This window comes from Rhinoraja longicauda, chromosome 39 (genome assembly GCF_053455715.1).
Source record: "Rhinoraja longicauda isolate Sanriku21f chromosome 39, sRhiLon1.1, whole genome shotgun sequence".
Lineage (NCBI taxonomy): Eukaryota > Metazoa > Chordata > Chondrichthyes > Rajiformes > Arhynchobatidae > Rhinoraja > Rhinoraja longicauda.
The window spans coordinates 6181175-6252951 of NC_135991.1; the positions used below are offsets into that span (position 1 = coordinate 6181175).

General features: G+C 47.1%; 3 protein-coding genes and 1 pseudogene across 3 annotated transcripts in view; 1 reads left to right on the top strand and 3 right to left on the bottom strand.

The window, feature by feature from the left end:
* Positions 1 to 14073: 14073 nt before the first annotated feature.
* On the bottom strand, positions 14074 to 17647 carry LOC144611153 (tubulin alpha chain-like). The gene is made up of 5 exons (XM_078430216.1): positions 17513 to 17647; positions 16486 to 16708; positions 16237 to 16385; positions 14989 to 15669; positions 14074 to 14370 (listed from the first exon to the last, which is right to left on the bottom strand). The coding sequence occupies exons 1-5, from the start codon at positions 17645 to 17647 to the stop codon at positions 14074 to 14076; spliced, it is 1485 nt and encodes a 494-aa protein (XP_078286342.1).
* Positions 17648 to 21626: 3979 nt separating this feature from the next.
* Positions 21627 to 30935, bottom strand: LOC144611061 (tubulin alpha chain-like; annotated as a pseudogene).
* A 9163-nt stretch (positions 30936 to 40098) lies between these two features.
* On the bottom strand, positions 40099 to 42846 carry LOC144611050 (tubulin alpha-1 chain-like). The gene is made up of 4 exons (XM_078430138.1): positions 42630 to 42846; positions 42372 to 42520; positions 40972 to 41652; positions 40099 to 40398 (listed from the first exon to the last, which is right to left on the bottom strand). The coding sequence occupies exons 1-4, from the start codon at positions 42748 to 42750 to the stop codon at positions 40099 to 40101; spliced, it is 1251 nt and encodes a 416-aa protein (XP_078286264.1). The 5' UTR covers positions 42751 to 42846.
* Positions 42847 to 64454: 21608 nt separating this feature from the next.
* The window catches only part of LOC144611056 (zinc-binding protein A33-like), a 9961-nt gene continuing 2638 nt past the window's right edge, over positions 64455 to 71777 (top strand). Inside the window, exons 1-5 of the mRNA XM_078430144.1 lie at positions 64455 to 64852; positions 64944 to 65039; positions 66496 to 66729; positions 69131 to 69153; positions 69251 to 69369. Coding sequence (XP_078286270.1) covers positions 65001 to 65039; positions 66496 to 66729; positions 69131 to 69153; positions 69251 to 69369 — 415 coding nt within the window. The 5' untranslated portion in view covers positions 64455 to 64852; positions 64944 to 65000. The remainder of the gene's footprint in view (positions 64853 to 64943; positions 65040 to 66495; positions 66730 to 69130; positions 69154 to 69250; positions 69370 to 71777) is intronic.

Sequence of the window (71777 nt, forward strand, 5' to 3'; positions counted from 1 at the left end):
GCAGTAGACAACAAAAAGCACAGGACACACAGATACAATTTTTACACAAACAGCCATCACAGTGATTGCTCTAGGCACACCCTCACTGTGATGGAAGGCAAAGAAAAGTCTTATCTCCTCCTCATTCTTCTCCCGTGGTGCCACGAGGTGATCGAGGCTCCCAACTTTTTGAAGCCCCCACCGGGCGATGGAAAGTCCCAGTTAAAGGGTTTAGCAACCGGGAGATCAGGTAGGTGTAGGCGGACTGAGCGGAGGTGTTCAGCGAAACGTTCGCCGAGCCTGCGCTTGATATTGCTGATATTTACTCCTCGGAATTTGCAGCTTTCAACCATCTCTACTTCAGCAAACTTTGTCTTATTAAATTTACTTTTATGACAGGAAAGTAGGCATACTGTATGGTGTCATTTGGTAAGATCTCAAATAACATAAGGTATCAACGGTCTCATCACTCAATGATGTGCGCTATTTTGTACCAAAGAGGCCAGTAACACTAAAATATCTTTCAGTTTCAACTGAGCAAGGAGCAATTGTCAGGCTCGGTCGCAGGACGATAAGGAGTGATATTCTAGAGGTGTACAAAATCATGCGAGGAATAGATCGGGTGGACATACGAAGCCTCTTGCCCACAGTAGGGGATTGAACAACCAGAGGATATAGGTTTAAGATAAGGGGGAAAGATTTTATCGGAACCTTAGGGCGGCTTTTTCACACAGAGGGTGGCGGGCAAAGACAATAGAGCAGAGCAAGATAGACCACTCGACCCTAAAAATCGTAGTATGTCATGGCGCCATTTTAGTAGGCAGAACCTTGCAGAAACATTTTAAAAGAAAAACGGCAAAAAATCTGTGAATTGATTGATGAGGTATATTCTGTATTTTTATGGTATAAAAATATACTGTATAAAAAACACATACTGTTCCCCCAAAACACTGATTACACTCCGAGAGGCATAGCGAATGGTGGATTTTGTCTTTTGGAATGGCGAACGTTACGCTCCTTTGCTTGCTACACCCCAGTACAGGCGATTCGAAGGAGTGGTTCATCTTGCTCCTCTAGTATCTTTGAGGGTAGGTGTGTGGAACCACCTACTGGAGGAAGTAGTTGAGGCACGGACTATCCCAGCGTTTAAGAAGCAATTAGACAGTTACATAGACAAGGATATGGGCCAAACGCAGGCAGGTGGGACTAGTGTAGATGGGACATGTTGGCCAGTGTGACCAAGTTGGATCAAAAGGACAGTTTCCACGCTGCGAGACTCTATGACACCATGAGCGTTCTGTAGAGTTTTTCCAATTGTGCTTAGGCGTTTCGACATGCTTCTAAGTACAGCCTTTTCTAGCTTTAAAACTTCAAAATGCCTTACGGGTTTAAATGCGACTCAATTGGCTTCATGTGGGTGGTTTTGCAGATAGTGAAGAAGGTTGTTACTGAGGAATGGTTGATGGAATTTAATATAGAGAAGTGTGAGGTGATACATTTACGGACGTCTAGCGGTAAATTGTAGGCCTCTGGGGAGTGTTGTAGAGCAGAGGGATCTAGGCGTACAGCTGCATGGTTCCTTGAAGGTCGAGTCGCAGGTGATTAAGGCGGCCAAAAAGGCTTTTGGAACATTGGCCTTCATCAGTCAGTGTATTGCGTATAGAAGTTGGGATGTCATGTTGCAGTTGTGTAAGACGTTGGTGAGACGCATTCAGAGTATTGTGTTCAGTTCTGGGCACCATGTTATAGGAACGACGTTGTTAAACTGGAAACGTCGCAGAGAAGTTTTGCGAGGATGTTGCCAGGAATCCAGTGTCTGAGCTATATGGACAGGTTGAGTTGGCTCGGATTCTAATCCCTGGAGCGCAGGAGGATGAGGGGTGATCTTTTAGAAGGGTATAAAATCATGAGAGGAATAGAACGGGTAGACGCACAGTCTCTTGCCAAGAGTGGGGGAATCAGCAACCAGTGGGCATAGATTTAAGATGAAGGGGGAAAGATTTTATCGGAATCTGAGGGGTAACTTTTCCACGCAAAGGGTGGTGAGTGAAATTGACCAGTTACCGGACGACGTAGTTGAGCCAAATAGAACTGGAGCATTTAAGAAAGATTTAAATAGGTACATGGATAGACAATAGACCATAGACAATAGGCGGAGGTGGAGGCAATTCTGCCCTTCGAGGCAGCACCACCATTCAATGTGATCATGGCTGATCATTCTCAATCAGTACCCCGTTCCTGCTTTCTCCCCACACCCCCTGACTCTGCTATCCTTAAGAGCTCTACCGAACTCTCTCTTGAATGCATTCAGAGAATTGGCCTCCACTGCCTTCTGAGGCAGAGTATTCCACAGATTTACAACTCTCTGACTGAAAAGGTTTTTCCTCATCTCCGTTCTAAATGGCCTACCCCTTATTCTTAAACTGAGGCCCCTGGACTCCCCCGACATTGGGAACATGTTTCCTGCCTCTAACTTATCCAACCCCTTAATAATCTTATATGTTTCGATAAGATCCCCTCTCATCCTTCTAAATTCCAGTGTATACAAGCCTTGTCGCTCCAGTCTTTCAACATATGACAGTCCCGCCATTCCGGAAATTAACCTAGTAAACCTACGCTGTACGCCCTCAATTGCAAGAATATCCTTCCTCAAATTTGGAGACCAAAACTACACACAGTACTCCAGTTGCGCTCTCACTATGGCCCTATACAACTGTAGAATGACTTCTTTGCTCCTATACTCAACTCCTCTTGTTATGAAGGCCAACATTCCGTTGGCTTTCTTCACTGCCTGCTGTACCTGCATGCTTTCTTTCAGTGCCTGATGCAATAGGACACCCAGATCTCGTTGTACGTCCCCTTTTCCTAACTTGACACCATTCAGATAATAATCTGCCTTCCTATTCTTACCACCAAAGGCACTGTATGTTTCTTTTTTCTTTTTTTCCTAATCAGATGTGCAGCACTTTGGTCAACGTGAGTTGTTTTTAATTGTGCTATACAAATAAAATTGACTTGACTTGACTTGACCACACTTGACTCACACTTATCCACATTAAACTGCATCTACCATGCATCCGCCCACTCACACAACCTGTCTAAGTCACCCTGCAACCCCATAGCATCTTCCTCACAGTTCACACTACCACCCAGCTTTGTATCATCTGCATATTTGCTAATGGTACTTTTAATCCCTTCATCCAAGTCATTAATGTATATTGTAAATAGCTGCGGTCCCAGCAGCGAGCCTTGCGGTACCCCACTAGTCACTGCCTGCCATTCTGAAAGGGACCCATTTATCCCCACTCTTTGCTTTCTGTCTGTCGAACAATTTTCTATCCTACCTCCAATACCATGTGCTCTAATTTTGTCCACTAATCTCCTATGTGGGACCTTGTCGAAGGCGTTCTGAAAGTCGAGGTACACCACATCCGCCGGCTCTCCCCTGTCAATTTTCCTAGTTACATCCTCAAAGAATTCCGGAAGATTAGTCAAGCATGATTTCCCCTTCGTAAATCCATGCTGACTCGGAACGATCCCGTTACTTCTAACCAAATGCTCCGCCATTTCGTCCTTTATAAGGCTTAGAGGAATATGGACCAAACGCAGGCAAGTGGGACTAGTGTTGACGGGATATGTTGACCTTTGAGGTCAAGTTCGGCCAAGTAACCCGTTTCCACGCCGTAACACTCAATGTCTCCATAACAGATGCGTGTAAATGCCCCTCCCAAATTTATCAAGATCGTTTATTGGAGGGAACGCAAGTCGGGAGCTCCAGGCAGAGCGAGAATACATTAGATCATCCAAGTGCCTGAGGTGTCCAGAAATGACTGCCCAATCTTGGCGAGAACACGTTAGCACTTTGTGTCTATCTTTGTTCTCCCCTCTTCCGTCGGGCAGACGATATAAAACCTTGAAAGCCCGTACGACCAGATTGGAGACAGCGTCCTCCGTGCTATTATCAGACACTTGAACAGGCCTCTCATAAGCAAATAAATATGTTACCGAGCATACAATCAATCTCGTTGCGGCCTTTGCACTCTTCAGCTTCTCGTTCCCTCTACCTGTTGTACTCATGTATGGCATGGTCGGATCCGGTACGTTATGGTACTCTATTGGTCACGTGTACCGAGGTACAGTGAAATACATGTTTGTATAAAGTTCAGTACATTGATCACAAGTTCAAGAATATCGTGCAAACCAAAGCTTTTCACTGAATCTCGGTACACGTGTCAATTGCAAATCAATACCACTACGATGGGGGTACGTTTCACAATAGCCACCATGTCTCCCTCTGTCAATTTCTCCACCGCTACCGCCCCCCCCCCGCCCCACGCACACACACATCTCCACTGCTCCGTGGACAGACAACCGAGTCTACCCGGCCTCTACCCCGCACTACAACATTCCATTCCAGCCAACGTCACAATGAATCTCCTCTGCACACTCCCCAGCGCAGTCACGTCCTCCGGACAATGTGGGGACCAGAACTTTAAACCAGCTTGGAGTACCCCACTTGAGACACCCATACATGATGCCCTAGCAATCAGGCCCCACGAGTCACGTGCCTGGGCATTGGGGGCGGCAGTGACTCTCACAACTTGTAGGAGGTATCAGAGCGAGCACTCGATTGGCCAGGGCCGAGTAGGCGTCGGAATGACTTCACAGAATCAGAGAACCGTACTGCACGGTAACAGGCCAACAGTCCACACATGACAATGCGATCGGGGTGGCAGACTGCGCTACTCCCATTTCCAGCAATTGGCCCATAGCCCTCTAAACCCGTCCTATCCGCTTTTACCTCCAAATGTCTTTTAAACATTGTAATTCAATCCGCATCTCGAGCTTCTTCTGGCACCTCATCCCAGATACGAATTACCCTGAGTGGGAAAACTGCATCCGATATCCCTCTCACCCTAAATCTACACAGTCTCATTTGTGAACCATCATCCCGAGGAAACAGGCTGTGCGTCTGCACTCTATCCACGCCCAACTTGATCTGATGCACCTGAATAATGGCACACCCCAACCTCCTAAACTCAACAGAACCAACGTCCCTGTCAACATAGCCCCCCCCTAAGGCTTAAGAAAGCAAGGCCAGGTGACAGACGTGCTTCGAAATTGCATTAGTAAATGGGGTGAGTGGTTGAGGCTCGGCTTGGACACAATCTGCTGGCTTACTCTTTCGGTTTTCCTTCATGTCTGTGGCGTCCGCAGCTGCCGGATACGTAATGTGGAAGAAGGAACTGGAGAACTTTCCCGACGTAATAATGTCACACCTCAGCTTCCTACACTCAAAGGAAACAACGTCCCCATCTACCATCCCCATCTGCCGGATGTGTGATGTGTAGCAAGGAACCGCAGAAACTGTTTTACACCGAAGATAGACGCAAAATGCTGGTGTACTTCACACGCAAGGCAGTCAGCAAACGTCAGATCCCCTCCCATTATTTTCATGCCGTTCATCTGACTCCCGGAATTATTGAAGGCAAGCGCCATGAAATAGGGAAGTAGTTCTGATGTTCCGGACGGCGCGACGTTAGCCCGCCACCGACCAATTGCCATTCCCTCCACATATACGGGCGGCACGGTAGCGCAGCGGTAGAGTTGCTGCTTTACAGCGAATGCAGCGCCGGAGACTCAGGTTCGATCCTGACTACGGGTGCTGCACTGTAAGGAGTTTGTACGTTCTCCCCGTGACCTGCGTGGGTTTTCTCCGAGATCTTCGGTTTCCTCCCACACTCCAAAGACGTACAGGTATATAGGTTCATTGGCTGGGTAAATGTAAAAATTGTCCCTAGTGGGTGTAGGATAGTGTTAATGTACGGGGATCACTGGGCGGCACGGACTTGGAGGGCCGAAAAGGCCTGTTTCCGGCTGTATATATATGATATGATATGATATACCTCTCCCAGTGCATCACACAAACAGCTTTCCGTCATGGACGCCATCTAAAATTCACCATGCCTTGGGAACGCACCCGACATAATCAATGTCCATTCACAACTCACCCGACCACCCTTCTCCCCTCTACAATCGGGCAGAAGACACAATAACCGGAAAAGTATTTACCAACATACTCACGGACAGCTTATTCCCCGCTCTTATCGGACCACTGGACGGTGTTGTCCCAATCTTCCGACGTAGATCATTACGGCCCTTCGACACTTTCTCTGCATCTCTAAAACTAAAACATGGTGGCACATCGGTAGAGTTGCTCCCTTACAGCGCCCGAGGCCCAGGTTCCATCCTGACCGCAGCCGTCTGAACGGAGTTTGTACGTTCTCCCCGTGACCTGCGTGGGTTTTATTCAGGAGCTCCGATTTACTCCCACTCTCCAAAGGCTTGTCGGCTAATTGGCTTGGTAATTTTATATATTGTCCCTCGTGTGTGTAAGATGGCATTACGCTGGTCGGCGCGGACTCGATGGGTCGAAGGGCCTGTTTCCTCGCTGTATCTCGGAAATAAACTAAACTAAACTAAACGAAACTAAACTAAACTAAACTGAACTATAAACTCAATCCAAGTCAGTGAAATGAAAGTGGCAATGCCTGCGGATTGTGCAAAAAATTACAATTACAGCATTAAAATTAAAATTAATACAGAAAAGAAAATTTAGTCCCTGGAGTTATAATAGTTAACAGTCCTGATTGCCTGTGGGAAGAAACTCCGTCTCAACCTCTCCGTTTTCACAGCGTGACAGCGGAGGCGTTAGCCTGACCGTAGCATCTGGAACAGTCCGTTGCTGGGGTGGTCGTGGTCCCTCATAATCTTGCTTGCTCTTGATCTGCACCTCCTGATGTATAGGTCCTGCAGGGGGCGAGTGTAGTTCCCATGGTGCGTTCTGCCGAACGCACTACTCTCTGCAGGGCCATCCCGTCCTGGGCAGAGCTGTTCCCAAACCAGACTGTAATGTTGCCGGACAGGATGCGCTCTAAAGCCCCAGAGTAGAAGCATTGAAGAATCCTCAGAGAAAATCTGAATTTCCTCAGCTATCTGAGGTGGTAAAGGCGCTGCTTTGCCTTATCCACCAGTGTGGCAATGTGCGTTGTCGATGTCAGATCCTCTGTGATGCGGACTTCCAGGTATTTAAAACTGCTCACCCTATCCACAGTAGACCCATTTATCTCCAGTGGCGTGTACGTCCTTGGATGTTGAGCCCTTCTAAAGTCCACAATCAGCTCCTTAGTTTTATTGACATTCAAGAGGAGGCTATTGTCCCGACACCAGAGTGCCAGATCAGCCACCTCCTCCTGGTAGGCCTTCTCATCGTTGTCGGAGATCCGGCCCACCACCACAGTGTCATCATCAAACTTTTTAGATGGAGTTTGAGTTGAACCTGGCCACACAGTCATATGTGTACAGGGACTACATTCTATTCTGCTCTTTGGTATTTTTCATTTTGCACTACCTGTTGTGCGTGTGCTTGGCCTGATTGTACTCGGGTAAAAGTATAATCTCATTTGACTGGATAGCACGCAAACAGCTTTTCTTTGCCGTGGGTTCCAAGTCGACGAACACAGCCCGCGGGACGTGCTTGGGCGCCCCCGTCTCGTTGAAGAAGGTGGTGAAGGAGTCGTCGCCGGCTCCGATGGTCTTATCGCTGGGCATTTGTCCATCCGGCTGGAACCCGTGCTCCAGGCAATAGAGTTTCCAGCAAGCGTTGCCGATCTGGCACCCGGCCTGGACGATGTGGACTGAAATACACTCGCGCTGGAGATGCGGGGGAAACACGGGATTAGTATCGGATATGTATAAGTTGCTTGGCGTCCCTATGAGACACGGATGGTGTGGGGTGGGGCTTAAAGTCACCAGATTACTGTCAGGCTGTTCCCATCCATTCCCTCCTAACGCTCCTTCAACTGCTCTGCTTCCTTCCATTATGCCAATTTTATATCCTTTCAACAATCCCGCTTTGGATCCCTTGCGATCTAACTTTCCAGAGCAGTCTACCAGGTAGATCCTTGTCAAATGCTTTGTTGAATTCCATATATTCAACATCAACAGCTTTCCGTTGGTCAGCCTTTTTGGTCTTATCTTCCAAAAGCTCAATCAGATTCGTGACACAAGACGTCCCGCGTACAAAACCATGCTGCCTCTCCCTTATCAAACCTTGTTTATCTAAATGTGTGTTTTTCCTTTCCGTCATCAAACTCTCTAGTATCTTTCCAGCTATGTTTTGTTCGGTTGCATGTCTTTTTTAATTTTTTTAAATTTTATTTAAATTTTAACAAAACAAATACATGTATGAACTCATACTACGCGATGGTACCTACATTATAAATTCGATTATACATTTAAATTCGATTATACCTGTATTGTTCTGTATTATCTCCCCACCCACAACCCCCCTCCCCCCACCCCCCAGTTAGAAAAAAGAGGATAAAGGAGAAGAAGAAAGATAAAGAAATTAAAAAAAATTAAAAAGGAAAGAAAGAAAGAAAGAAGAAAGAAGGGAACCTGGAGACAAGAAGGAAACACTTCCGGCTAATTTCTTATTAAATTCTTTTTAGGGGTATCAAAACAATCCTGAAATTAAATATTTCCAATTCGTAATCCTAGTTTTAAAGTGAATGGGTTCCAAAGTTTCAAAAAGAAATCATATTTATCTCTCAGATTATAAGTAGCTTTTTCTAATGGGATACAACTACGCATTTCTGCATACCATCTTGCAATTCTTATTTCATTGTGATCTTTCCAAGTGACCGCCACACATTTTTTTGCTATTGCTATTGCTATTTTGAGAAATCTTTCCTGATATTTATCTAAAATTAATCTTGGTAATATTCCTTTAGTATCTCCCAATAAAAACAACCTTGAATCCAATGGTATGGTCTTATTCATCAATTGTTCCAAAAAGTTTTTTAGGTCTTTCCAAAAAGGAGTTACCTTAGGACATGCCCATGTGGAGTGTAAAAATGTACCCACATCCTGGTTACATCTAAAACAAATTTTACGTAAATTTGGATTTAAATTGTTTAATTTTTTCGGAGTTAAATATAGTTGATGTAAAAAATTGTATTGTACTAAACTATAGCTCACATTAATCGTATTTTTCATACTTTCTAAACACAATCTTTCCCAACTTGGTTCATCAATGCTAATATTCAGATTTGTTTCCCATCTTTGTCTTGATTTCTGAATTCCTGTCTTTGGACTAGATTTTTGTAACAATTTATACATTGAAGATATAATTTTTTTAGTTCCCTTGCCCTGAATCAGGGATTCAATTCCTTTAATTTGAAATAAAAACATTGAATTACCTAACTTTTCCCTTAAATAAGATTGTAATTGATAATAGAAAAAAATACTATTCCCTGGAATTTGATATTTGTTTCTCAATTGAGAAAATGTCAAAAAATTATTTCCTTCGTAGCAATCTCCCATATGTTAAATACCCTTCTGTTCCCAGACTTGTAATATTTGATTATTCCAAGCAAACGGCAATAATCTATTTTTTACTAATGGAGTTTTAGCTGTTAGAAAAAATCTTTTATCATTAGCTTTAACTGTTTTCAACAATATATTAATTAAATGTTTTAGCAAAGGTGACTCTTGATCCTTAACTAATAGCTTCCCATTTATAGATAAATTCTTCTGGGCATAGTTCTTTTATTTTATCCATTTCAATTTTAACCCATGCTGTTTTTGCACCCTCTTGATAAAAGGATGAAATAAAACTCATTTGTGCTGCCAGATAGTAATTTTTAAAATTTGGTAATTGCAGTCCACCTAATTCAAATTTCCATGTTAATTTTTCCATATACACTCATGGCATTTTACCTTTCCAAAGAAAACTTCTCACAATTTTATTCAATTCTTGAAAAAAATTATTTGGTAAAGGTATAGGCAGTGTTTGAAATAAATATTGTAACCTCGGAAAAATATTCATCTTAATACAGTTCACTCTCCCTAGCAATGTAATTGGAAGATTCATCCATTTCTTCAAGTCCTCCTCAATTTTTTAAATTAGTGGTTTATAATTTAGTTTATACAGATTATTTAACTTATTATCTACTTTAACCCCTAAGTACTTCATGCCTTCTTTTTGCCATTTAAACTGACTTTCTCTTTTACATTGATCATAATTACCTTCAGAAAGAGGCATTATTTCAGTTTTATCTTTATTAATTTTATATCCTGATACTTTCCCATATTCTTCCAGTCTGAAATATAATTTTCTTAAGGATTCCAATGGTCTAGTAAGACAAATTAAAACATCATCTGCAAATAAAATAATTTTGTGATTTTCCTGATTCACTTTAAATCCTTCAATGTCTAAATCTGATCTTATTAGCTCTGCCAGAGGTTCAATGGCCAATACAAATAAAGCTGGTGACAAGGGACATCCCTGTCTACTAGATCTTTCCAAATTAAATGATTGAGAAGATTGGCCATTTGTCACCACTTTGGCTTTAGGTTGTTTATAAAGAGCTTTTACCCAGTTAATGAAACCATTTCCTAATCCGTACTTCTCTAATACTTTAAATAAAAAATCCCATTATATCCTGTCAAACGCCTTTTCAGCATTTAAAGCAACTGCTACGCTCAATTCCTTTCTTTTCTGTGCTAAATGTAAAATACTTATAAATCTTGCTACATTATCAGATATTTTCCTTTTTTGTCAAATCCAGTTTGGTCCTCTTTCACCAGCTTCGGTAAATATTCTGCCAATCTCCTTGCCAAAAGTTTAGCAACTATTTTATAATCTGCATTCAACAATGATATTGGTCTATAAGAAGCTGCATTTAAAGGGTCTTTCCCTTTTTTTAAAATTACGGTTATAATTGCCAGTGAGAAGGATTCTGGTAATGTAGAAGTTTTTTCCGCTTGATGTATCACTTCCATAAATACTGGTAACAACAAATCTTTAAATTTTTTATAGAACTCAGGCGGGAAACCATCTTCCCCTGGAGATTTATTACTTGGTAAAGAATATAATACTTCCTCCACCTCTCTCAAAGTAAAGGAGGCATTTAGTCCCATCTGCTCCTCATTAGAGATTGTTGGTAATTGTATCTTGGATAAAAAATTATTTATCTTAATTTCATCCTTTTCAGATTCAGAATGGTACAGATGATTGTAGAATTGCTTAAATACCTCATTGATTTCTCTAGGTTTATAAGTAATAATGTTTTGATCTGTTCTAATTGAATTTATTGTTCTTGATATTTGTTCTTCTTTCAGTTGCCATGCCAATACCTTGTGCGCTCTTTCTCCTAATTCATAATATCTTTGGTTAGTTCGTAATATTAGTTTTTCTGTTCTGTAAATATGTAAAGTATTGTATTGAAATTTTTTATTTGCTATTTGTGTTTTTGTCGTATCTGAAGAAGTTTTCTGTAAGTCTTTTTCTAATACGGTGATTTATTTTTCTAATCTTTCAGATTCCTTCCTATAGTCTTTCTTTATCTTAGATGAGTAGCTTATAATTTGGCCTCTCAAATAAGCCTTCATTGCATCCCATAAAATAAATTTATCATCAACTGAATTTAAATTTGTTTCCAAAAATAATTCAATTTGTCCTCGAATAAAATCACAAAAGTCTTGCCTTTTCAATAGTAAAGAGTCGAGTCTCCATCTATAGACTGACTGTTCTTTATCTGGCATCGTAATTTTCATTAATAATGGTGAGTGATCGGATAACAATCTAGCCTTGTAATCTATTTGTATTATTCTACCCCTTAATTGAGCTGAAATCAAAAATAGATCTATTCTAGAATATGTATCATGTCTATTGGAATAGAAGGAGTAGTCTCTTTCCCTGGGATGGCTTTTCCTCCAAACATCTATTAAATTTAAATTTTCCATTAAATTAAAGGTTTTGTCCTTGTCCTTGCTCTTGTCCTTGTCGTTGTCCGTGATGATCTATCCATTACTGGATCTAAACAAAAATTGAAATCACCCCCTATCAATATATTTTCATGTGCTTCCGCCAGATTTAAAAAGGTACCCTGCACAAACTTCTCATCATCTATATTTGGTGCATATATATTCATTAAGGTCCACAATTCTGAGAAAATTTGACAATGTACCATTACAAATCTACCTACTGGGTCACTTACAATATTTTGTATCTTAATTGGTAGCGTTTTCTTAAATGGGATAGCAACCCCTCTTGCTTTTGAGTTAAAAGAAGATGCGACCATACTTCCTACCCAATCTCTCGTTAACTTTTGATGCTCTTTTTCCGTTAGATGTGTTTCTTGCAAGAAAGCTATATCTACTTCCAATTTTTTCATCTGTGTTAAAATTCTCTTCCTTTTTATCGGTCCATTTAACCCATTCACATTATAGCTTTAAAAATTTAATGTGTTATCCATTCATTCCTTTTTTTTCCTCCTTACCTTGATACCTCTTCCGGTATTTACATTGTGCGGTATTTCAGTGTGCTCCCCTCCATAGTCCAGGTATAAAAACAGAAAAGAAATAAGAAAGATAGAGAAATAGACCCTCCCTCTAATGTTGTTAATAAATAGATTAGCAACATTACCCCCCTCTATTATACGAGGTGTGGTCCGCACCACACTTGTGCCCATGATTATGGTGGAGCATCCACATTCTCCAACCCCCCCCCCTATATATCAAGTACTTCTAAAAATTAACAATCCTTAATACAGTTAATCCCCTCTATAGTATACAGATATTATTAATAATCAATCATTCATGAATCTTCTTAAGCATTTCTCGATGGCAATTCTTCCGCATATTCTTCTGCTTTGACAAAGTCTTTAAAACATTTATTTTCTCCAGTGTTGATCATAATCTTCAAAGTAGCCGGATGCAGTAAAATAAACCTATGGCCTTTCTTCCATAGAAGATTTTTTGCCTTATTAATTTCTTTTTTTCTGCTCAACAAGGCATTACTGATGTCTGGGTAAAAGATTATTTTAGTACCTTCATGTTCTATTGGTTTTCCCTCTCTTATATTATTCCCGACTGTTTTGAAAACCAATTCTCGATCTTGATATCTTAAAAATTTAATCAACACAGATCTTGGCTTTTGATTAGCCGAGGGTTTCGGTCTTAGAGCCCTATGTGCTCTTTCTATTTCCATCGGACCTTGTTTATCTATTCCCAGAGTGGTCACTATCCAATCTTGAAAAAAGTTAATTGGGTCTTCCCCCTCCACTCCCTCTGGCAAACTAACAATTTTAACATTATTTCTCCTGCTCTAGTTTTCCAAGGCATCCAACTTCTCCGCCGTCTTTTTGCTTTCAATTGCTGCTGCAGTAATACTGTCTTCATTTTTTTCCACTCTAGATTTTAACATTTCATTTTCCATTTGCATATTATCCACTTTATTTGTCACTGTTTGAAATTTCTCCTCCATTTTTTTCAAAGCCTTAAGAAATTTCTTGTTATCTCTCCTCATTAATTTGTTATCTCCTTCAATTTTCTTGAGCCTGTTAATAATTTCTTGAAGCATCGTTTTCATATTAGTCTCTGTATCTTCTTGCTTTTCTTCTTCTTCCTCATTTCCACTTCCACTGTTAGTGGAGTCTCCCGTTACCTCATCGTCACTCGAGTCCAAAACTCCAGACAAAACATCAGCAGCCTCTCGGCAAACAGTGGGCCTTTTTGGTAACTCACGGCGACTCCCTCGTGTTTTGACCCGAGTCAAAGAGCGCTTGCTGGGAGTAGTAGACTCCAGCTTCATACCGGAGCCCTCCCCAGACTCACCGCCTGCCGAGGGGTCACCAAATCTAGACCCCTGCTCCATCAGAGCTGTGGTTGCATGTTGCATGTCTTGTTGCATTTATTAGTAATACATGTATAATCGATGTGTAATACAGGATGATGAAAGTTGTCGGGGTCTGTGTGCCTCAGAAGCAGCTGCATGCAAGGTTTTCAATGCACCTGCACCTCACCGTAATTGTGCAGGAGTTAATAACCTCGATCCACATTGGATCCGAATTCCTGTTTTACTGGCTATAGTGTGTCGTGTCCATAACCAGAGAACTGAGCACACTTTGAAAAATCACTTCCAAATTAATTTATTTTCGCGATTATAATGTGTGTTGAATTGTTAAACTTTGGAACCACTAAATCTATTCTAATTTTAATGTAATATCTAATTTTATATAATATCTTCTATTCTTCCTCCTCCGAAGCCTTCTCGAGATCGGAGGAATCCAGCGCCACTTCTTGGTAGTCCTTCTCCAGCGACGCCATGTCCTCCCGCGCGTCCTGGAACTCCCCTTCCTCCAGCCCCTCTCCCACGTACCAGTGGACAAAAGCTCGCTTGGCATACATTTTGTCGAACTTGAGGTCGAGGCGGGTCCACGCCATGGAGATGGCGGTGGTGTTGCTCAGCATGCAGAGGGCGCGTTGCACCTTGGCCAGGTCGCCCCCTGGCACCACGGTAGGGGGCTGGTAGTTGATGCCCACCTGCAACGCGCAAACATTGAATTAAATCCCACACTTGTGTCTCAACTCTTAGTTCGTTAGTCTCAACTCTTTCGCTCTGAAAACCCGCTGCCGCGGGACAAATGCAATGCTGTTTTCCCGCAAGGTGGCGTTGTAAGGCGGGAGGGATGCAATAAGAAGTGATGCAATTATTTACTTCCTGTACCACCAAAAGTCGAACGTTTCATGCAGTAGTCGATCTGAAGGATTACTTGGCAAAATGTGCCAATTCATACCATTGGGTCACTGCCGTCTACGCGCACAACAATCCTATCAATCCCATCCTCCCCCTGCTCCTTCGATAGCGCCTCCTTCAGGCTTGTGCCGAACCTGAGCAATTGATGCCGGGATTCAAGGATTGAGTTGAGAAAATTGACAAGAAATATTCATTTGGATGTGTGCTGGGATCAGGATGGCTTGAGGTGTTGTTGAGGGAGCGCACAGGTAGGGGGGGGGGAGGTTTTCTGTCCAATTATTGTGAAAGAAAGTTGGGGCATTTATTAAACAGATGTAGATGAACGATTTTTCCGCGGTATTGCTTTTTAGAAGGCAATGTCCAATCTTCCCATCGGGTCATGTTATCCTAAACCCTCCACTCACCTTGAACCCGGTCGGGCACCAGTCCACGAACTGGATGGAGCGCTTGCTCTTGATGGTGGCGATGGAGGAGTTTACGTCCTTGGGCACCACGTCCCCGCGGTACAGCATGCAGCACGCCATGTACTTGCCCTGGCGGGGATCGCACTTCACCATCTGGTTGGCCGGCTCGAAGCAAGAGTTGGTGATTTCGGGGACCGACAGTTGCTCGTGGTAAGCCTTCTCCGCCGAGATGAGGGGCGCGTAGGTGGCGAGCGGGAAGTGTATGCGCGGGTAAGGGACCAGGTTGGTTTGGAACTCAGTCAGGTCCACGTTGAGGGCGCCGTCGAAGCGCAGCGAGGCGGTGATGGACGACACGATCTGCGCCATCAGGCGGTTGAGGTTGGTATATGTGGGGCGCTCGATGTCCAGGTTCCGCCGACACACGTCGTAAATGGCCTCGTTGTCCACCATGAAGGAGCAATCGGAGTGCTCCAGGGTGCAGTGGGTGACCAGCACGGCGTTGTAGGGCTCGACTACGGCGGTGGAGATCTGAGGCGCTGGGTAGACGGAAAACTCCAGCTTGGATTTCTTACCGTAGTCGACGGAGAGTCTCTCCATGAGGAGGGAGGTGAAACCCGAGCCGGTGCCGCCGCCGAAACTGTGGAAGATGAGGAACCCCTGGAGTCCGGTGCACTGGTCGGCCTGAGGGAAGGAAAGCGGGAATCGTGAATAGAATACCGGATATAACGTTCGTAAGCTGGGATGAGATTGTTCTTTCACTTCCTCTTAACACGTACATAGAGAATAAGTTTGCAGTCAAGGATCGACCTATATGTCTGCATTGGACACAACGCACATGTTATAAACTTATAACATTCGCATTAGGCACCATTCGGAATACGCAAAGCTGTTCTGGACGTCGAGGTTTAAGCAAGGGCGCAGAATAAATTTACTAGAAAGAATGCTTCGTCGATTCGAGGGTAGCAGAAAAGGTTAAGGAAAGCATTGGCAAGTTGGGAGTGTGTTCTCTGAAACATGGGAGGATGAGCGGAGACATGATAAAAGTGTATAAAATATGAAAGGCATAGATGGGATATCATTTTTCCGAACGCCTTTTGCATTACGTAAATGTCAACTTGGAAGGGTAAAGTCAGCAGGTATTTTCGGTGCACAATAGAAATTCTAGGGGGGTTCCCGGACAAGAAACTGATCCCGGAAATGCGGCAGTAACGAACGTATTATATGAAGTTCTATTGCGAATCAACTTACCACCTTCCGGATTCGATCCAGGACTAAGTCCACGATCTCCTTGCCGATGGAGCAGTGACCCCGGGCGTAGTTATTGGCCGCGTCCTCCTTTCCGGTGATTAGCTGCTCGGGGTGGAATAGCTGCCGGTAAGTACCGGTACGCACCTCATCTACAGGGGAGGGGAGCAGAGAACGGTTAATTAACCAGCGTGGCATGATGGCGGCGGTTCTGAGACAATCCGTGATCAATCGCCCGCCATTCCAAATTACCGATCACCGTGGGCTCCAAGTCGACGAACACAGCCCGCGGGACGTGCTTGCCCGCCCCCGTCTCGCTGAAGAAGGTGCTGAACGAGTCGTCGCCGCCTCCGATGGTCTTGTCGCTGGGCATCTGTCCATCCGGCTGGATCCCATGCTCCAGGCAATACAGCTCCCAGCAAGCGTTACCGATCTGGCACCCGGCCTGGCCGATGTGCACTGAAATACACTCGCGCTGGAGGCGATGGGAAATAACAAAAATACAATATTTACAATTACAACTCATTGACACCAGAGGGACTGGGGCCGTAACAGATGCTGGATCACCTATCCCTTCTCAATTGTAGTAGATGCTTTCTACGACACCCCGTTCGCCAATAAATAAGAACATAAAAAAACAAAATACACGTTGAACATTTGTGGAAGACGCGATCGATTGAGGGCAAGGTAAAGATGCGGATGAGGAACCAATGTGTCCCAATAGACAATAGACAGTAGACAATAGGTGCAGGAGTAGGCCATTCGCCCCCTCGATCCAGCACCGCCATTCATTGTGATCATGGCTGATCATTCTCAATCAGTACACCGTTCCTGCTTACTCCCCATACCACCTGACCCCACTATCCTTAAGAACTCTATCTAGATCTCTCTTGAATGTATTCAGAGAATTGGCCTCCACTGCCCTCTGTGGCAGAGAATTGCACAGATTCACAACTCTCTGACTAAAAAAGTTTTTCCTCATCTCTGTTCTAAATGGCCTACCCCTTATTCTTAAACTGTGGCCCCTGGTTCTGGACTGCCCCAACATTGGTAACATGTTTCCTGCCTCTAACATGTCCAACCCCTTAATAATCTTATACGTTTCACAGCCCTGTTCTACTTGGATGTGATCTCGGTTAGCGACACCTCCGCTCAAGGTGTGAATGGATCCTCCGGTCAACAGCTAAAACCGGACGTGAAAGGTGATTGGTGACCGCTGCGCTGTGTGGCCCGGCTCGATGGAACGCGACGGCGCTGGGGTTCTGTCACGTGGGCTTACCATCCTCTCTCTCTGTTGTTGCGGCGGTCGGTGGCGGATTTCGCCGCTCGCCCTATTTATACCGCCGGCCCGCCCAGCAATAACGGCCTCTGATTGGCCTCTTGGGACAATTGATCCGCGGTTGCTCGGAGACATTGTAGTAAACAAAGGCCGGCGGATTGTCCGCGGTGATGCGCGTCACACCTGAGCTGACGAATAGCACTTAGCAACGAGCAAGTCAGGTTTGTCTACGTCATTTCAGCTAGCATCATCCAGCCACCAACCCCTCCCCCAAAGCGCCCACCTAATCCCATCAGCGAGTGGAATAATATGGCACAGAAACAGGCCTTTCGGCCCACCAGTCATCCTCACTAACGCATCCACACTAATCCCATTGCTCGGCTCTGCGTTGTGGTTTCAATACCACTCTGCGGAAAATAATCCTTACATCTTTTTTCAGTCTCTACCTTCCACCCATATCCTCTGGTCTACAAAGGAGTAGGCCATGGGCCAGAAAACACGCCAGTGCCTCTACTTTCTCCGAAGCGTAGTTGAATTCCCCATGTGTCCAATTAATCGTCCCAAGTTCAGGATGCATCACAGCTTGGTTTGGCAACAGCTCTGACAAAGACCGCGAAAGATGGCAGAGGATCGTGGATGTAGCCCAGTCCATCAGAAAGACCAACTTCTCCCATGAGCTTCATATACACTTCACGTCCTCTCGGGAAAGCAGCCAACATAATCAAGTACCACACACACACACACACACACACACAACCACACACACACACAACCACACACACACACACAAACACACACACACACACACACACACACACACACACACACACACACGGCCAAGTGGGGGCGTGGCTGCGTTCTGCAGCTGCGGCTCACCGGCAGTCTCTCTGTCTTTTTATTGTTTTTGTCTTTGTTATCGTTTAAATGTTTCTTTTGATTTATTTTTAACTCTGTATATGTGGGGGGTGGTGGGGGGGGGGGGGGGGGGGGGGAAACCTTTTTTTCCAATCTCCTCCTCAACGGAGATGCGACCTTTACCGTGTTGTGTCTCCGTTCGCGCTACGGCCTAACACCGTGGAGTTGGCGGCCTCCAGCTGGGATCGACCTTGAAGACTCCGGTCGCAGGGCCTGGACTTACCATCTCGGAGGCTTCGGCCGTGGGCCCTGCAGACCGCAACATTTGGAGTTCGCAGGTCCCTGGCTGGCGACCGGCTTTCGGGAGCTCCAGCCATAGCAGCTTCGACCGCCCCGAAGCGCGAGGTTTGATTGACCCGCTCGCAGGCCCCTCATCGCCCTGCGTGGCTCGGCCGCGGCACTTTCCATCGCCCGGTGGGGGCTCAGGACCTTCATCGACATGCTCGGCTCGGCCCTGGGACTTTCCATCGCCCGGTGGGGGCTTCAAAAGTCGTGAGCCTCGATCGCCTCGTGGCACCACGGGAGAAGAATGAGGAGGAGATAAGACTTTTCTTTGCCTTCCATCACAGTGAGGGTGTACCTGGAGCAATCACTGTGATGGCTGTTTGTGTTAAAATTGTAATTGTGTGTCTTGTGTTCTTTATCGTCTACTGCCGGACCCTGACGTGAGAGGACGCTGGCGCCATTTGTTCGCCGCTTCTCCGTCTGGACAGTTCGTTTGTTTGTTTTTATGTCTTGACTGTTTTGTAAAGCGTCTTTGAGCACTTGGAAAAGCGCTATATAAAATAAATGTTTATTATTTAATATATTATTATTTCTTCTTCTTCCCCCTACCGTCAGGCAGAAGATACAAAACCTAGAAAGCCTGTATCATCAGATTGGGGGCAGGGTCCTTCTTACTGTTTCCACACACTTCAACATACCTCTCATAAGCGAAGGCCTAATTCCTGGTCGTCCAATCTATATCGTTGCTCCCCTTGCAGTTTTTTTATCTGCACTTTTTCAGTAGCTGCAACACGATGTTTATTTTTTTCTTTTCACTTACCTGATGTATTCATGTATGGTACGATCCGAATGGATAGCGTGCAGACACCGTTGTTCACGGTATCTCGATACAAGCAGCTATAGTAATGCCTTACCAGCAATTTGAGGAAAGGTGTCTTACTGTCCACCCTGACTTCGTTCCTCACAGTTTTGACCGGATCTCACCTGCTCCCCCCTCAACCTCCGAGGCTCAGCGGACATTAAACCCATTCCATCCATTCTCTCCCCGTTACCAAAATATCACATTCCAGGTTACATGCCGGTGAATCTCCTCTGTATTCGATTCGATTGTTTTCAATTACGTTTAAAGTGGAATTGGTGAGGAGACATAATTAATGTGACATTTATATTTGATTTGCACCATTTAAGCGCAATTGAGCAATCGTTAGGAGTTCTGTAGAGTCATAGAGTGACAGAGTCACACAGCGTGGAAACGGATCCTTCGGCCCAACGTGCCCCATTTACACAATTCGAACATGCCTGCATTTGGTCCATATCCCTCCAAGCCACCCCTGCCCATGTGCTTGTCTAATTGTTTCTTAAACTTTGCAATAGCCCTGACTGAACAACCTCATCTGGCAGCTTGTTCCATATACCCACCACCCTTTGTGTGAAAATGTTACTCCTCAGATTCCTATTAAATATTTCCCACTTCACCTTAAAACTCTGTCCTCTCGTTCTCGATTCCCCTATTCTGGGCATGAGACTCCGTGCGTCTACCCGATCTATTTCTCTCATAATTTTATGCACCACTAGAAGATCACCCCTCATCCTCCTCCAAGGAATAAATTCCCATCCTACTCAACCTCTCCCGAGACGTTCGAATCCTACCATCATCCTTGTAAATCCACTCTATACCTTTTCCAATTTGACAACATTTTTCCTACAACATGGTGCACAGTATGAAATGCGACCTCACCAATCTCATATGACTACAACATGACCTCCAAACGTCCAGACTCAGTATTCTGGCTGGTAAAGGCCAATATGCGAAAAGCCACTCTCACCACCACCAGTGACCCCCACCTTCAGGACACTATATACCTGCACATCTAGACCCCTCTGCTCCGCATCAGATCATAGAGCCCGACCACTCACGGTGTAGGCCCTGCCCAGGCGAGACTTTCCAAACGGCAACAACTCACATTTCTATGTTTAACATTCCATCAACCATTCCTCAAACAACTTGTCATTTCTTCACATCCTGCCTCACCATCTGTAGTACAACCTACATTTGTATCGTCTGCAAACTTGCTAATTTTGCCATGTACGTTTTCATCCAATTTTGTTGATATAGATGACTTCACCGAATCCTGAAGCACAACACTCTTCACAGGCCTCCAATCCGAGAAGCAACCTTCCGCCATCGCCCTCTGCGTCCCAGCATTCTGCCAACTTTAAATCAGTTCAACAATCTCTCCTTGGATCCCCTGCGAACTAACCTTCCAGAGCTGTCTACCGTGTGGAAACTTGTCAACTGCTTTGTTGAAGTCCATATATTCAACATCGACAGCTCTGCTTTGGTCAACCTTTTTGGTCACATCTTCCGAAAATACAATTCGTGAGACAAGATATCTCGCTTAGAAAACCATACTAACTCTCCCTAATTGGCCCTTGTCCATTAAATATTTTTTTTTATCCGTCAGCGTTCTCTCTAGTAACTTTCCAACTATGTATTTTGTTTTGTTTTGCCTGTCTTAGCATTTATTAGTAATTTCTGCAAAATTGAAGTGTAATATTGGATGCTCAGTGTTGTCAGGGTGTATGTGCCTCTGAAGCAGCTGCATGCAAGATTTTCAATGTGTTTGGGGGCCGTTTATCCAATTGTAGTCCTGTAATCCAATCGCAACAAGGTGATCACCTCCAGCTATGACCTATCCCGTTGTTCTTGTTTAAAGCTCTCATTTAATTCTCCTCCCCTTCAGCATTATCTGTACTCGTCGATTGTAAGCAGACACAATCTCAAAGGCATTTTTCAAACTAATATATTTTCAGACATATAGTGCCGAAGCGAAATGCTATATATTGCTAAATATAATATTTTTAATATTGTTTAATATTGCTATATATTGCTAAAATTACTTTCTAAAATTTTAGATATTCTGCAACGTAAAATATCATATTTGATTCAATGTTTAACTTAAAATAATATCGTCTATTCTTCCTCTGCTGCTCTCTCGAGATCGGCGGAGTCCAGCGCCACCTCTTCGTAGTCCTTCTCCAGCGACGCCATGTACTCCCGCGCGTCCTGGAACTCCCCCTCCTCCAGCCCCTCTCCCACGTACCAGTGGACAAAAGCTCGCTTGGCGTACATCTTGTCGAACTTGAGGTGGAGGCGGGTCCACGCCATGGAGATGGCGGTGGTGCGGCTCAGCATGCACAGGGCGCGTTGCACCTTGGACAGGTCGCCCCCCGGTACTACGGTTGGGAGCTGGTGGTTGATGCCCAATTACAGAGGATGGAAAGAACAAAACGTTGAAATTCAATTCGTGGATCCCACCCATTTGGCTCAATGCGAAACATGTATGTTCGTTCCAGCCCATTCGCTCTGAAAACCCCCTGCAGCGGGACAAATGCAACGCTGTGGTGCTCCTATGCTGAGGGTCTGTGGGTCCGAGATGTGCTTTCCCAGCCTCACATGCTGCTTCCTGTCTGTTAGGAAGTTGATGATCCACTGATGGAGGGGTTCACGCACAGCCAACTGGGAGAGTTCGTAGTGTAGTAGCTCTGGCACAATGGTGTTAAATGCATAGCTAAAGTCCACAAACAGAATCCTGGCATAGGTCCCCTTGCGGCCTAGGTGCTGGAGGATGAAGTGCAGGCCTATGTTGACTGCGTCATCCACCGATCTATTGGCTCTGTATGCAATCTGCAGAGGATTCAACAGGGGGTTTGTGATGTTTTTTCAGCTGGGCCAGCACAAGTCGCTTCGCTCAACACCTGCGCTCGATCCGCGTTGGCCAAACTGATCTCCCGGTGGCCGAGCACTTCAACTGCCCCTCCCATTCCCAGTCTGACCTTCCTGTCATGGGCCTCCTCCAGTGCCATAGTGAGGCCCACCGGAAATTGGAGGAACAGCATCTCATATTTCGCCTGGGCAGCTTGCAGCCCATTGGTATGAACATCGACTTCTCAAACTTTAGATAGTTCCTCTGTCCATCTCTTCCCCTCCCCTTCCCAAATCTCCCTCTATCTTCCTGTCTCCACCTATATCCTTCCTTTGTCCCGCCCCCTTGACATCAGTCTGAAGAAGGGTGTCGACCCGAAACGTCACCCATTCCTTCTCTCCTGAGATGCTGCCTGACCTGCTGAGTTACTCCAGCATTTTGTGAATAAATACCTTCATGGCTACAGAGGTCAGTGCGACAGGCCTGTAGTTATTAAGACCAGTGATCCTTGTCTTTTTGGGTACAGGGACAATAGTGGAGACCTTGAAGCAGGCAGGGACAGTGCAGGTTTGCAGGGACTGATTGAAATGTCTGTGTAGCTCGGTGCCAGTTCTTCGGCACAGAGCTTGAGGGTTGAGGGTCGAGGGGGAAAACATTGTCCGGTCCTGGAGATTTCCGGCTTTTCTGTTTCCTGAGTAGCCTCTCCACCTCCGCAATTTTGTTATTGTTGGAGATGGAGAAGTGGCCAGACTGATGTGAGATTGTGAGTATGTGCAAATTGGTGATTGCAGTGGGGTGGGGGGGGGGGGGTGGGGGGGGAAGGGGGGCGGGGGGAAGGGGGGAAGGGGGCAGTCTTTGCAAACTGGAGTCAGTCTGTGAGTAGGTGTGAATTGCTGCTTGGGGAGGAGTTGTTGGGGAAGGGTTCAGTCTTTGCAAACTGGAATCAGTCTGTGAGTACTTGTGCAGTGATGATGGGGGGTGGGGAGGAGGCTTTCTTGGGCGTATCTGTAGAGGTTGGTGAGAGTTGTTAGGGATATGACGAAGTTCCTTGTTGAGGAAGTAAAGGGGTTGTGTGCATTCTTGCCGACTGTATGGGTGGACCAGGATAAGTTGGCGATGAATATAACTACAAAATGCTGGAGTAACGAAGCGGGACAGGCAGCATCTCTGGAGAGAAGACGTTTTGCGTCGAGACCCTTCTTCAGACTGATGTCAGGGGACAGGGGGATACATAGATAAGGAAGTGTATGGTGTGAAAACAGGGCAAAGGGAATGAGGATTAAGGAAAATGTAGAATAGATCATTTTCAGCTGGGAGCAGGTAACATCAAAGAAAACAGAGACAAAATGTACTCGGAGACAGCCAGACTGGTCCCAGAACTGGGAAGATGGGCGGATGAAGAGAGAGGGAATGCAAGGGTTAATTGAAGTTATCGAAGTCGATGCTCATACCGCTAGGATTCAAATCCCTGGAGCGCAGGAGGATGAGGGGTGATCTTTTAGAAGTCAAGTCAAGTCAAGTCAATTTTATTTGTATAGCACATTTAAAAACAACCCACGTTGACCAAAGTGCTGTACATCTGATTAGGTACTAATTTTTAAAAAAATAAAAAATGAAACATACAGTAGCACTCAAACAGTTCACAGCGCCTCCTCAATGAGCCTCAAACGCTAGGGAGTAGAAATAGGTTTTGAGCCGGGACTTAAAGGAGTCGACGGAGGGGGCAGTTCTAATGGGGAGAGGGATGCTGTTCCACAGTCTAGGAGCTGCAGGTATAAAATCATGAGAGGAATAGATCGGGTCTCTTGCCCAGCGTGGTGGGAATCAGCAACCAGAGGGCATAGATTTAAGGTGAATGGGGAAAGATTTTATCGGAATCTGAGGGGTAACATTTTACGCAAAGGGTGGTGAGTGAAATTGACCAGTTACCGGAGGGCGTAGTTGAGCCAAATAGAACTGGAACATTTAAGAAAGATTTTGATAGGTACATGGATAGACAATAGACCATAGACAATAGGTGGAGGTGTAGGCAATTCGGCCCTTCGAGCCAGCACCACCATTCAATGTGATCATGGCTGATCATTCTCAATCAGTACCCCGTTCCTGCTTTCTCCCCATACCTCCTGACTCCGCTATCATTAAGAGCTCTTTCTAACTCTCTATTGAATGCATTCAGAGAATTGGCCTCCACTGCCTTCTGAGGCAGAGTATTCCACAGATTTACAACTCTCTGACTGAAAAGGTTTTTCCTCATCTCCGTTCTAAATGGCCTACCCCTTATTCTTAAACGGTGGCCCCTGGACTCCCCCAACATTGGGAACATGTTTCCTGCCTCTAACTTGTCCAACCCCTTAATAATCTTATATGTTTCGGTAAGATCCCCTCTCATCATTCTAAATTCCAGTGTATACAAGCTTCGTCGCTCCAGTCTTTCAACATATGACAGTCCCGCCATTCCGGAAATTAACCTAGTCAACCTACGTTGATCGCCCTCAATTGCAAGAATATCCTTCCTCAAATTTGGAGCCAAAACTACACACAGTACTCCAGTTGCGGTCTCACTATGGCTCTATACAACTGCAGAATGACTTCTTTGCTCCTATACTCAACTCCTCTTGTTATGAAGGACAACATTCCATTGGCTTTCTTCACTGCCTGCTGTACCTGCATGCTTTCTTTCAGTGACTGATGCAATAGGACACCCAGATCTCGTTGTATGTCCCCTTTTCCTAACTTGACACCATTCAGATAATAATCTGCCTTCCTATTCTTACCACCAAAGAAGATAACCTCACACTTATCCACATTAAACTGCATCTACCATGCATCCGCCCACTCACACAACCTGTCCAAGTCACCCTGCAACCCCATAGCATCTTCCTCACAGTTCACACTACCACCCAGATTTGTATCATCTGCAAATTTGCTAATGGTACTTTTAATCCCTTCATCCAAGTCATTAATGTATATTGTAAGTAGCTGCGGTCCCAACACCGGGCCTTGCGGCACCCCACTAGTCACTGCCTGCCATTCTGAAAGGGACCCTTTTATCCCCACTCATTGCTTTCTGTCTGTCAACCAATTTTCTATCCATGTCAGTACCCTACCACCAATACCATGTGCTCTAATTTTGCCCACTAATCTCCTATGTGGGGCCTTGTCGAAGGATTTCTGAAAGTCGAGGTACACCACATCCGCCGGCTCTCCCCTGTCAATTGTCCTAGTTACATCCTCAAAGAATTCCGGAAGATTAGTCAAGCATGATTTCCCCTTCGTAAATCCATGCTGACTCGGAACGATCCCGTTACTGCTATCCAAATGCTCCGCAATTTCGTCCTTTATAAGGCTTGGAGGAATATGGACCAAACGCAGGCAAGTGGGACTAGTGTTGACGGGATATGTTGACCTTTGAGGTCAAGTTCGGCCAAGTAACCCGTTTCCACGACGTAACACTCAATGTCTCCATAACAGATGCGTGTAAATACCCCTCCCAAATTTATCAAGATCGTTTATTGGAGGGAACGCAAGTCGGGAGCTCCAGGCAGAGCGAGAATACATTAGATCATCCAAGTACCTGAGACGTCCAGAAATGACTGCCCAATCTTGGCGAGAACACGTTAGCACTTTGTGTCTATCTTTGTTATAAACCAGCATTTGCAGTTCCTTGTCGATACCCGCGTCAGGATGACTGGAAAGTTTATCCAAGGTATTGTGGGCGGCACGGTAGCGCAGCGGTAGAGTTGCTGCTTTACAGCGAATGCAGCGCCTGAGACTCAGGTTCGATCCTGACTACGGGTGCTGCACTGTAAGGAGTTTGTACGTTCTCCCCGTGACCTGCGTGGGTTTTCTCCGAGATCTTCGGTTTCCTCCCACACTCCAAAGACGTACAGGTATGTAGGCTAATTGGCTGGGTAAATGTAAAAATTGTCCCTAGTGGGTGTAGGATAGTGTTAATGTACGGGGATCACTGGGCGGCACGGACATGGAGGGCCGAAAAGGCCTGTTTCCGGCTGTATATATATGATATGATATGATACGCGCGCTGTCTGTACAGTATTTGTACGTTCTCCCCGTGACCGCGTGGGTTTTGTCCGAGATCTTCGGTTTCCTCCCACACTCCAAAGACGTACACATTTGTAGGTTAATTGGATTGGTACAAGTACAAATTTTCCCTCGTGTGTGTAGGGTAGTGTTAATGTGCGGAGATCGCTGGTCGTTGCGGACTCCTAAGGTCATACGTGATAGGAGTAGAATTGGGCCATTCGGCACATCAAGCATGCTCCGCAATTCAATCATGTCTGAACTGTCCCTCTCTCCGAACCCTATTCTCCTGCCTTCTCCCCACAACCTCTGACTCCCCGTGACCTGCGTGGGTTTTCTCCGAGATCTTCGGTTTCCTCCCACACTCCAAAGACGTACAGGTATGTAGGTTAATTGGCTGGGTAAATGTAAAAATTGTCCCTAGTGGGTGTAGGATAGTGTTAATGTGCGGGGATCGCTGGGCGGCACGGACTTGGTAGGCCGAAAAGCCTGTTTCCGGCTGTATATATATGATATGATATGATGATAATCTATCTATCTCTGCCTTTAAAAAATCTACTGACTTGGCCTCTATTCAAGAATTCCACAGATTCACGACCCTCTGAGTAAAAGTTTTTCTCCTCCTAAAAGAACGTCCTCTAATTCTAAGGCTCTGACCTCTAGTCCTAGACTCTCCCACTCGGTGGGCCGAAGGGCCGGCGTCCGCGCTGTATCTCTAAAATGAACTAGAAATCTGATCTGATCGGAGAGAAATAATGATTTTAGGACCGTCAGGAAGTAGGCAAGGCTGTTCCCTCTCCCATGTAGGGCCCTCTACATATTGCCCGAGGAAAGCTTCCTGAACACATTGGACAAACCCCACAACATCTAAACCGTTGGCACTGCGGCAGTCCTAGTCTACATTGGGAAAGTTCAAATCCCATCGGACAACTATTGCACCAGCATATATGTTCCCCTAATTCCCGTTCACTATTTGGGGACCAATAATCCAGTCGCAACAAGGTGATCACATCCAGCTATGACTCATCCCGTTGTTCTTGTTTAAAGCTCTCATTTAATTCTCCTCCCATTCAACATGCTCTGTAGTCGTCGATTGTAAGCAGACACAATCTCAAAGGCATTTTTCAAACTAATTTATTTTCAGACTTATAGTGCTAAAGAGTAAAGCTAAAATTATATTGCTAAATATAATATTTTTAATATTGCTTAATATTGCGTAATATTGCTAAAATTAATTTCTAACATTTTAGGTATTCTGCAATGTAAAATATCATATTTGATTCAATGTTTAACTTAAAATAATATCGTCTATTCTTCCTCTGCTGCTCCCTCGAGATCGGCGGAGTCCAGCGCCACCTCTTCGTAGTCCTTCTCCAGTGACGCCATGTCCTCCCGCGTGTCCTGGAACTCCCCTTCCTCCAGCCCCTCTCCCACGTACCAGTGGACAAATGCTCGCTTGGCGTACATCTTGTCGAACTTGAGGTTGAGGCGGGTCCACGCCATGGAGATGGCGGTGGTATTGCTCAGCATGCAGAGGGCTGGTAGTTGATGCCCACCTACTGGGGATGGAAAGAACGAAGCGTTTAAATTCAATTCGTGTATCCCACTCAATTGGCTCAATGCGAAACATGTGTGTTCGTCCCAGCCAATTCGCGCTGAAAACCCCCTGCAGGGGGACAAATGCAACGCTTTGCTTTCGCGCAGGGCGGCGCTTTAAGGCGGGAGTCTTGCAATTAGGAAGTGATGCAATTCTTTACTCCCGTCTCCGCGCCCAACAATCCCACTAATTTCCTCCTCCCTCTATTCCCTCCATAGCGCCCTCTACAGGGCTGTGCCTAACCTGTGCTATTGAGGACTGTACTCAAGACCTGAGGTGGGAAAACTTCCAGGCAGTATTCCATTGTTTGCAGTGCTCCGATAAGGATGGATTGAGGTGTTGAGTAGCGAGCGCATAACACGGGCGGGAGGGAGGTTTTCTGTCCAATTATTGTGAACGAAACAAGGGACATTTATTGAATAGGTGTAGATGCACCATTCTCCTGGGTTATCGCTTTTTCGTTGTCAATGCCCCATCTTGCCAGCCTTTACCCTAAGCCATCCACTCACCTTGAACCCGGTCGGACACCAGTCCACGAACTGGATGGAGCGCTTGGTCTTGATGGTAGCGATGGAGGAGTTTACGTCCTTGGGCACCACGTCCCCGCGGTACAGCATGCAGCACGCCATGTACTTGCCCTGCCGGGGATCGCACTTCACCATCTGGTTGGCCGGCTCGAAGCAGGCGTTGGTGATTTCGGGGACCGACAGTTGATCGTGGAAAGCCTTCTCGGCCGAGATCAGGGGCGCGTAGGTGGCGAGCGGGAAGTGGATACGTGGGTAAGGGACCAGGTTGGTTTGGAACTCAGTCAGGTCCACGTTGAGGGCGCCGTCAAAGCGCAGCGAGGCGGTGATGGACGACACGATCTGCGCCATCAGGCGATTGAGGTTGGTGTAGGTGGGGCGCTCGATGTCCATGTTCCGCCGGCACACGTCGTAAATGGCCTCGTTGTCCACCATGAAGGCGCAGTCGGAGTGCGCCAGGGTGCAGTGTGTGACCAGCACCGAGTTGTAGGGCTCGACCACCGCGGTGGAGATCTGCGGCGCCGGGTAGACGGAAAACTCCAGCTTGGATTTCTTGCCGTAGTCGACGGAGAGTCTCTCCATGAGGAGGGATGTGAATCCCGAGCCGGTGCCGCTCCCAAAACTGTGGAAGATGAGGAACCCCTGTAGTCCGGTACACAGGTAGGCCTGAGGTGAGGAAAGCGGAAATCGTGAATAGAAGACCGGATATGACTTTCGTGAGCTTCCTACCTACCACAGTGGTTGGGCATAAGCGGATGCCTCTGGGATGAAGGAACCAGATTGTTCTTTCACTTCCACTCAACACGTACATAGAGAATAAGCTGGCAGTCAGGAATCGTCCTATTTGTCTGCATTGGACACAACGCATCTGTTCAAATGGCTTTCGAAAATCTTATGTGCCAATGGCTTACCTCGAGTGATTGCAAAGTAGCCCTCCCTTACATTTGGGCGGAAGTGAAGGTAAAGTTATAAAATTCGCATTAGGCATCATTCGGAGTACACAATGTGGTTCTGGTTTACGCATTCCGTGAACGACGGCGAAGCTTAGGCAAGGGTGCAGAAGAAATTTACCAGAAAGAATGCTTCATCCAGTCGAGGCTATTAGGAAAGTTTAAGGAAAGGATGGGCAAGTTGGGAGAGCATTGTCTGAAACATGGGAGGATGAGGGGAGATCTGATAAAAGTGTATAAAATATGAAAGGCATAGATGGGATGCCATTTTTCCGAACCCATTTCCATTACGCAAATTTCAAATTGGAACGAGAAAGTTAGAATGTATGGACGGAGCACAATAGAAATACTAGGGGCGGTCCCGGACAGGAAACGAATCCCGGAAGTGCGATAGTAAGGAAGGTATTATATGACGTTCTATTGCGAACCAACTTACCACCTTCCGGATTCGATCCAGGACTAAGTACACGATCTCCTTGCCGATGGAGCAGTGACCCCGGGCGTAGTTATTGGCCGCGTCCTCCTTTCCGGTGATAACCTGCTCGGTGTGGAACAGCTGCCGGTAAATTCCGGTCCGCACCTCATCTGTAGAGGGAGGGGAGAAGCAAATAGAGAATTAACCTGCGCCACACACATGCCCCACCCCACGTGTCAGGGTATTGCTTGTGATCATGCAGAATATATCAGTTCTCTTCTCCCTGCTACCTTACCGATCACCGTGGGCTCCAGGTCGATGAACACGGCTCGCGGGACGTGCTTGCCCGCTCCCGTCTCGCTGAAGAAGGTGTTGAACGAGTCGTCGCCGCCTCCGAGGGTCTTGTCGCTGGGCATCTGTCCATCCGGCTGGATCCCGTGCTCCAGGCAATAGAGCTCCCAGCAAGCGTTGCTGATCTGGCACCCGGCCTGGCCGATGTGGACTGAAACACACTCGCGCTGTAGGCGATGGGAAATACAAAAACATAATATTTACCATTACAACTCATTGACACCAGAGGGACTGGGGCCGTAACAGTTGCCGGATCACCCATCCCTTCCCATTTGTAGTAGATATATTCCACGACACATCGTTCGCCAATAAGTACGAACATTTAAAAAAAACACGATGAACATTTGTGGAAGACGAGATCCATTGGGGGCAAGGTAAAGCTGCGGATGAGGAACCAATGTGTCCCTGTTCTACTTGGATGTGATCTCGGTTAGCGACATCTCCGCTCAAGCTGTGAATGGGACCTCCGGTCAACAGAGGTGAAAGGTGATTGGTGAACGCTCCGCTGTGTGGCCCGGCTCTATGGAACGCGGCGGCGCTGGGGGTTCTGTCACGTGGGCTCACCATCCTCTCTGTCTGTTGTCGCGGTGGTCGATGGCGGATGTGCCGCTCGACCTCTTTATACCACCGCCCCGCTCAGCAACAACGGCCTCTGATTCGCCTCTCGGGACAATTGACCCGCGGTTGCTCGGAGACATTGTACGGTAGCGCAGCGGTAGAGTTGCTGCTTTACAGCGAAAGCAGCGCCGGAAACTCAGGTTCGATCCTGACTACGGGTGCTGCACTGTAAGGAGTTTGTACGTTCTCCCCGTGACCTGCGTGGGTTTTCTCCGAGATCTTCGGTTTCCTCCCACACTCCAAAGACGTACAGGTATGTAGGTTAATTGGCTGGGTAAATGTAAAAATTGTCCCTAGTGGGTGTAGGATAGTGTTAATGTGCGGGGATCGCTGGGCGGCACGGACATGGAGGGCCGAAAAGGCCTGTTTCCGGCTGTATATATATGATGATATGATAAACAAAGGCCGGCGGATTGTCCGCGGTGATGCGCGTCACAATGGAGCTGAGGAATAGCACTTAGCAACGAGCAGGTGAGGTTTGTCTACCTCATTTCAGCCAACGTCATCCAGCCACCAACCCCTCCCCCAACCCGCCCACCTACATCCCAGCAGAGGATGGAATCAAAGGGCACAGAAACGGGCCTTTCGGCCCATCCTTCTCCTCCTGACTATCGCATCTACACTAGTCCCATTTGTTCGGCACTGCGTCCTGATTTCAATGACACTCTGGGTAAAAATAATCCTTACAGCTCATTTAAGTCTCCACCTTCCACCCATACGCTCTGGTCTTCCACACCAGTTGGCCATGGGCAAGAAATCTCGCCGATGCCCCTACTTTCGCAGAAGAGTGTTTAAATTGGGCATATCTCCAATGTATCTTTCCAAGTTCAGGATGCATCACAACTTGGTTTGGTAACCGCTCTGCCAAAAACCGCCAAAGACTACAGGGGACCGTCATCACCCTGACCAACCTTCCACCCTTACCCTTGAACTTCGTCTGCATTTCACGCCCGCTCGGGAAAGCAGCCAACAAAAGACGTACAGGTATGTAGGTTAATTGGCGGGTAAATGTAAAAAATGTCCCTTGTGGGTGTAGGATAGTGTTAATGTACGGGGATCACTGGGCGACACGGACTTGGAGGGCCGAAAAGGCCTGTTTCCGGCTGTATATATATGATATGATATGAAAATCAAATACCACACGTACACACACTCGCGCACACTCACTCACAAACATACACACACACACACACACACACACACACACACACACACACACACACACATGCCCATTCCTGGACAGCTATTTAGCTCCCTGCTAGCCATCGCTGGCATCGAGCTGCAGGATACTCGCTAGCTGCTAACGCTTGCAGCTGCCCGGCTGCCTCCTCTGCCTTCACGTCCTCAGCTCCCTATTAACCCTCAGGCTGCTCAGCTTCCTCGGTCCTCCTCATAGGCCATGCTCTGGGTCAGCCTGTTGTGCCTGACGCTTTGGTCAGCTAGCCCGCGGCTGCCGGCTAACTTCTCCGGGCTCTGTGCTCCTTCGCTCCTGCCTGGCATGGCACTGAGGTACTTCGCCGCGAGTCTGCTCCAACTCAACAACCACTCTACTCCGCCATGAATCTCTGCCATCAAAAACCACGGACTTCTACGACGACCCGGATACATCCACAGAGGCTCCGGTCGCAAGTTTGTTTACTCCCAGAACGGTCACTCCATCCCCGCACTCTGGTCAGCTGAGCGGACTTCCACTCGTCGATTACATCATCACAACAACGCACACGAGCTCGCCCCCTGTCTGCAAGCCCTGGCAAAATCACCATGCAAAGCAATATGAAGCTCAATTTGTTCAATACCCGGTCCCTTAACAATAAAAGCCACATTCTGAATGACTTCATCCTGGACAATAAACTGGACTTCCTCTGTCTGACTGAAACCTGGCAACAACCTCTGGACTAACTCTCACTCAACCTCACTACACCCAACGGATACTCCTACATCAATAAACCACGCTCGGAGGGCCGAGGTGGTGGGATTGCCGTAATACACCGACAGGACTTCAAGATCAGCCTCATCTCCATCTCATCTGCTCCTTCATTTGAACACCTGGCTTTTAAACTCTCTGGTCACACACAATTAGTCATGTCAGTCGTCTACCGTCTACCGCCCTCCCAAACCACACCCATCATTCCTTTCTGACTTCTCCGACTTCCTGACCCAGTTCTGTTCTTTCTCCCCCTCAATTCTCCCCCTCGGTGATTTCAATATCCACATGGACTCCACTGACTCCACAATAACCGCTGACCTCACTGAAATACTCAACTGCTTTAACCTCATTCAACATTTCAATTTTCCCACCCATAACCGTGGGCACATTGTGGACCTTGTCTGCTCCACTGGACCAAATCTACATCACCTTTCTGGCTCCGACCTCACCCTCTCTGATCACTTATGTCCGTCAACATTCCCACCACAGCTCCAAGGCAAAAACGCAAAATCAACTTCCGTAAACTGAACTCTGTTTCACCTTCCTTGCTCTCATCCTCCCTCTCTGAAAAAATGTCCGCCTCTCCCTTCGTTGACCTCCACAGCCCTTCTGACCTCACTGACTACTACAACCACACTCTCTCCTCCTGCCTCGACCAGCTTGCACCTATGAAAACCAAAACAGTTTCCTTCACCCACTCTGCTCCCTTGTTTATCCCCGAACTCCGCATGATGAAAACCCATGCCCGCCAACTTGAAAGACTCCGCAACAAAACAGGACTCACAATTCACTCCCAAGCCTACAAAGACCACCTGCAGCACTCCCCCGCCCACTCCACCTACTACTCTCAAATAATTCACTCTGGCTCCGGAAACCCAAAAGCACAACAATAAACTCTACAATAAACAAACTCCTCAGCCCCCTGGACACCATCTCCCAGTCATTCACAGTCGACAAATGCACCTCTTTCCTTTCATTCTTCCAAAGCAAAATAGACAACATCTACAGCACCTTAACCACCAACGCACCTGCTCCCCCTCAAACCACCCTCCCCCTTATCCTGTCAACCCCTGTCTCAGTTCTCCCCAGTCTCCACCACCGACCTCTCTGACCTCTTCACAGGAATGAAAATGCCACCTGTTCTCTGGAACCCATCCCCTCCAGCTTTGTCAGGGCCTGCCCTCCTGCTCTCTCTCCACTTATCACTGCAACAATAAACTCCCCCTTGTCCACTGGCATCGTCCCGCCATCCCTCAAAATCGCTGCTGTCACCCCTATCTGAAAAAATCTGGACTCAACCCTGACACCCCAAACAACTTCAGACCAATCTCCAACCTACCCTCAACTCAAACATCACCTCTCTACCAATAACCTGTATGAAACATTCCAATCCGGATTCCGCTCCAACCACAGTACTGAAACTGCACTCCTCAAAATCACCAACGACCTTCTCCTCTCCTCTGACGCTGGCAACCTCAACATTCTCATCCTACTCGACCTCAGCGCCGCCTTTGACACTATAAATCACTCCATCCTTCTCACCCGACTTGAAACCTCCTTTAACATCACCGGATCAAATCATACCTCTCCGCCAGGCACCAGTTCATCTCCATTAATAACTGCAAATCCCCCATCCCTCCCCTCCCCCAAGGTGTCCCCCAAGGTTCAGTTCTCGGCCCCCTCCTCTTCATCCTGTACCTGTTCCCCCTTGTTCAATTAATCCGCCGTCATGGTCTCAAGTTCCACTGCTTCGCCGATGATATCCAGCTCCTCATCTCCACCAAGTCAATCTCCACCACCACACACTCTACCCTGACAAACTGCATCACTGAAATAAAATCTTGGCTTCAATTCAATTTCCTCAATCTCAACCGCGACAAATCTGAAATCATCATCATTGGACCAAAAATGCTCACCAAATCCACCCACAACTTCACCCTCAATATTGATGGTTTCCCAGTATCCACCTCTCCTCACATCCGGAATCTTGGAATCATCTTTGATCAAACCCTCTCCTTCGACAAACACATCAAACACATCACCAAGACAGCCTTCTTCCATCTCAAAAACATCGCCCGTCTCCGTCCATCCCTCACCTCCACAGCTGCAGAAACCCTCATCCACGCCTTCATCACCTCCCTTCTGGACTACTGCAACAGCCTCCTCTATGGTTCACCCTCAAAAATCATCAATAAACTCCAATACATCCAAAACTCCGCTGCCCGTCTACTCACCCACTCCACGATCCGTGACCATATCACCCCTGTCCTTTACAAGCTCCACTGGCTCCCCATCCCCCAGAGAATCCAGTACAAAATCCTCCTCATGACCTACAAAGCCCTCCATAATCTGGCCCCATCCTACCTGACTGACCTCCTCCACAGACACACTCTCACCCGCACCCTCCGCTCTGCTGCTGCTAACCTCCTGCCCCCCCCCCCCCCCCCCATCCGGACCAAACTCAGATCCTGGGGGGACAGGGCTTTCTCCATCGCTGCTCCCACACTCTGGAACTCACTACCCCAAACCGTCAGAGACTCCTCCTCACTCACCACATTCAAAACATCACTGAAGTCTCACCTATTCAGCACTGCCTTCAACCACTGACCGTCACCTCACCTTCTTTTTCCTTTTCTGTTCGTTTACTCATTTATCTATTAAAAAAATAAAAATCTATGTTTTAGTAAACCCTGTAAAGCGTCTTTGAGTGTTTAGAAAAGCGCTATATAAATGTAATGCATTATTATTATTATTATTATTATTATTATTATCAGGCACTTGAACAGACCTCCCATAAGGTAACAAATATGTTACCGATCATCCAATCTATCTCGTTGCGGCCCTTGCACTCTGGTTTTCTGCATTTTCTCGTGTAGCTGTAGCATTCAGTTCTCCACGCTGTTCAGCTCCTCGTTCCCTCTACCTGTTGTACTCATGTATGGTATGGTCGGATCCGGTATGGTATGGTACTTTATGGGTCACGTGTACTGAGGTACAGTGAAATTCATGTTTGTATTAAGTTCAGTACATTTATCACAAGTACAAGAATAGCGTGCAAACCAAAGCTTTTCACTGTATCTCGGTACACGTGCCAATTGCAAATCAATCCCACTGCAATGGGGGTATGTTTCTCAATAGCCACCATGTCTCCTTCTCTCAATTTCTCCACCGCTACCGCCCCCCCCCCCCCCGCCCCACGCACACACTTCTCCACCGCTCCGTGGACAGCAAACCCAGTCTATCCGGCCTCTACCCCGCACCACAACATTCCATTCCAGCCAACGTCACAATGAATCTCCTCTGCACACTCCCCAGTGCAGTCACGTCCTCCGGACAATGTGGGGACCAGAACTTTAAACCAGCTTGGAGTACCCCACATGAGACATCAATACATGATGCCCTAGCAATCAGGCCCCACGAGTCACGTGCCTGGGGATTGGGGGCGGCAGTGACTCTCACAACATTTAGGAGGTATCAGAGCGAGCACTCGATTGGCCAAGGCCGAGTAGGCTACGGAATGACTGCACAGAGTCAGAGAACCGTACTGCACGGAAACTGGCCCATCAGTCCCACACATGATGAGGCGATCGCGGTGGCAAACTGCGCTACTCCCTTTTCCAGCATTTGGCCCGTAGCCCTCTAAACCCGTCCTATCCACGTTCACCTCCAAATGTCCTTTAAGCATTGTAATTCAATCCGCATCTCGAGCTCCTTCTGGCACCTCATCCCAGATACGAATTGCCCTGAGTGGAAAACTGCCCCCGATATCCCTCTCACCCTAAATCTACAGTCTCATTTGTGAACCATCCTCCCGAGGAAACAGGCTGTGAGGCTGCACTCTATCCACGCCCCACCTGATCTGATGCACCTCAATAATGGCACACCCCAAACTCCTAAACTCAACAGAACCAAAGTCCCTGTCAACCGAACCTCTCCGTAAGACTTAAGAGAGCAAGCCCAGGTGACAAACGTGCATCGAAATTGCATTAGCAACTGGGATGAGTGGTTGAGGCTCGGCCTGGACTCAATCTGCTGGTTTACTCTTTCTGTATTAAGGAAGCGATTTGTGGCCGTTTCCCTTGGTTTCTGTGGCGCCCGCAGCTGCCGGATGCGTAATGTGTAAGAAGGAACTGGAGAACTTTCCCCACGCCCCACTTGATCTGATACACCTCAATAATGTCACATCTCAGCTCCCTAAACTCAAAGGAAACAAGCTCCCGGTCTACCATCCCCATCTACCGGATGCGTAATGTGTAGGAAGGAACTGCAGATACTGGTTTACACCGAAGCTGGGCGCAAAATGCTGGTGTACGTCATACGCAAGGCAGTTAGCAAACGTCAGATCCCCTCCCGTTAGATTCGTGCCTTTGATCTGACCCCCGGAATCATTGAAGGCAAGCGGCATGAAATAGGGAAGTAGTTCTGATGTTCCGGACGGCGCAACGCCAGCCCGCCACCGACCAATCGTCATGCCCTCCTCTACCTCCCCCAGTGCATCACACAAACAGCTTCCCGCCATGGACGCCATCTCCACTTCACGCAGCCTTGGGAACGCAGCCGACAGAGTCAATGTCCATTCACAAATCACCTGACCCCTCTTCTCCCCTCTCCAATCGGGCAGAAGGTACAATAGCTGGAAAAGTAGGTACCAGCATACTCTCGGACAGCTTCTTCCCCGCTCTTATCGGAGTACTGAACGGTTCTCGCATAAGCAACGGTGTTGTCCCAATCTTCCGACCGAGATCATTGCGGCGCTTGGAAAATTTCTCTGCAACTGTAACACTAAGCCACGGTGGCATATCGGTAGTGTCGCTCCCGTACAGCGCCAGAGATCCGGGTTCGATGCTGACCGCGGGCGCTGCCTGTACGGAGTTTGTACCTTCTCCCCGTGACTTGCTTCGTTTTTATTCGAGAACTCCGGTTTACTCCCATTCTCCAAAGACGTACAGGCTTGACGTCTAATTGGCTTGGTAAATTTGTAAATTGTCCCTCATGTGTGTAAGATGTTATTACTATGCTGAGATCGATGGTGGGCGCGGAATCGATGGGTCGAAGGGCCTGTTTCCGCGCTATATCTCTAAAGTAAACTAAACTAAACTAAACTAAACTAAACTAAACTAAACTGAACTATAAACTCAAGTCAAGTCAAGTCAAGTTTATTTGTCACATACACATATACGGTGTGCAGTGAAATGAAAGTGGCAATGCTTGCGGATCGTGCAAACAAATTACAATTACAGCATTAAAATTAAAATTAATACAGAAAATAAAATTTAGTCCCTGGAGTTATAATAGTTAACAGTCCTGATGGCTTGTGGGAAGAAACTCCGTCTCATCCTCTCCGTTTTCACAGCGTGACAGCGGAGACGTTTGCCTGACCGTAGCAGCTGGAATAATCAGTTGCTGGGGTGGTAGGGGTCCCTCATAATCTTGTTTGCTCTTGATCTGCACCTCCTAATGTATAAGTCCTGCAGGGGGACGAGTGTAGTTCCCATGGTGCGTTCAGCCGAACGCACGTTCTCTGCAGGGCCTTCCTGTCCTGGGCAGAGCTGTTCCCAAACCAGACTGTGATGTTGCCGGACAGGATGCTCTCTATAGCCCCAGAGTAGAAGCAATGAAGGATCCTCAGAGACAATCTGAATTTCCTCAGCTGTCTGAGGTGGTAAAGGCGCTGCTTTGCCTTACCCAGCAGTGCGGCAACGTGTGTTGTCCATGTCAGATCCTCTGTGATGCGGACTTCCAGGTATTTAAAACTGCTCACCCTATCCACAGTAGACCCATTTATCTCCAGTGGCGTGTACGTCCTTGGATGTTGAGCCCTTCTAAAGTACACAATCAGCTCCTTAGTTTTTTTTTACATTCAAGAGGAGGCTATTGCCCCGACACCAGAGTGCCAGATCAGCCACCTCCTCCCGGTAGGCCTTCTCATCGTTGTCGGAGATCCGGCCCACCACCACAGTGTCATCAGCAAACTTGAAGATGGAGTTTGAGCTGAACCTGGCCACACAGTCGTGTGTGTACAGTGACTACATACTATTCTGCTCTTTGGTATTTTTCATTTTGCACTACCTGTTGTGCGTGTGCTTGGCCTGATTGTATTCGGGTAAAAGTATAATCTCTTATGACTGGATAGCACGCAAACAGCTTTTCATTGCACCTCGGTATACATGACAATAATAAACCGACAAACCAATAGTTGATCTGGTATCGACATAAACTGGGTATCCGGGCGAGGTGGGTGAGGAAGCGGGTTTGGGGGGGGGGGGTGTCGCCAGTTTAAAGAGAAAATCAGCGGGGGAGACTGAGAGAAGGTGTGGGTGGGAGGTTTTTACCAGGACTTAATTCCAGAAACATGCTTCACGGAATTCCCTGGACCCCGCCGATCAATTTCAGAGTAAACCGCAGTTTAATCTCTCCACATCGCGATCACCTCAACCCAAATTCCCGCACACACGGGGGGGGGGGGGGGGTTGCACAGGGGGCCATTAGCATGACTCACTTGCACTACCATTGACTTGTGTTGTAATGGGGTTTTGCACAATTGTCTATTTCATTCTTGTCTTTCATTCTCTTCCATGGTTCGTGCGTAATCTGCATACCTTTGTGAGTCTTTGTGCCTGTGCTGCTGATGCAAGCAAGATTTGTATGGTACCTGTACCTCACCGCACTTGCGCATATCAATATGAACTCGACTTGCATATTCCGTCCCCGCATTTGCTGACTGAGCCTGGAGCACTGCGGCGACGGAATGACGTGTCGGGGAGCGTGCGCCACGTCGTGGGTACCACACACGACTTATTGCAGCTGGATCCCGATCAGAAGCAACGTCACTTCCGGCCCGACTCGCACACATGTGCTGGCTGACCGTGATGTTCAGTTCTGTTGGAAGGACAGATATGATGTGAATCGTGGCACATTGGGGCAGAAATTGAGGGGGAAATGCACGAAAAGTGCAATGCAAGAGGAACATTATACACACATTGAATCTAAATGCAGTTCCACAATTTATCCATTGTTAACGCCTGGGTGACACTTGTGTGCGTTCTCTAGGTCTACCTGGCTGTTATGCCCACTGTAAGCAAGATTTCTACTGTACCTCGACGTACTTGTCAAGATGACAATAAACTCCACTCGAATTGAACCCAAATTCTCATTTTCCTGGCAATACCTTTTTCGCGTTCTTACCTGTTACAATGGACATGCAATGGAAAATCGCTGTCCGATTAATTTATTTTCTTGTTTACAACTGGTGTTACATTCTTAAATCTTTTAACTGCTACATTTTCTATAAAATAAAGGTGACTGACTAATATCGTCTACTCCTCTCCTTCCTCCTCTGCCCTTTCGAGGTCGGTGGAATCCAGGGCCACCTCTTGGTAATCCTTTTCCAGCGACGCCATGTCCTCACGCGCATCCTGGAACTCCCCTTCCTCCAGCCCCTCCCCCACGTACCAGTGAACAAAGGCTCGCTTGGAGTACATCTTGTCGAACTTCACGTCCAGGCGGGTCCAGGCCATGGCGATGGCGGTGGTGTTGCTCAGCATGCAGAGGGCGCGTTGCACCTTGGCCAGGTCGCCCCCCGGCACCACCGTCGGGGGTTGGTAGTTGATGCCCACCTGCGGGGGGAGGGAAATGGCAGACATTTGATTTCAATTCATGGACGCATGTCAACATGTGAGCTAGTCCCATCCCCTTAACCGTGTGAACCACGTGTTCTGGGCGAACTGCAAATCCACTGTTGCCCGGGAGAGGGTGCTGCTAAGGGGAACAATGCAATTAAGTGATTACCCCAATATTTACTTCCTGCCCGATCAGAAGCTCAATGTTCCCTGGAGTATTCTTGCTGACCGATTATCCGACAGAAAGAGGTTCTTCGGCCCACCGTCTCCAAGCACATGAATTCCTTCAAATCCACCAACTCTCCTCCATCCCATGAGGACGGGATGCCTCCTACAAATGTTACGACCCTGTTGGAACATTCCCATGGGATGATTACATTCGGTTGGGTGTTCAGTAGGGAGGGAACAGTGGGGAGATTGGGGGAGGTCCTTCTTCAATTATTGTTGATGAATACAGGGACATCTACTTAAGATTTCTAGATGAGCAGGTCACCTGAGGTATCGGACAAACAAAGCTAATGCCCCTCCTCCACCGGGTACACGCAGTTTTGACTCAAACCGTTCACTTACCTTGAACCCGGTCGGACACCAGTCCACGAACTGTATGGAGCGCTTGCTCTTGATGGTGGCGATGGCGGCGTTGACGTCCTTGGGCACCACGTCGCCGCGGTACAGCATGCAGCACGCCATGTACTTGCCCTGGCGCGGGTCGCACTTCACCATCTGGTTGGCCGGCTCGAAGCAGGCGTTGGTGATTTCAGCCACCGTCAAGCCTTCGTGGTAAGCCTTCTCGGCCGAGATCAGGGGCGCGTAGGTGGCGAGCGGGAAGTGAATTCGTGGGTAGGGGACCAGGTTGGTTTGGAACTCCGTCAGGTCCACGTTGAGGGCGCCGTCGAAGCGCAGCGAGGCGGTGATGGACGACACGATCTGCGCCATAAGGCGATTGAGGTTGGTGTAGGTGGGCCGCTCGATGTCCAGGTTCCGCCGACACACGTCGTAAATGGCCTCGTTGTCCACCATGAAGGCGCAGTCGGAGTGCTCCAGGGTGCTGTGGGTGACCAGCACCGAGTTGTATGGTTCGACCACAGCGGTGGAGATCTGCGGCGCCGGGTACACGGCAAACTCCAGCTTGGATTTCTTACCGTAGTCGACGGAGAGTCTCTCCATGAGGAGGGAGGTGAAGCCCGATCCAGTGCCGCCGCCGAAACTGTGGAAGATGAGGAACCCCTGAAGTCCGGTGCACAGATCGGCCTGAGGAAGGGAAGCGGAAATCATGAACAAAATACCGGATCTGACATTGCTGATGCACGTGACCTAATCACCACTGAGAATTGGGCGCACGAAGATTGGGCTGGATTGATGGAGGGACATCTAAAATTCAGGCATTTGCACCCAACACCTACATGCAGAACTAGTTGGCGGTCTGGGTCCGAAGCATTTGCCTCAATTCCGTCGCGACCCTCGTGATCCTTTGCCAACCAAATCACTTTCGAAATTTGGAAAGGTATTCGGACTGCGGCGTGCTGCCTTAAATTCGGGTTTGGCGTGGAAATAATGTAAAGTAACCTTGGAAGGGCGATATTATAGGTATTGGCTGCAGTTCCTGTTTGCTCCATTACAGGAAAGAAATGAAGGGGACGGTGTAGAAGAATTTAATCAGAAGTAAACCGGGATGGTAGAATTTTAGCTCTTCGTAAGGGTTGGAAATTCTGGATTCTTTCTTTTCCGGTACGTCGGAGGTTGACAGGAGGACTGAGAGATGTTTACGCATAAGCGAGGTGTATTAATAGGGTAGATAGTTAGAACACTTTTCCCTTAGTGGAAATGTCAAAGTAGACTGGGCATAGCTTTAATGAATGTTAATTGAACAGTAGGACCAGCTGAAAGAAAGCGCTTGGGACAGAAACACACTCTCGGAAGTGCAGAGATAATACAAGAATTCTGGGAAACTTTATCGCAAGTATACCTACCACCTTCCGGACGCGATCCAGCACCAGGTCCACGATCTCCTTACCGACAGAGCAGTGTCCGCGGGCGTAGTTATTTGCCGCGTCCTCCTTTCCGGTGATGAGCTGCTCGGGGTGGAAGAGCTGCCGGTAGGTGCCGGTCCGCACCTCGTCTACAGGGGAGAGAGCCGAGAACAGAGAATTAGCCAGCGCCACACCCATCGCGCGGAGGTTTTGCGATAATCCCGGACACATCAGCGGTCGCGGGCCATTCCAATTTACCGATCACCGTGGGTTCCAAGTCGACGAACACAGCCCGCGGGACGTGCTTGCCAGCCCCCGTTTCGTTGAAAAAGGTGCTAAAGGAGTCGTCGCCGGCTCCGATGGTCTTGTCGCTGGGCATCTGTCCATCCGGCTGGATCCCGTGCTCCAGGCAATATAGTTCCCAGCAAGCGTTGCCGATCTGGCACCCGGCCTGGCCGATGTGGACTGAAATACACTCGCGCTGCAGATGTGGGGGAAACACATTAGTACCGGATGTGGATAAGTTGGCTTAGGGTCGGTATGAGAGTGGGAGGGTGTGAGGTGGGGCTTAAAGTCACCAGGTTACTGTCAGGCTGTTCCCATCCATTCCCTCCTACCGCTCCTTCCTACCCTGGTAATGCAACCCCTACGCCCTCTCACCCGAACTAATCCCAACAAAACCACCCCGTCTGTGTGCAGGTCCCGGTGTAGACCGGGCCTCCCGGCTACAACTGGATTCTCTGAGCACCGCTGCCTTTTCTCTGATTGGTGCACGTCGCGCTCCCGTCCACCAATAAGACGCCCGTCTCCACGGAACGCGGCGATCCTCAGAGTTCTACCACGTCACCCACCATAATGTCCGGCGATCACCGCAGCCCTGGTCAATGACTGGCTGACGCCGCCGGTCGCGCTATTTATACCCCGTCATTATGGGGAGGCCCGTCGTCTGATTGGTCGGCCGGGAGAATGGTTGCTAGGTGCCATGTAAACAAAGTCACAGGCGGACGGGCGGTGATTGGCCGCTTTGTCTAAAGGGCGGGGTCAAATGTTAGCCGCAACAGTCAATGGGCATTGTCACCTCATCTTAAACATGGTCCCCTCACTGGGTCAGACCATAAGCACAGGGCCCCCGACTTGGCCCCTTCAATCAAATCTCCAGCAAAAAAATAACCCAAGCAGCCCTGCAATCGTAGGAATATCACTTTCTGCGTAAAAAATGTTCCCTTGTCTGGGTGTTAAACATATGAGCTCTTATTCGCTGAGAGTATGAGCCCTGGCTCCAGAATCTTGGGCATCTACCTCTAACTTATCCAATCTGACGACTCCTGGACTACTGTATAAAAGTATCACCTTGGGTCCCTCCTATATCCCAGCATGTCACATGAAGGCTCTGGCTCAAGGACTTGAATTCTCTGCCCTGGGGCAAAAACAGGCGAGCATAGAGGGAGAAGAAAGTTTAAAGATCAAGGAGCAGCATAAGAGATAGAGACAGTGAGAAATCTCGGTAGTGGACACAGGAGAGAGAGGTAGAAAATCTCGGGAAATGTTGTGGCGCGGAGACATTCAAAAGCTATATCTAAATTAAATATACGCGAAGCTGTCGAAATTAAAGTAAGTTTCAAAATATTGGTACACATTTACTTTTCCATTCTTAGATTGACAATTGGTGCTGACGCTATGACGTCGCAGTCGGCATGCGATATGACGTCGCAGTCGGCGTGCTATGACGTCGCAGTCGGCGTGCTATGATGTCGCAGGCGGCGTGCGATATGACAAAGCACAAAGCCCTGCTCTCGACTTCAGAGGAATTTAATATTTTTCTGTATTAAATTCCATCAACCGTTCCTCAGCCCAACTGGCCAACCGATGCGATTGTTGACATCCAGCTTCACTCTCTGCAATACCACCCACTTTTGTGTTATCTGCAAACTTGCTAATCTTGCCATGTGCGTTCTCATCCACAAACAGAATGACGACAAACAGAAACGGGTCCAGCACCGAACCCTGAGGCACAACGATGTTCCACAGGCCTCCAGTCCGAGAAACAAACCTCCACCATCACTCTCTGCTTCCTTCCATGATGCTAATTTTATATCCATTCAACTATCTTTCATTGATTTCCATGAGATCTAACTTTCCAGTGCAGAGGATGATAAATGTTGTCAGGGACTGTGTGCCTCAGAAGCAGCAGCTATATATGATATAGTTGGGATTGCGGAGACATGGCTCCAGGGTGACCAAGGCTGGGAGCTGAACAACCAGGGATATTCAACATTCAGGAGGGATAGAGAGAAAGGAAAAGGAGGTGGGGTAGCGTTGCTGGTTAGAGAGGAGATTAACGCAATAGAAAGGAAGGACATTAGCTTGGAGGATGTGGAATCGATATGGGTAGAGCTGCGAAACACTAAGGGGCAGAAAACGCTAGTGGGAGTTGTGTACAGGCCACCTAACAGTAGTAGTAGAGTTGGGGATGGCACCAAACAGGAAATTAGAAATGCGTGCAACAAAGGTAAAACAGTTATAATGGGTGACTTCAATCTACATATAGATTGGGTGAATCAAATTGGCAGAGGTGCTGAGGAACAGGATTTATTGGAATGTATACGGGACAGTTTTCTAAACCAACATGTAGAGAAACCAACGAGAGAGCAGGCTATTCTAGACTGGGTATTGAGTAATGAGGAAGGGTTAGTTAGCAGTCTTGATGTGCGTGGCCCCTTGGGCAAGAGTGACCATAATATGGTTGAGTTCTTCATTAGGATGGAGAGTGACTTAGTTAATTCAAAAACAACGGTTCTGAACTAAAAGAAAGGTAACTTTGAGGGCACGAGACGTGAATTGGGCAAGATAGACTGGAAATTGATTCTTAAAGGGTTGACGGTGGATATGCAATGGAAGGCATTTAAAGACCGCATGGATGAACTACAACAATTGTTCATCCCAGTTTGGCAAAAGAATAAATCAGGGAAGGTAGTGCATCCGTGGCTAACAAGGGAGATTAGGGATAGTATCAAAACAAAAGATGAAGCGTACAAATTAGCAAGAAAAAGCAGCCTACCAGAGGACTGGGAGAAATTCAGTGTCCAGCAGAGGAGGACAAATGGCTTAATTAGGAAAGGGAAAATAGATTATGAAAGAAAACTGGCAGGGAACATAAAAACTGACTGCAAAAGCTTTTATAGATGTGTGAAGGGAAAAAGATTAGTTAAAACAAATGTAGGTCCCTTGCAGTCAGAAACAGGTGAATTGATGATGGGGAACAAGGACATGGCAGACCAATTGAATAACTACTTTGGTTCTGTCTTCACTAAGGAAGACATAAATAATCTGCTGGAAATAGCAGGGGACCGGGGGTCAAATGAGATGGAGAAACTGAGTGAAATCCAGGTTAGTCGGGAAGTGGTGTTAGGTAAATTGAATGGATAACTAAAAAGGCAATACGGGGAGAAAGATAACTAAAAAGGCAATACGGGGAAAAAAAGATGAGGTACGAGGGTAAACTAGCCAATAATAAAAAGGAGGATAGTAAAAGCTTTTTTAGGTATGTGAAGAGGAAAAAAATAGTCAAGGCAAATGTGGGTCCCTTGAAGACAGAAGCGGGGGAATTTATTGTGGGAAACAAGCAAATGGCAGACGAGTTGAACCGGTACTTTGGATCTGTCTTCACTAAGGAAGATACAAGCAATCTCCCAGATGTTCTAGTGGGCAGAAATCATAGGGTGACGGAGGAACTGAAGAAAATCCACATTAGGCAGGAAATGGTGTTGGGTAGACTGATGGGACTCAAGGCTGATAAATTCCCAGGGCCTGATGGTCTGCATCCCAAGGTGCTCAAGGAGGTGGCTCTAGAAATTGTTGACGCATTAGTGATTATTTTCCAATGTTCTATAGATTCCGGGTCATCTCCTATGGATTGGAGGGTGGCTAATGTTATCCCACTTTTCAAGAAAGGAGGGAGAGAGAAAACGGGAAATTATAGACCAGTTAGTTTGACATCAGTGGTGGGGGAAGATGCTGGAGTTAATTATAAAAGACGAAATTGCGGAGCATTTGGATAGTAGTAACAGGATTGTTCCGAGTCAGCATGGATTTACGAAGGGGAAATCGTGCTTGACTAAACTTCTGGAATTCTTTGAGGATGTAACCAGGAAAATTGACAGGGGAGAGCCGGTGGATGTGGTGTACCTTGGCTTTCAGAAAGCCTTTGACAAGGTTCCACATAGGAGATTATTGGGGAAAAATAGAACACATGGTATTGGAGGTAGGGTACTGACATGGATAGAAAATTGGTTGACAGACAGAAAGCAAAGAGTGGAGATAAATGGGTCCCTTTCAGAATGGCAGGCAGTAACTAGTGGAGTACCACAAGGCTCGATGCTGGGACCGCAGCTATTTACAATATACATTAATGACTTGGATGAGGGGATTAAAAGTACCATTAGCAAATTTGCAGATGATACAAAGCTCGGTGGTAGTGTGAACTGTGAGGAAGATGCTGTGATGTTGCAGGGTGACTTGGACAGGGTGTGTGGGTGGGCGGATGCATGGCAGATGCAGTTTAATGTGGATACGTGTGAGGTTATCCACTTTGGTGGTAAGAATAGAAAGGTAGAGTATTATCTGAATGGTGTCAAGTTAGGAACAGGGGACGAACAACGAGATCTGGGTGTCCTATTGCATCAGTCACTGAACGTAAGCATGCAGGTACAGCAGGCAGTGAAGAAAGCCAATGGAATGTTGACCTTCATAACAAGAGGAGTTGAGTATAGGAGCAAACATGTCCTTCGGCAGTTGTACAGGGCCCTAGTGAGACCGCTCCTGGAATACTGTGTGCAGTTTTGGTCTCCAAATTTGAGGAAGGATATTCTTGCTATTGGGGGCGTGCAGCGTAGGTTTACTAGGTTAATTCCCGGAATGGCGGGACTTTCATATGTTGAAAGACTGGAGCGACTAGGCTTGTATACACTGTAATTTAGAAGGATCAGAGGAGATCTTATCGAAACGTATAAGATTATTAAGGGTTTGGACACGATAGAGGAAGGAAACATGTTCCCAATGTTGGGAGAGTCCAGAAAAAGGGGCCACAGTTTAAGAATAGGGGGTAGGCCATTTGGAACTGAGATGAAGAAAAACTTTTTCAGTCAGAGAGTTGTGAATCTGTGGAATTCTCTGCCTCAGAAGGCAGTGGAGGCCAATTCTCTGAATGCATTCAAGAGAGAGCTGGATAGAGCTCTTAAGGATAGCGGAGTCAGGGGGGTATGGGGAGAAGGCAGGAACGGGGTACTGATTGAGAATGATCAGCCATGATCACATTGAATGGCGGTGCTGGCTCGAAGGGCCGAATGGCCTCCTCCTGCACCTATTGTCTATTGTTTACTGTCTATTGTCTAATCGATGAAGCATTCTTTCCAGTCATCCTCTGCTATACCATCGTCTAAGCATATATGAGCTTCACGGAATGCGGCAACCGGAACTCTGAATGAGGCCTAACGCAATTTTTGTAGCTTTATTCACGCGTCATCCCAAATTTAAGGCGGGGCTCCTTTGCTGACACTCGTCGGAACCCCTTTGCACTTACGGCTTTGAAAAGGCACCGGCAGGAAGCACTGTAGGGGAGTGCCGGAAGTTGCGGCTGTCTTGCGAGGGATATAGTTTCCGAAGTCGGGAGCAGGGCGTTTGCCGTGACGCACACCGACTGCGAATTCATGGCTTCAGCATAGCGTCCCGCTCTCAACGAGTTACAGCGGAACCTTGTCTTCCGGGATTTTTCCAGAGGTATTGGACACACCTTTCACACTCTCAGGGATTCTCAATCTATAAATGGAAAATTAAACGTGAACCTATAGTTTATAAATTACTATCATTTCGACAGTTTTGTGTATCTTTAATTGATGTACACACACAAACACAGGCACACGCGCACACACACACACACATATGTGTGTGCGTGTGTGTGTGTGTGCGTATGTATGTATGTGTGTGTCTTTGTGTATATGTGTATATGTGTATTCACATTTCTATATTTGTATATTATATATTGTATATGTACATTTGTGTACATATATATACAGCATTTTAATAGCTTTTGAAATGTCTCCGCACCGTAACAATTTCCGAGATGTTTCTACCTCTCTCTCCTGTGTTCACTCCCCATATTTCTCATTGTCTCTATCTCTTGTGCTACCCGTTCTTGTGCTGTACTGTTCCATTTTCATTGATCTTTAGGATCAGTGCGGCATTTATATTGATGCAGATTGCAAATGCCAATTCGGCGATACTTTCGGACAGGCAGCACAAGAAGGTGTTCCGGTTAACAAATACCACCCCTGACCACATTCAATGACGGAATGCTTGGCAACATATTTTTCGTTGGACACAAAATGCTGGAGAACTCAGCGGGACAAGCGGCATCTCTGGAGCGTAAGAATGGGTGGCGTTTCGGGTCGCGACCCTTCTTCAGACTGAACGTAACGAGAAAGGGAAACGAGAGATATCGACGAGGATGTGGAGAGATATATAGCAAGGAACGCAAGATAAGCAACAAAGTAACGATGAAAAAGGAAGCAGGCGATTGTTAACTGTTTGCTGGGTGCAACCGAGAAGCTGGTACGAATTGGGTGGGGGAGAGTTGTACAGAGAGGGAATGCAGGGGTTACTTGAATATCGAGAAATCAATATTCCTACCACTGGGATGCCAGCTCCCCATGCGAAATATAACATGCTGCTTTAAGATTAGCGTTAGGGATTTCGTTATCGTTTCGTGGTATTTCTGGGAGAAAAGCTGCCTATTATTGACGCTGTGGATGCCGTCATTGTCTATTACTGTGCCGACCTCCCGACGGGTCGTGGTTGGACCCCGGCAACGGGACAGCGTCGCCCGCAACAAAATCGGGAACACCACTAGTCGTGGCAGCCTCCTTGGAGCTTTGACCGAGCCCTGTCTCCATCTTGGCCACGAAGACCATAAACCGGAAAGTACAGCGAATCGGCGGCCAAAGGACTGGTAAGGATAACCCGTGGCTCTTATCGTCCTGGATTTCAAGATGGGTCGGAGGAGGCCCCACTCCCCCAACCCCTCCCTCCCCCCCCCCTCGGGGCACGAACACTAAGGTGGCCGTGCGAATGTTGGACGCCGATTCGCTGGCGATCCGGATTAAGATTGAAGGCGACGCCTGCAACGGCGCTTCATGTTCAGCTGTAGCCCGGAATCTCAAAACAGCGCCAAAGCCTGAGGAATCCTGCAAATGGCTGCTTTATTTATGGAGAAATACAGCGTGGAAACCGGCCCTTCGGCAAACTGAGTCCGCACCGCCCAGCGATCCCCGCACATTAACACTATCCCGCACGCACTTGGGACAATTCACACGTACACAAAGCCAAGTAACCCACCACCCTCTCACCATACATCCCCTCCACCTCCACCTGCCCCCCTGCCTCCATCCGACCCCAACCCCCACCATTGCCGGGTGTTCACCATCCTCCATGACCTCCCCCTTTCAGACACCGAACGGTCTGTCCTCAGCAGAGGCCTTACCTTTCTTCCCCTCCGCCCCCACATCAACGAGTTCTGCGTCCGCCATGACGTGGAGCTCTTCTTCCGCCGCCTCCGCCTCCGAGCCTTTTCCATGGGAAGGAGTCCTCACCCCCCACTGATAACCCCTTCTGCCGTCTCCAACGGATCCCCCCTCCTCTTGGACCCCCACCCCCGGTTGGCCAATTACCCTCACTAGAACATTTATCTCTAACTGCCGGCGTGACATTAACCGCCTCCAATTCTCCACTCCCCTGACTAACTCTAACCTCTCCCCTCCTGAACGTGCAGCCCTCCACTCACTCCGCATCAACCCGGACAGTGCTGTGGTACTCTGGCGTGCTGCCCTCTACCGGACCGAGGCCAGACGACAACTCTCAGACACCTCTTCCTACCTATCCCTGGACCATGACCCCACCGACAAACACCAGACCTTCATCATCAGCACCATCACGGACCTCACCATCTCCGGCGATCTACCCCCCAATGCCACCAAACTCATAGTTCCCCAGCCCCACACGGCTCGATTTTACCTCCCCACCTACGTCCAAGACACCTCACACGCTCTCCATCTCCTCGATAACTTCCGGTTCCCAGGCCCCCACTCCCTCATCTTTACCATGAATGTCCAGTCACTCTACACTTCCATCCCCCACAAGGATGGTCTCGAAGCCCTCCGTTTCTTCCTCGACCGTAGAACCAGCCAATCCCCATCTACCAACACTCTCCTCTGCCTAGCAGAGCTGGTTCTTACCCTCAACAACTTCTCCTTTGACTCCTCCCACTTCATCCAAACCAGAGGCGTAGCTATGGGCACTCGCATGGGCCCTAGCTACGCCTGCCTCTTTGTCGGGTACGTCGAACAATCCCTGTTCCAGACGTACACCGGCCCCATCCCCGAACTCTACCTCAGCTACATCGATGACTGCATTGGTGCTACCTCTTGTACCCATGCAGAACTCACTGACTTCATACACTTCACCTCCAATTTCCATCCTGCCCTTAAATATACCTGGACAATCTCCGACATCTTCCTCCCTTTTCTGGACCGCACCATCTTCATCACAGGAGACAGACTAGTGACGGACATTTACTATAAACCCACTGACTCACACAGCTATCTGGACTACGCCGCATTTAAGCGCGGGATGAGGTGTTTCACACTAGGGCTTCGGAGATGTCCTTGTTCTTCAGAAAACGGGGCTTCCCCTCCTCCATTATAGACGAGGCTCTCACTAGGGTCTCTTCTTTGGAATGCTGGAAGAAACCAAAGATCTTTGCGAAAACTCACGTGGTCGCGGATAGAACGTACAAACTCCGAACAGCCCGGCACCCGCAGTCAGGGTCGAACCCCGCGCCGTAAACACAGTAAGGCAGCAACTGCGCGGCTGCGGCACCGTGACTCCCTGAACATTCTGTTTAATTGGGATTGTATTTATGTACGGTAATAATCATACTGGTTTGTCTGCGAAAAAATATTGAATGTAATTTTACTTAACCACGCCTATGTGAGTAATACTGAGGAAAAACATCTAAAATGACTTATTGAAGCAACGGCTGGCTCTCTTCATTTCTCATCCAACCCGGTTGTCTAAAATCTGAGTCTTCAACTTATTATGTTGCTTTCTTTTATATCATTTTTAAAATACAAAAAAATCACAATCAATAACAATGCAAATACATTTGACTTATTTCTTAACCATGAGTGTAAATTCAGTCCCCACTTCCAGCCTCATTCCCTTTTTTTCTGAGTGTCCTGTACATCTCTGTCGTATTTTCGAATTAGAGTCACAGCGTTATGGAGCGATGCAGTGTGGAAACGGGCCCAACTTGCCCATACCGGCCTCACCAACGTCTTATACTACTGCAGCATCACCTCCCAACTTCTATACTCAATACTCTGAGTGACGAAGACCAATGAGCCATGAGCCTTTTTGACCACCCGATCTACCTGCGACAACTGCGGTCGCGGAAGCGGATTGGACAGTGGCGTTTAACATTTTTTTGGAAGGCAGACGGAAGTGCAGGCAGTGGAGGGACATGGACCATGTATCGGCAGATGCGATCAGTTAAAATTGTCATCATGTTCGGCGCAAATACTGTCGGCTGAGGGGCTCGTACTTGTGTTGTACTGTTCCAATTTCTTCCTTTCTCAGCTGTTGCCTGAACTTTCGAGTTCCCGCAAAACCTTTGTTTTAACACTGATGGTTTTGCTGCTCCCTGTAGAGTCATAGACTCACAGAGTGATACAGCGTGGAAACAAGTCATTCTGCCCAACTTGCCCACACCGTTCAACATGTCCCATCTAAATTAATCCCACCTGCCCGTGTTTGGCCCATATCCCTCCAAACCTGTCCAATCCATGTACCTGTTTAACTGTTTCTTAAACGTTGGGGAAGTCCCAGCCTCAACTACCTCCTCTAGCACCTTTTTCCATACAACCACCATCCTTTGTGTGAAAACTTGACTCCCCGATGCCTATTAAGTATTTTCCCTTTCACCTTAAACATATGTCCTCTGTTCCTCAATTCACCTACACTGGGCAAGAGACTCTGTGCATCTACCAGATCTATTCCTCATGATTTTATACACCTATTTATTTAAATGCATGACTGTACACTTTGCTAAGCTGCGTTCCATTTGTCAATTCTTCGCTCACTCTCCCAACCTGTCCATACCATTTTCATCCAAATATCTCTTAATATTGAGATATTTACTCTATGCGAACAATGCCTTCGCACGCACCGGTAGCATCCATGGGCCCGAGCCGGCGATCACCAACGGGCCCGTGCCTCCGCAGTTGAAGAGAGGATGGGGTGTGTGAGTGGGGAGAACAATTCCCTTTTTTTTTTTAAACGTTAAAAACAATTTTAGCACCACTGTCCTGGCGACACGGTAGCGCAGCGGTAGAGTTGCTGCTTTGCAGCGAATGCAGCGCCGGAGACTCAGGTTCGATCCTAACTACGGGTGCTGCACTGTAAGGAGTTTGTACGTTCTCCCACTGACCTGCGTGGGTTTTCTCCGAGATCTTCGGTTTCCTCCCACACTCCAAAGACGTACAGGGTATGTAGGTTAATTGGCTGGGTAAATGTAAAAAATTGTCCCTAGTGGGTGTAGGATAGTGTTAATGTACGGGGATCGCTGGGCGGCACGGACTTGGAGGGCCGAAAAGGCCTGTTTCCGGCTGTATATATATGATATGATATGATATGATATGACTGTTTATAACAGGTTTTACGTAAATTCGCCTTATATTTTTTTACGTTAGAAGCTTTTTAAGTTTAAAAATGTCCTTTCTAATCGAATTCTTCAATGTACTCAGCGTACGGCGTCACAGTGTGGCACGTACGACTTCCATTGCGCTTCTCTCCGCACTTTGCCCAATCAAGATGGCCGCCGGCCGCGGGGACGCCCGCCCGGGGTCAGTCGTTCCTTCTCCTCTCTCCCCTCTCCCCTCTCCCCACTCGCCCACACCAGGAAGACAGTCCGAGCAGGAGGGGATGCGTGGGCAGGAGGGAAGATTGAGGGTGGGGAGGAGTGGGGTGCGGGCAGGGAGAGTGAGGGTGGGGGGAGGGGAGGGAGGTGGGGCGAGTGGTGGTGACAGGAGGGTGACGGGAGGGAGAGATGGAGGTGGAGGGTAATAGAGGTGGAGAGGTGCATATAAATTAGCTATAGATATAAATGTGTATTTGTAAGTATGTCTGTTTCACACACACGAAATTTTATCATCGCCCTCTCGTTTATTATATTGTTTACCCTGGACTACGTTGACATATTATGTTGTGCTGCTGCATGTAATTGTTTTATTGTTCAAATTGGGACCTTCTGCGGCAGAGAATTCACAAATTTCTGGGTGAAAAGTCTTTTCCTAATCTCAGTCCTAAAAGGCTTAACCCGTATCCTACTCAGTGCAGTGACAGTGTCCTGCATGGGGTGGGAGTCCTTGCCCAGCAGCGATGTTAACTTTGCCATCATCCTCCTCTCTCTCACCACCTGCACTGAGTCGAGGGGGCAACTCAGGACATAGCTGACCTTCCTGACCAGCTTGTCGAGTCTCTTCCCTTCCGCCGCTGAGAAGCTGCTGCTACAACAGACCACTCCATAGAAAATGGCTGATGCAACCACCGTGTTGTAGAAGGCCCTTAGGAGTGCCCCCTGCATTCCAAAATACCTGAGTCTCCTGAGCCGATAAAGTCTGCTCTGGCCCTTTCTGTATAGCGCATCGGTGTTTTCGGTCTCGTCAAATTTATTATTGAGGTAAACACCCAGGTACTTATAAGAATTCACCCTCTCAATGTCCATTCCCTGGATGTTCACCGGTGTCGGGGGGACCTGGCTGCGCCTGCGGAAATCTACCACCATCCCATCCCCCTGGTTTTCCCCGCGTTGATCCGGAGGCAGTTCTGCTGGCACCTGTGCACAAACTCATTGATCAGTTCTCTGTACGCCCTGTCCTCGTCGCCCATGATGAGGGCGACGATGGCAGAGTCGTCAGAGAACTTCTGTTGATAGGAGTTTGCAGAGCTGTGCCTGAAGCCCGCAGTGTATAGGGTGAACATGAATGGAGGTAGCACTGTTTCCTGCGGAACCCCTGTGCTGCAGACCACCCTATCCGAGACCAGGTCCTTTGTCCTCACATAATGTGTCCAAAACAAATTCCCGGTTGCGGGTGGGAACCCGTAGGGATCAGGCTCTGCCTGCCTCTCTAGAATGCGGGTAACATGTCTTGTTTCAGTCGAGGCCACAACCCTCCCTCGCCTCTTTCTCAGGTACATTGGGGCGGGTATTTGAAGCTTTTAAGAGCATTTAATAAAACATTTGGACAGGTGCATGGCTGTGGGATGGGCCACACGCGGAACATGGGACTAACTTAGAAGGGGCCTGATATACCTTGAACCAGGTGGACAACAGGTCGGCGCTGAACGGCTCCTATTTAATCCCCAAATTCCGCGTCGTAAAACCCCAGTGAGCGCGGAAATAAAACCAGGTGGAATGTAAATGTGGGAAGAGTGGATTAAGCAGCAGTTGAGGTTATCATAATATGTAGGGTCTGAAGAAGGGTCTCGACCCTAAACATCACCCATTCCTTCTCTTCCGAGATGCTGTCTGACCCGCTGAGTTACTCCAGTATTTTGTGATACATTCGATTTGTACCAGCATCCGCAGTTATTTTCCTACAAAAACAGCAAGTGAAATCAGAGCTGTTCATTTCAACGCCTTAACTGCGTCCGTCAACGGAACAGAAATACTTTTGTGAAAATATAAAGATGCGGTACAGAACGCCACAGGAGATCCTTCTTCCGTGTGACAATAAAACTGCACAACTCCTCCCCCTTCTGTCGCGCGGCAGCGATAGAGTTGCTGGCTGACCGCGCCGGGGACCCGGGTTCGATCCCGACTGCTGTCTGTGCGGACTTCTCCTTGTGACCACGTAAGTTTTTTCCAAGATCTTCGGTTCTCTCCCAGACTCCAAAGACGTACAGGGTTTGTATGTTAATTGGCTTGGTAGAAGTGTAAATTGTCCCCAGTGTGTCAATGTGACAATATACAATAGACAATAGACAATAGGTGCAGGAGTGGGCCATTCGGCCCTTCGAGCCAGCACCGCCATTCAATGTGATCATGGCTGATCATTTTCAATCAGTACCCCGTTCCTGCTTTCTCCCCATACCCCCTGACATCGCTATGCTTAAGAGCTCTATCTAGCTCTCTCTTGAATGTATTCAGAGAATTGGCCTCCACTGCCCTCTGAGGCAGAGAATTCCACAGATTCACAACTCTCTGACTAAAAAGTTTTTCCTCATCTATGTTCTAAATGGCCTACCCCTTAATCTTAAACTGTGGCCCCTGGTTCTGGACTCCCCCAACATTGGGAACATGTTTCCTGCCTCTAACATGTCCAACCCCTTAATAATCTTATACGTTTCGATAAGATCCCCTCTCGTCCTTCTAAATTCCAGTGTATACAAACCTAGTCGCTCCAGTCTTTCAACATGTGACAGTCCCGCCATTCCGGGAATTAACCTAGTAAACCTACGCTGCACGCCCTCAGTAGCAAGAATATCCTTCCTCAAATTTGGAGACCAATGTGCGGGGATTGTTGGTCGGTGCGGACTCGATGAGCCGAAGGGCCTGTTTCCGCGATGTATCTCTAAACTAAAGGGAGACACAAAATGCTGGAGTAACTCAGCGGGTCAGGCAGCATCTCTGGAGAGAAGGAATGGGTGATATCCGCTGAGTTCCTCCAGCATTTTGTGTCTACCTTCGATTGAATCCAGCAACTGCAGTTTGTGTTCCCACTATCTCTAAACTAAACTATACTTTGATCGAAAAATGTCACAATGATCTTTTATAATCGTAATAAACAGATGGCAATGTAACCGGTAAATTGACCGTTTGCCCCCTCTGTGATCCCGAACCAGTCCGGAGAAAGGTATCGGCTGAAATGTCACCCATTCCTTCTCTCCAGAGATGCTGCCTGTCCCGTTGAGTTACTCCAGCTTTTTGTCTATCCTCGGTTTCAACCATCGTCTGCCTTTCCTTCCTACACACCTCATCTAGAGCACTGATGCGGGAGAGACAGTCAGAGAGTGGTGAAGGTGTGGAATTCTCTGCCTCAGAAGGCAGTGGAGGCCAGTTCGTTGGATGCTTTCAAGAGAGAGCTGGATAGAGCTCTTAAGGATAGCGGAGTGAGGGGGTATGGGGAGAAGGCAGGAACGGGGTACTGATTGAGAGTGATCAGCCATGATCGCATTAAATTGCGGTGCTGGCTCGAAGGGCTGAATGGCCTACTCCTGCACCTATTGTCTATTGTCTATTGTCTATTGAGACGGAGGAACTGAGAGAAGGAGATGGTATCCTCACAGGAGGCTGGGCTAGTGGAAACACTGACTGGGTACCTGTTGGAGTCAGTGCGTTTGTGGTCATTGTCCAGATATCTAGGGGAAAATGGAGCACACAATGGTCTATTGTTGACTGTGGAAATGATAATTATGGGGCACGAATAATAAAACTAGTGGGACGCCTATGGTGGGTAGAGGGAAAAGCAGGGAGAGGGAATGAAAGGGTTACTTGAAATTAGAGAAATCAATATTAATACCGCTGGTTTGCAAGCTGCCCAAGCGAAATATCAGGTGCTGTTCCTCCAATTTGCGTGTGGCCTCACTCTGACAGTGGAGGAGGACTCCTTCAGTGACAGACTCCTTCACCCCAAGTGCGTGAAGGAGAGATATAGGACGTCCTTCCTTCCCGCTGCTGTGAGACTGCACAACCAGCACTGCTCCCAGCAGACCAGTCAACAGTAACAGTTAAGAATACACAGAATTTATCCTTGTTTTTACTTTTATTTATAACTAGACCAAGTGGACCCGTTTGGCCCATTCCGCGTAGAGGGGGGAAAGGGAAGGGGAGAGGGTATCACTGAGTGAGCCCTGGATCCAAAGCCTCTTCTGTATTGTACCATCCTCATTCCCCCACCCCACTCAAACCCCCTTATCCTCCCGCCTTCCCTACTGACCCAATCCCCCCTACCCTCCCCCAAGTGCACCTCCCCTGCCCCACCTCCACTTTCCCCTCCCCCACTTGCCCCTCCCCTACCCCCACTCCCCCTAGCCCTGCCTCCACCCCCATTTCCCCCTCCCCACCCCTATTCCCCCTCCCCTCACCCCCACTCGCCCCCACCTCTCCCTACCCCTACTCTCCCTGCCAGCACCCCACTCTCCACCCCACTCCCACTCTCCTCCACCCCCACTCTTCCCTTCTCCCCACCACCACCCTGCCCTCCTCCCCACCCACACTCTCTCCACCTCTACCCCTCCCCGCACTCTCTCCTCCCCACCCCTACCTACACCAACACCCCCACTCTCTCCTCCCCACCCCCCTTTCCCCCCACCCCCACTTCCACCCACCCCCACCCCTCCCCCCATACTCCCCTCTTCCCCACCCCCACTCTCCCGTCCCGCACTGTCCCCTTTCTCCCCCATCCCCACTCTCTTACCCTGACACCCAACCACCCTACCCCACCCTCCCCTGCCTCCCACACCTAGTCCCCCTTCCTCCCACCCTTCCTCTCCCCACTCCCACTCTTCCCGACCCCCTTCCCCCACCCCCACTTTCCCCCCACCCCCACTCTCTCCTCCCCTTTCCCCTCCTCCCCCACTCTCTCCTTCGCCCCCACCCTCCCCTCCACCCACTGGAAACCCCTCCTGCGGGCCCAGCAACGCCGCTTGAAGCTACTCCTTGCGAGGGGGCAGAGGAAAGGGGAGAGGAAGGCACTGTGCACGGCACTCCCGTCAGTCGGGCGGGTGCCCCCCTCTCTCGGATTGGGAGAGGCGACGACACCTCCCGGCGCTGCCCGATCTGAGGAATGTCAAGCGCGAGGCATGCCGGGTCGGGCGGCGGTGCACCGGGGGGGCGGAGCGTATTAGTTAAATGTCCATGGGGGGGAGCGCATTATTTAAAGATCCGGGGGGGGGAGGTGGCGCATTAGTCAAAGGTCCGGGAGTGGGGGCGCATTAGTTAAAAGTCTGGGGGGAGGGGGGCACATTAGTTAAAGATCCGGGGCGGAGCTCATTAGTTAAGCGTCGGGGGTGCGCATTAGTTAAAGGTCCGGGGTGGGGGAGCGCATTAGTTAAAGGTCAGGGGGGGGGGCGCATTAGTCCAAGGTCCGCGGGAGGGGGCGTATTAGACGAGAGAGATATTGGAATGTAGACGCGCAGCTCGACGAAGGCGTTTGGCACATTTGCTTGGGTACATGAGGGTATGAAATACAGGATTTGATACAACTGTACAAGCCACTGGTAAGACCCACACCTCCAGATTCAGGGACAGTTTCTTCCGAGCTGTGATCAGGCAATTGAATTATCCAACCAGAGAGCAGTGCTGGACTACTATCTACCTATTTGGTGACCCTCGGACTATCACAGATCGGACTTTATTGGCGTGACCTTGCACTAAACGTTCTTCCCATCTCATGTATCTATACAGTGGAAATGGCTTGATTTTCTGCTTGATAGCACCCAACAAAAGCTTTTTAGCACAGTAGCCCGGGACACGTGGCAATAAACTAAACTGAATTGACTGCATTTACAGTACCTTCCCGCTCAGCTCCATCCAGGGATCCCAGCCGTTTTTCCAAATGAGACAGAGGTTCACGGTCCCCACACCTACTGCATCCTGTATTCCTGGTGACACCGGGTGCACAGTCGTGTGAAACGCGTTGAAATGAACGGATCGTCAGCTCTGATTCCACTTGCTGTTTATTTCTCTCTTCCCACATTTACATTCCCCCTGGTTTTATTTCCGCGCTCACTGGGGTTTTTACGACGCGGAAGTTGGGGATTAAATGGGAGCCGTTCAGCGCCGACCTGTTGCCCACCGGGTTTCTGCCCCACAGCCCCTGAGCCCCGCTCCTGACGCCGATCCCGGGACCCGACCCTTTTACACACCCGGAGCGGAACCGGAGCAGATTCTCAGCCAGTTTTCATCACAAGGCCAGAAGAAAGGATATAAAGTTTCTCCGTGAATTTATTCCCAGTGAAGGTGTGGAGATGGGACTTGGTGTCTGCGTCATATAATGAAACTGTTCCGGACTCGTAACTGAGATAAACTCCCACCCTCCCGGGGATGGGACGGGCGGGGAGACGGGTTGGAGGGAAGGTGAGTGCATCAAACTCGTCACCCAGCTGCCTGATGTTCCAGACTCCAGTCTCCGGGGTCAGTGTGACCGGTCTCTTCCTCTCCACAGACTCTGCGACGACTCCCAGACTCCACCACAGACTCCCCGCCACTTCCATCTCATATAGAGAACCTGCAGCACTTTTTTTCTCAAGCTATTTCGACAGATTTCTTGTATCTATCATTTCCATTATTCACTTTGCCTTCTCTCACTTCAGGGAATTTCCGATTTCATTCCGCCCTCCGATCTCCAACTGCCCCCCGCCCCCCAAACACGCCTTTACGCCGCTGTGGAAGGGGTGCCGGGGAGGAGAAGCAAGAGGAGGAGGGGGAGATTCGAAGGTGTCCTCTTTCTTCAGGAAACTGTGCTTCAACACTCCACGTCGTTGTCCAGCCTCACTTACCCCCCTCTGGCAGCTTGTTCCAGACACCCACGACCTTCTGTGTGAAAATGTTGTTCCTCTGGTTCCTGATTAAATCTTGCACCTCTCACCACAAACCTGTATCCTCTAGTTCTCGATTCCACTGCTCCGGGTAAAAGAATGTGCACTCACCCTGTCTATTCACCTCTTGATCTTATGCACTTCAGCCTCCTGCGCTCCAATTAATAAATCCTTCCCTGCCCAACCTCTCCCTTTCGCTCTGATCCTCAAATCCTGGCACCATCTTCGTGAATCCACTCTGCAGTTGTTTCCAGCATTTTATCCTGCCTTACACTGTCCCAAGCGCTACTCTCCGCTTCCGTCTATATTCAGGACAGTTTAATGTGTAACTGACCCTCCCTGTGGTAGAGAGCGGTGGAATCCTCCATAGTTTCCGCGGGTGTATTTGTCTCCTTCCTTTAAAATGGTCCTAACGATGGTGACCCTCGGGTGCTGTGGCCGGCGCTCCTCTTCTCAGAGGAAGGCAGACATTGATGGTGAAACTCACCAGCGCCTTCAGTGCACCTGCACAACCTTTGGCCGTCTGAGGAGAAGACTGTTTGAAGATCAGGACACAATTCGCAAGTCCTCAATCATTTTGTCACACACATTCTGTCTTTTCATCTCTGGCCTTTGTCCAACCGTCTGACTATCAACTTCCTCTCCCCCCTCAACTGTGTCAACCTATTGCCAGCCAGGCTTTGTCCTGCCCCCTTCCTCCCTTCGTTATTCCATCTCCCACCCCCTACAATTAGTCTGAAGAAGGGTCCCGACCCGAAACATCAGCTGTCCATGTTCTCCAGATGTGCTGCTTGACCCACTGACTTACTCCATCACTTTGTAATTTTATTTGTAACCCTGCATCTGCAGTTCCTTGTTTCTGCATCTTAACACTGAACACTTTGCAGCGGAATTACATCAATTCCTTTAGACGGCAGCGTGCGCAGTGGACCTGCGTTTTGAACCAGGAGGTGGCAGAGTTTAAATGGCTGCGAAAGACCAGGTCGAGAGTTTTTTATTTTTTTATTTTTTTATTTTTGAAAAGCATATGTACAAATAGAAATAAAAGACACATTTGTTACAGAGTTGTTACATAGCTTCAATTTTTAAATTTTTAAAGAGAGAAAAGAAAAAATAAAGAAGAAAGGAAAAAAAAGAAAAAAAAGAAACTACTATAAACTATTGGGAAGAGAGAATAAGAGGATAAAAGAAAAGATATAACTATAACATTTAAAGGGAGTAGATCCGGGAGACAATAACCACAGTTGTACATCCAACCCTTAACTCAAGTTTCAACTTTTAATTAAAAAAAAATATTTTAGTCCTGTGCCAAACCCATTTACTTTTCTAAAAATTCAATAAATGGAGACAATATTTTAAAAAATAACACAGGTTTGTCAATTAAGGCAAATCTTATTTTTTCCAAATGCAGGGTCTCTGTCATTTCCGTAGTCCACATTTTAATTGTGGGGGTTATTGGTTTTTTCCAAAATTTAAGTATTAATTTTTTCGCAGTTATTAGACTGTAATCAAGAAAATGTACCTGACTTGTTGTAAAGTTTGTAGTATGTTCTGATAATCCTAATATAATTAATTTTGGATCCATATCCAATTGCTTATTAATAACTTTAGAAACTATTTTTAAAATCTCCAACCAGAAGTTTTGCATTTTTATACAAGTTACAAAAATATGAGTTAAATTAGCTTCTTGAAATTGACATTTATCACAAATAGGAGAAATACTAGGAAAAATCCTATTTAATTTCGTCTTCGAATAATGTAATCTATGTATTATTTTAAATTGTATTAAGGAATGTCTAGAATTTAATGAACATTGGTGTATATGTGTATATGTTGAAAACTTTCATCCCATATATCTTGCATTATGAGTTGATTCAATTCGTCCTCCATGCTCGTCTATAAGATTCTGATGACGGAATGTCAGTGTCTAGGAGAGTATTATAAATAAAGGATATTAATTTATTTGAATTATAATGTCGATTCAGGCATACATCAAGTGTTTCTGGACCTCTAAACTTATATTCTTGCATATGTAATTTTACATAATCTCTAAGTTGTAAATATCTAAAGTAATTATTGACATGTAATCCGTACTTCTGCTGTAAATCCTGAAAAGAAAGAAAAGTTCCCTTATGATAAAGATCTCCCACCCTTTTAATTCCATAACTTTTCCATTGAGCAAATCCTCTATCTAAGACAGACGGTTTAAAAGAAGGGTTATTCGCCTTCAGTGCACCTGCACAACCTTTGGCCGTCTGAGGAGAAGACTGTTTGAAGACCAGGACACAATTCGCAAGTCCTCAATCATTTTGTCACACACCTTCTGTCTTTTCATCTCTGGCCTTTGTCCAACCGTCTGACTATCAACTCCCTCTCCCCCCTCAACTGTGTCAACCTATTGCCAGCCAGGCTTTGTCCTGCCCCCTTCCTCCCTTCGTTATTCCATCTCCCACCCCCTACAATCAGTCTGAAGAAGGGTCCCGACCCGAAACATCAGCTGTCCATGTTCTCCAGATGTGCTGCTTGACCCACTGACTTACTCCATCACTTTGTAATTTTATTTGTAACCCTGCATCTGCAGTTCCTTGTTTCTGCATCTTAACACTGAACACTTGCAGCGGAATTACATCAATTCCTTTAGACGGCAGCGTGCGCAGTGGACCTGCGTTTTGAACCAGGAGGTGGCAGAGTTAAAATGGCTGCGAAAGACCAGGTCGAGAGTTTAAAAAAAAAAAAAAATTTTTGAAAAGCATATGTACAAATAGAAATAAAAGACACATTTGTTACAGAGTTCTTACATAGCTTCAATTTTAAATTTTTTAAAGAGAGAAAATAAAAAATAAAGAAGAAAGGAAAAAAAAACCGAAAAAAAACCCTACTATAAACTATTGGGAAGAGAGAATAAGAGGATAAAAAAAAAAAGATATAACTATAAAAATTAAAGGGAGTAGATCCGGGAGACAATAACCACAGTTGTACATCCAACCCTTAACTAAGTTTCAACTTTTAATTTAAATTTTTTATTTTAGTCCTGTGCCAAACCCATTTACTTTTCTAAAAATTCAATAAATGGAGACCATATTTTAAAAAATAACTCAGTTTTGTCAATTAAGGCAAATCTTATTTTTTCCAAATGCAGGGTCTCTGTCATTTCCGTAGTCCACATTTTAATTGTGGGGGTTATTGTTTTTTCCCAAAATTTAAGTATTAATTTTTTCGCAGTTATTAGACTGTAATCAAGAAAATATACCTGACTTGTTGTAAAGTTTGTAGTATGTTCTGATAATCCTAATATAATTAATTTTGGATCCATATCCAATTACTTAATAACTTTAGAAACTATTTTTAAAATCTCCAACCAGAAGTTTTGCATTTTTATACAAGTTACAAAAATATGAGTTAAATTAGCTTCTTGAAATTGACATTTATCACAAATAGGAGAGATACTAGGAAAAATCCTATTTAATTTCGTCTTCGAATAATGTAATCTATGTATTATTTTAAATTGTATTAAGGAATGTCTAGTATTTAATGAACATTGGTGTATATGTGTATATGTTGAAAACATTCATCCCATATATCTTGCATTATGAGTTGATTCAATTCGTCCTCCATGCTCGTCTATAAGATTCTGATGACGGAATGTCAGTGTCTAGGAGAGTATTATAAATAAAGGATATTAATTTATTTGAATTATAATGTCGATTCAGGCATACATCAAGTGTTTCTGGACCTCTAAACTTATATTCTTGCATATGTAATTTTACATAATCTCTAAGTTGTAAATATCTAAAGTAATTATTAACATGTAATCCGTACTTCTGCTGTAAATCCTGAAAAGAAAGAAAAGTTCCCTTATGATAAAGATCTCCCACCCTTTTAGTTCCATACCTTTTCCATTGAGCAAATCCTCTACCTAAGACAGACGGTTTAAAAGAAGGGTTATTCGCCTTCAGTGCACCTGCACAACCTTTGGCCGTCTGAGGAGAAGACTGTTTGAAGACCAGGACACAATTCGCAAGCCCTCAATCATTTTGTCACACACCTTCTGTCTTTTCATCTCTGGCCTTTGTCCAACCGTCTGACTATCAACTTCCGCTCCCCCCTCAACTGTGTCAACCTATTGCCAGCCAGGCTTTGTCCTGCCCCCTTCCTCCCCTCGTTATTCCATCTCCCACCCCCTACAATCAGTCTGAAGAAGGGTCCCGACCCGAAACATCAGCTGTCCATGTTCTCCAGATGTGCTGCTTGACCCACTGACTTACTCCATCACTTTGTAATTTTATTTGTAACCCTGCATCTGCAGTTCCTTGTTTCTGTATCTTAACACTGAACACTTGCAGCGGAATTACATCAATTCCTTTAGACGGCAGCGTGCGCAGTGGACCTGCGTTTTGAACCAGGAGGCGGCAGAGTTAAAATGGCTGCGAAAGACCAGGTCGAGAGTTTAACCGAGGAGGTAGTTTGTCCCATCTGCCTGGATTTCTTCACCGATCCAGTGTCACTGGAGTGTGGGCACAACTTCTGCCGCTCCTGTATCACACAGAGTTGGGACAGTGAGGGGAGAAACTCATGCCCGGAATGTAGAGAGGTGTTTACAGACCGCACCCTCAGGGTCAGTTGGGCCTTGGCGAGACTGGCTGAGAAAGCTCGAACACTGAGCCTGAATCGGACAGAGAAAGAAAGTAAACTTCACTGCGAGGAACATCAGGAAGAACTGAAGCTGTTTTGTAAAACTGACAAGACGCTGATCTGCTTGGTTTGTGCAGCTGGGCGGGAACACAAGTCTCACCGCTTCATACCGGTTAAAGAAGCTGTTGAACCGCTTCAAGGTAAAAGCAAACCGATTTTGATCGCATCATTGTTTAATTCCGTTTTTATTGTCTAACGCTTTTATTCTCCGATTTTCAAACACAATCGCAGGGTCAGGTTAAAGCTTCCATCCAGTCTCTCACAAAAGATAAATCAGGGATCCAGCAAATGGAGCAGCAACAGAAAGAGAAGATTTCTGGAGTTCTGGTGAGGCTTTTAAGTTTCGATTTCCTGATCTTGTGTCGGTTTGATCCCTGTGACGCGTGTAATAACAGGGCAGCGCAGTGACACAAGTAGTGCTGCTGTCTCCTAGTTCTGGTGAGCGGGTTCGATCCTGACCTCGGGCGCTGCATAGAAAATAGGTGCAGGAGTAGGCCATTCGGCCCTTCAAGCCAGCACCTCCATTCAATATGATCATGGCTGATCATCCAAATTCAGTAGCCCGTTCCTGCTTTTTCCCCATATCCCTTGATTCCATTAGCCCTAACAGCTACATCTAACTCTTGAAAACATCCAGTGAATTGGCCTCCACTGCTTTCCGAGGCACAGAATTCCATACATTCACAACTCTTTGGGTGAAAAGGTTTTCCTCATCTCAGTCCTAAATAGAAAAATAGGTGCAGGAGTAGGCCATTCGGCCCTTCGAGCCAGCATCACCATTCAATATGATCATGGCCTACCCCTTATTCTTAAACTATAACCCCTGGTTCTCACACCCCCAACATCGGGAACATGCATCTAGCCTCTCCAATCCCTAAAGAATTTTACATATTTCTCTAAGATCCCCTCTCATCCTTCTAAATTCCAGTGAATACAAGCCCAGTCGACCAATTCTTTCATTATGTGTCAGTCCTGCCATCCCGGTAATTAATCTGATGAACCTACACTGCACTCCATCAATAGCAAGAATGTCCTTCCTTAATTTAGGAGACCAAAACTGCACACCATACTCCAGGTGTGGTCTCAACAGGACCCTGTACAACTTCAGTAGGTCCTCCTTGCTCCTAAACTCAAATCCTCTCACAATGAAGGCCAACATGTCATTAGTTTTCTTCACTGCCTGCCGTACGTGCATGCTTACTTTCATCGACTGATGTACAAGGACACCCAGGTCTCGTTGCACCTCCACTTTTCCTAATCTGACACCATTCAGATAATAATCTGCCTTCTTGTTCTTGCCACCAAAGTGGATAACGTCACATTTATCCACATTGTACTCAATCTGCCATGCATCTGCCTACTCACCCAACCTGTCCAACTCACCCTGCAGCCTCACAGCATCCTCCTCGCAGCTCACACTGCCACCCAGCTTTGTGGCATCCGCAAACCTGGAGATGTTACATTTAATTCCCTCGTTTAAATCGTTAATATATATTGTAAATAACTGCGATCCCAGCAATGAGCCTTGCAGCACCCCACTAGGGGGTGGTAGACGGATAAATGGGATTAATGGGCACCTGAAAAGGAATAGGCAGCTGGGAATTGCATAAGGGGTACAGGATTGATGGGTAATAAGATTCCCCTCATGACATTTCAGAAGCATTTAAAAAAACTATTGAATTGCCAAAGCAAATAAAAATGCACAGGCGAAATGTCATCAGTAAAGACGCAAGGAACCACAATCAGTGACATGAAATATTGATCTTCACCTTTCATCTCACAGGAACAGTCACACAACCTTCAGTCCAAGATCGCATCCCAGTTTGCTGAACTGCACCAGATTCTCACTGAGAAAGAGCAGCGCGTACTGGCAGATATCCAGGAGGAAGAGAAGATGATTCTGAATAGAATGAAGAAAAATCTTGGAGCTATCAAAGAGAATTTAAAATCTATTCAGGAGAAACTCTTGAAGTTGCAGCAACAGATGGATCAAAAGGACAGTGTGGTGTTTCTGAAGGTGAGGGGTTACACTACAGTCTGGCGAAGTGAAAGTGCAGTCACAAAATGGCGGGGGATATTTCTGAAATGAATGCTGCATTTACCAGTAATTCAGAACTGGGTAAATGGGGTCTTTTTTTCCAGCTGTTGTTGTTCCCAAAATAATTGGCCTCCCGCATAATCTAAGGGATCTCAGGACTGCCTGGCCGGAATGTAGAGAGGTGTTTGTATTCTGTGGAGTTCAGAACTACGATGGGTGATCCTATATCTGATCCCATCGACCACGAATGGACAGAGGGCAGCAAATCTCTGGGATTCTCCGAACCAAGAGACTCTGAGAGGTTTAACCTGTTAGACATATTTAAACCAGAGAAAGATACATTTTTGAAAATTCGGGGAACTGAAATCAAACGGAATGGGACAAAGCAGAGGAGTTCAGTCCTGGGCTAGATCAGCCATGACCACATTGTGGCGATTAACATTGAAATCTAGAACGTGGCGCACACAGCAGATTGATCATCTATATGCGGTTCCCATCAGCAGTGGGCGGTCACCTTGGGGGAATTTGCTCTGTTTGTTTTACCCACCTTTGTTCACCATGGAATAACATCCCATTCTACATCATAGACAGGCCATTTGGCCCATCCTATACAGCCAGGATTTCAGCTCCACTCAACATCCCTCCCATCCACTCACCACACCCGGTAACAATACCCCGAATTCCAGGAGTGCTCACGTGTTTATCCCGCTTGCCCTTAAATTTATCTCTGCTGTTGTCTTCAGTTCCTTCAATGCAAGTGAGGTCCATGTTCTCATGACTGAATTCCTTTCGGTATTTGTTGAAGACCACGTTACATTTCAGTTTGATATTTGCTCTCCCATCGATTAGAGATATTATTTCAACCTCACCCAATTAAATCCACCGAAAAACGTAAATCCTATCTCATCATTCCCGACATCTTCTCCAGATAAAATCCCACGACCTGCTCAGTCTTTTCATTGAGGTCCATCCTCTCAGTCATGGCATCATTCTCATGGACATTCCTTGTGTTTTTCCCCATCGTTCTACGTCTCGACGGTAATGTCCGCTTTCTATCTGCATGGCAATAGACAATAGACAATAGGTGGCAGGAGTAGGCCATTCAGCCCTTCGAGCCAGCACCACCATTCAATGCGATCATGGCTGATCACTCTCAATCAGTACCCCGTTCCTGCCTTCTCCCCATACCCCCTCACTCCGCTATCCTTAAGAGCTCTATCCAGCTCTCTCTTGAAAGCATCCAACGAACTGGCCTCCACTGCCTTCTGAGGCAGAGAATTCCACACCTTCACCACTCTCTGACTGAAAAAGTTCTTCCTCATCTCCGTTCTAAATGGCCTACCCCTTATTCTTAAACTGTGGCCCCTTGTTCCGGACTCCCCCAACATTGGGAACATGTTTCCTGCCTCTAATGTGTCCAATCCCCTAATTATCTTATATGTTTCAATAAGATCCCCCCTCATCCCAAATTCCAGTGTATACAAGCCCAATCGCTCCAGCCTTTCAACATACGACAGTCCCGCCATTCCGGGAATTAACCTAGTGAACCTACGCTGCACGCCCTCCATAGCAAGAATATCCTTCCTCAAATTTGGAGACCAAAACTGCACACAGTACTCCAGGTGCGGTCTCACCAGGGCCCGGTACAACTGTAGAAGGACCTCTTTGCTCCTATACTCAACTCCTCTTGTTACGAAGGCCAACATTCCATTGGCTTTTTTCACTGCCTGCTGTACCTGCATGCTTCCTTTCATTGACTGATGCACTAGGACACCCAGATCGCGTTGAACTCCCCCTCCTCCTAACTTGACACCATTCAGATAATAATCTGCCTTTCTATTCTTACTTCCAAAGTGAATAACCTCACACTTATCTACATTAAACTGCATCTGCCATGTATCCGCCCACTCACACAACCTGTCCAAGTCACCCTGCAGCCTTATTGCATCTTCCTCACAATTCACACTACCCCCCAGCTTAGTATCATCTGCAAATTTGCTAATGGTACTTTTAATCCCTTCGTCTAAGTCATTAATGTATATCGTAAATAGCTGGGGTCCCAGCACCGAACCTTGCGGTACCCCACTGGTCACTGCCTGCCATTCCGAAAGGGACCCATTTATCCCCACTCTTTGCTTTCTGTCTGTCAACCAATTTTCTATCCATGTCAGTACCCTACCCCCAATACCATGTGCCCTAATTTTGCCCACTAATCTCCTATGTGGGACCTTGTCGAAGGCTTTCTGAAAGTCGAGGCAGCGGCGATAAGAGTTGGGAAATGGGAATTATGTGAGCGTTGTAGAAATGTGGAGAAATTCCCACTGTCGGGAAGAGGACGGTCCATCTCAGTCAATTGAGGTTTGTGTTTTATTTCTTTCAGGAGGAAGCTGGTCGCAAGCGAAGGTAGGACATGCTCTTGACGGAAACATTGTAAGTTTTGGTGGAACAGCTCAAAACATTTCTAATGCTCAGTTGATAACCAGCTGTTAAATATTCGCAGGGTTTGTGATGAAGCCAATCCACTGTCGGTGGTAGATGATGCCTTGCCGATTAAAAAGTTTAATTGCCCTGTTTCATTCAACACAATATTTAAAGAAACATCTGATGACTTCAAGCAAGGTAAAGCTAATACCTTTTCCATTGTTCTTGTTCCTGACATCTTGACGTAATATGTGTACGAAAGAACTGCAGTTGCAGGTTTAAATCAAAAGTAGACACAAAATGCTGGAGTGACTCAGTGGGACAGGCAGCATCTCTGTAGAGAAGGAATGGGTGACGTTTCGGGTCAAGGCCCTTCTTCACTCTGAAGAAGGTTCTCAATCCGAAACGTTACCCATTCCTTCTCTCCAGAGATGCTGCCTGTCCTACTGAGTTACTCCAGCATTCTGTGTCTACCTTTGATTGCGTCTATTTTTAAGTAATACTAAGATGCAAAGTCTAATGTTATTTTGGAGTGAAGGGAAATCGAAGATTTGATCTACCAGCTGCTCATCTGCTGGGAAGCATCACAGAGTCACAGACCTTTGTAGCACAGCAACAGGCCCTTTGACTCGACTCGACCATGCCAACCACGTTGCCCAACCAAGCTAGCCCCACTTGCCTGAGTCTGGCTCATATCCTTCCAAGTCTTTCTTATCCACGTATCTACCCAATTCTCTGTAAACTGTTGTAATTGTACCTGCCTCGACCACTTCCTCTGTCCAATCGTTCCACATCTACACTACCCACTGACTGAAAAACCTGCTCCTCAGGTCCTTTTTATTGTTTCCACTCTCACCTTAAACTGATGCGCTCGAGATTTAGACTCTCCGACCTTGGGTAAAGTATTGTGGCTAATCATCTTATCTGTGCATCTTATACACATCAATAATGTCACTCTGACAGGCTCCCAAGGAAAAAATGTCCCAGTCTGAATAGTCTGTTCCAGGAATGGGTAGATTAACCTATGACGAGCGTTTGTGAACATTGGGCCTGTACTCGCTGGTGTTTAGAAGAATGAGGGGGGACCTCATCGAAAAATACAGAATAGTGAAAGGCTTGGATAGAATGGACGTGGAGAGGATGTTTCCATTAGTGAGAGAATCTAGGACTAGAGGTCATAGCGTCAGAATTAAAGGATATTCTGTTAGGAAGGAGATGAGGGGAAATGCTTTTAATCAGAAGGTGGTGGATTTGTGGAATTCATTGCCACAGAAGGCTGTGGTGGCCAAGTCCGTGGATATTTTTAAGGCAGAGATAGCTGGATTCTTGATTAGTGCATGTGTCAGAGGTTGTGGGGAGAAGGCAGGAGAAAGGGGTTAGGAGCGAGAGATAGATCAGCCATAATTGAATGGTGGAGTAGACTTGATGGGCCAAATGACCTAATTCTAATACTTTAATTTATGACATTATATCCTGATGACTGTCCAACTTCACCTGATAACCTAATGACTTAGACGAAGGGATTAAAAGTACCATTAGCAAATTTGCAGATGATACTAAGCTGGGGGGTAGTGTGAATTGTGAGGAAGATGCAATAAGGCTGCAGGGTGACTTGGACAGGTTGTGTGAGTGGGCGGATACATGGCAGATGCAGTTTAATGTAGATAAGTGTGAGGTTATTCACTTTGGAAGTAAGAATAGAAAGGCAGATTATTATCTGAATGGTGTCAAGTTAGGAGGAGGGGGAGTTCAACGAGATCTGGGTGTCCTAGTGCATCAGTCAATGAAAGGAAGCATGCAGGTACAGCAGGCAGTGAAGAAAGCCAATGGAATGATGGCCTTCATAACAAGAGGAGTTGAGTATAGGAGCAAAGAGGTCCTTCTACAGTTGTACCGGGCCCTGGTGAGACCGCACCTGGAGTACTGTGTGCAGTTTTGGTCTCCAAATTTGAGGAAGGATATTCTTGCTATGGAGGGCGTGCAGCTTAGGTTCACTAGGTTAATTCCCGGAATGGCGGGACTGTCGTATGTTGAAAGGCTGGAGCGATTGGGCTTGTATACACTGGAATTTAGAAGGATGAGGGGGGATCTTATTGAAACATATAAGATAATTAGGGGATTGGACACATTAGAGGCAGGAAACATGTTCCCAATGTTGGGGGAGTCCAGAAGAAGGGGCCACAGTTTAAGAATAAGGGGTAGGCCATTTAGAACGGAGATGAGGAAGAACTTTTTCAGTCAGAGAGTGGTGCAGGTGTGGAATTCTCTGCCTCAGAAGGCAGTGGAGGCCAGTTCGTTGGATGCTTTCAAGAGAGAGCTGGATAGAGCTCTTAAGGATAGCGGAGTGAGGGGGTATGGGGAGAAGGCAGGAACGGGGTACTGATTGAGAGTGATCAGCCATGATCGCATTGAATGGCAGTGCTGGCTCGAAGGGCTGAATGGCCTACTCCTGCACCTATTGTCTATTGTCTATTAACCCAGCCCTACAGACCTGATGAAGTTGTTGTAAACCCTTTTGCACCCATTCCAATTGACTAACAAACCCATCCTTCCCTCTGTCTCACCCTCCACCCAAAAAACACAGAGCAGGTCATCTGGCCCCTCGT

Excerpts from the sequence above, each read along its gene's own strand:
- LOC144611153 (XM_078430216.1), bottom strand. The coding sequence starts at position 17,647 with ATGTCTCCGAGCAACCGCGGATCAATTGTCCCAAGAGGCCAATCAGAG. Across the intron at positions 16,386-16,485 it reads CTTGGAGCCCACGGTGATCG|ATGAGGTGCGTACCGGTACT; the intron begins GTAATTTGGAAT and ends CCTCCCCTGTAG. Across the intron at positions 15,670-16,236 it reads TGGATCGAATCCGGAAGGTG|GCCGACCAGTGCACCGGACT; the intron begins GTAAGTTGATTC and ends TCCTTCCCTCAG.
- LOC144611050 (XM_078430138.1), bottom strand. The coding sequence starts at position 42,750 with ATGCCCAGCGACAAGACCATCGGAGCCGGCGACGACTCCTTTAGCACC. Across the intron at positions 42,521-42,629 it reads CTTGGAACCCACGGTGATCG|ACGAGGTGCGGACCGGCACC; the intron begins GTAAATTGGAAT and ends TCTCCCCTGTAG. Across the intron at positions 41,653-42,371 it reads TGGATCGCGTCCGGAAGGTG|GCCGATCTGTGCACCGGACT; the intron begins GTAGGTATACTT and ends TCCCTTCCTCAG.